Here is a 63881-nt window from a genome sequence, read left to right as displayed (position 1 = left end):
AATCAGTTTACAGATGCAAATTAACTTTCTGTGTGCACTTAGAACCTATTTCTAACATCAAATTCATGCTTACAACTTCAAAACTACCATTTCATCATAAAACCCAAAATCCCCAATTTTTACCAAAACCTGTTAAACTCAAAATCAGACTTTAAATTCTACACCATTGAAGTAAACCCCACCCTTACCTTAATTCAGAATGAAAATTGCACAGCAAAAAGGGTTCCTCTGGTTCTTCTCTCTTGCCCCTGGTTTTCTCTTGTTTTCTCCCAAAACTGCTTCTACGTAAAAACTAATTCCAACTTCTCTGTATTAACCTCCCACCAAAATGTAACTCCCTTTAATTATACTTAACTCCCCATAACTTCTAATAATTACTATTATTTCCCAAACTCCAAAATAATCATTATTTCACACTTAATCTAATTATTATATAATAAACCATATATTAAAATAATGCATCACATAGAACATCCAAAAATCACATATATATAAATACATGCATATACTCCACATAAATCACTGTTATACCCTGTTTTTGGACCTAAAAATACTGGGCCCAATTTCATTTCAAACTTTGTCAAATGTCAAATTTCAACTGCACAGTTCAATTTGTCTCTGCTACGCAGTGTTTTCAATCACATTTTTACCTATGTTTTTCTTGCATAAAACCTTTCAAAATGTCTTTACTTGTCTTGTAAGTCATTCAAAAGTGTCTCTGAATCATTACATTGCTTTTTCTACAGTTTATTTCAAAATTTGCAAAAAGTCGTACAGAAGGGTATTTTGGTCGTTTCCTGCAGTGGGACCCATTTTCATCCTTGTGACTGTCTCTGAGTCTTTTCAAATTCATTTTTAACATTTCATCAGTAAACCTTGCTAATTTCATTTCAAACTTGCGTCTGAGTCAGTGTCAAGTCTGTTTGAGTCAGTTTAGGTCGTTTTTAGCCCTAAGGGCATTTTGGTCATTTCACATAAAATTTTGGCATGGGGAGGTTACTTTGAAGTACCTCATTTAAGCCATTGGTTCATTTTAGTCCGTTTTGTCAGTTTTATTTTTTGTTTCACTTTACGTTTGGTCAAATTTTGTTTTTTATTCAAATTTTATTTTTTGCATTTTGGTCCCTCAATTGAGGTCCCAAAATTGCACTTTTGTCCAAATTTCTTTTTTTATTTCATTTCAAGTTTCTTAATTTTGCAGTTTAGTCCTTAAGTTCTTATTTTTGCAGAAAAGTCCAAAGTTCATTTTTCAGGTCCAGGCCGTGCCATTTCCATACAAATCCAGGTGTCACATTTTTATTGGCTCAAGTGTACACATGTCAACTATATAAACAGTGAGTCAGAATCAGAAGCAATAACAACACGCCAACTCATAAACACATTTCCAATTTCTCTTTCTCAATTAGCTAGATCAAAACAGAAAGTCACAGAGAAATCACCAAGAACACGAAACCCTAACCGTTTTTTCAGAAATCAAATTCATCAGAATCAACAGTTTTTGGATCAATTCTCAGAGATTCTGTTGAATCTTCATCATCGAATTGACCATTCTCTGCAATTCCAAACGCGAGCTCGCATTGAAGCAAGCTCAAGCGTTGATCACAGAGCGTGAAAAGAAGAGGGAAAGAAGCAAAGTTCTAAACCGGCGAAGAAGATGAAGAAACGGAATCAGTGAGAAAAGGAGAATCACCGATTTATTTTCGGTCCAAGAGCAAGCAAAGGAATCAAAAACCAGCAAGAACATTCAAGTTTTCCCAAAGATTTCCTCCATTAAAGGTTTCAACCAAAACCTTAGGTAAAACTCAGAATCTTTTCTCAAAAGTAATATCACTGTTAAACCTGTAGAAAACAATCACGCGAGCAAAGCACATCAAAAAAAATTTCCAGAATTCAAAGAAAACCGTAACCGTAAACACGAAACCTAGATCCATAAGGATCTAAGTTTTGAAAGCAAGAACGAGTACTAGAAGCGTAATCAAACAACGAAACGATGTAGATCTTTAAACGATCTAAACATTTCTTTTCAAAAACCAAAAATCAGTTTCAAAACCGTACGGAACTTTTTAGATCTACAACGTTTCAAACCGTATTTGAAAAAACAGCTACTGGATTCGTGTTTAGGGTTAAAGGACGAATCAAATGAAGTAAGAATCTTTGAAATCTGGAAATTTAGGTCACCGGAAACTGCATGAACTCGCCGGAGAAGATGAAGTTTCCGGCGGACCTTCAAGGTCTCCGCCGTAGCTTCATCCTCGCCGGCGGCGAGGTTAGTGAGAGGTGAGAGAAGAGAGAAGAGTTAGAGAGAGAATGAGGGCAGCAAAATGAAGTAAACCGGAGCTCCTCCCTTTTTATAGCCAGTGAACCGGACCGGTCCAGAACCGGTCCAGTCCCTTTGTTCCTGGCCGTTTGATCTAGGGTTTCAGAACCCTGGATCAATCGTACGTCCCCTGTGCATCCGGACCTTTTGAGGATTGGGCTTTGGTCTGGGCTTAGTTTTTTTTACGTTTTTGTCTTTCCTGTGCTATTCACACCCCTATTTTTTGCTACCTGCACCTATGTCTTGATTAAAATTGTGATAAAATTCCTAGAAAAATTATCACATGTTTCTTGATATTTTCTTAGTGTTTTTATGACATTTTTGAACATTAAGGATCTATGAAATTTTTGTATAATTAATTCATAGCATTTTAATTCTCTTTGAATTATTTGTTATGGATTCTTCTTCACACATTTGTCCTTGATGTGAGAATATGTGATAAAAGCTACTTGATATGATAATATGAGAGATTTGTGCTTATAATTTCATGTTGATTTGCTGTTTTGATTTGGTTCATAAGTTCTTGATTTTATGAACAATATATGCATATTTTGAAAGATATGAAATGCCAAGTTTATTCTAGAAAATATGGCATGAAACCATGCTTGCATATTTCCAATAATTCCATGCTATAACTTGAGATAAAGAAAACTCTTTCAAAATTTGTTAGAGCATGAGAATTAGAGGCCAAGAATGCTTTAGGTTTCATACCTAAGTTTTTAGGGTTTAATGTCATTTTGTTAACTTTTTGTGCCATCTTGCATGCTTTTATTTCTTAGTACTTGTTATGTTTTTTTTTTTCTTTTCACTAACAAGTTTATTTCCATGTTTCATGCATCTCATTTAGTATTCCCTCTGCCTTCTTTAGCCTAGCATTTATTTTTGCAAGTTTTAATTCACTTAGAGATGTAATTTACCATTGGTTTGTAGCTTGGCAAAGAGGCCATAGAATGTATTTAGGAAATGTTGTAATATGGACTATGGACACTATGGCGCACCGACACGCACACACTCACCTTAGATGTATGTATAGGATTGTATGGTTAAATAAGCGTTTAGGTTTTAAACACTTAGAGAAAATCCATCCTTTTTTCAAAAAAAACAATTGAACTTCACTTCAAAAATTTTCATAATAAATATGAAGTCAACACTTCATTTTTTCCTTTCTTTTTTCTTAAGAAAAAATTCAATTCATCTTAATCATTTAGACTTTCTTTCTAATCACTAATCAAACCTCACTTTTTTGCTAAATCTAATGCTCATGAAGCCTCCCAATCTCCTTCTTCAAAACTTTTTTTTCAAAACTTAAAATCAAACAATTAAAACAAAAAACAAGTTTTTTTAGTAAGAACTACGAACGGTTTTGATCCCTTAAAAGGGTACGTAGGCAATGAGTCAAAACTCATCCAAGCCGAAATAAAATCAAAAGTCTTACAACTTCTCTCCCCCCATTCTTAACTAAATAAACCTCCCATCTTCAAAAGTAAGTAAAAATAAGCGTAGAAATAAACTTAGGAGAGCGGTTCTTATGGAATACCATAATCGCTCCGGGTGCCTAACACCTTCCCGTAGCGAAAACGACCCCCGAACTTAGAATCTAAGGGTTTTTCTCAATTTTGCCCTTCCCAAAAAAAAATAGAGAATATCAACGGTCAAAAGGTTCAAGTCCAGTTAATGGCTTGGCACCCAAAAACCATGATAACAGAAATGGCGACTTCACTGGGGACGTTTTTTAGCGGGTCACGCCTAGTTTTCCTTAGTTTATACTTACGCTTTGTTTTATTACTTGCATATGAATACTTGTTTATTTTCATTTGACATGTGGGGTGAGAATATCAAAAGTCCTATACCCGGGCTGAGTGAACTTATGTTTAGGTAGAGATATAATCGACAATTCGATCCGGGGGTTGCCTCGTGTATTGGATTATGCGATCAATCTCACATAGCTGAGGCATTTTGAAGGTGATATTGTCGGCGTGTGTTGTCATGCTTAGGCACTTCACTTTCAATTGTTCGACGAAGCTATGAACCGTAGTTACCAAACCCATCCTAGCCTTTTTAGGACGTAGTGCGGTGGCTAAATTGAGTGTTGTCTCAAACTTTAGTCGTCACGCGATACTACACTCAAACTAGACCTTCTCACAAATAATCATGGAACGGGTGTCGTCCTGTACTACCATGATATATGTGAGAGAGGTTGCAGTTTGGGAACTGTGTTAGAACCTTGGTTACTACTATCCAAAGCCTTAGTTCACCGGACGCCGTGTCCATCCGTGGCCCCGTTACCTTGAAACTCAATCCACTTTTAACAACACAATCATGCATACATGCATTCATGCATAAACATTTTTCATGCATTCATCGAAGGGTTTAAACAAATGAGAATTTTTTGTAAATAATCACAGGTATGAAGAAGACTAAGTGCTACAAGTTCAAGGAAGTGGATTTGGTTGGTTTGAGAGAGTTGGCACTCAAGGTCAAGAGTCAAACAGGGTTCCGACTCCGGTATGGGGGATTGCTTACTTTGCTCCGAACCGATGTGGACGAGAAGCTAGTGCACACTCTAGTGCAATTTTATGATCCGAGCTTCCGTTGCTTCACTTTCCCGGACTTCCAGTTGGTTCCTACTCTCGAGGCTTACTCCAATCTAGTGGGTCTGCCTATAGCCGAGAAGACACCTTTCACCGGTCCCGGGGCTTCTCTTACTCCTCTGGTTATTGCTAAGGATCTCTACCTCAAGACTTCCGACGTCTCCAACCATCTTATTACCAAGTCTCACATCCGGGGGTTCACTTCGAAGTATCTTCTTGATCAGGCTAATCTCGGTACTACTCGTCAGGATGCACTCGAGGCTATTCTTGCTTTGCTTATCTACGGGCTCATTCTCTTCCCGAACCTCGACAACTTCGTGGACATGAATGCTATCGAGATCTTTCATTCCAAGAACCCGGTTCCTACTTTACTAGCAGATACCTACCACGCCATTCATGACAGGACTCTCAAGGGCCGTGGGTATATTCTTTGCTGCACATCTCTTTTGTATAGGTGGTTTATTTCGCACCTTCCGAGTTCCTTCCATGACAACTCGGAGAACTGGTCCTACTCGCAGCGGATTATGGCCCTTACTCCTAATGAGGTCGTCTGGCTCACTCCGGCCGCTCAGGTGAAGGAAATCATTATGGGTTGTGGAGACTTTCTCAATGTACCTCTTCTTGGTACTCGTGGAGGAATCAACTACAATCCCGAGCTTGCTATGAGACAGTTTGGTTTTCCTATGAAGTCGAAGCCCATCAATCTTGCCACATCTCCAGAGTTCTTCTTCTACATGAATGCTCCCACCGGACAAAGGAAAGCTTTCGTGGATGCTTGGTCCAAGGTTCGAAGGAAGAGTGTGAAGCATCTAGGTGTGAGATCCGGTGTCGCTCATGAGGCCTATACCCAGTGGGTGATAGATCGAGCTGAGGAGATTGGTATGCCTTATCCAGCTATGAGATATGTGTCTTCATCCACTCCGTCTATGCCTTTACCTCTACTTCCCGCAACTCAGGATATGTATCAGGAGCATCTAGCTATGGAGAGTCGTGAGAAGCAAGTGTGGAAAGCTCGGTACAATCAAGCCGAGAATCTAATCATGACTTTGGATGGTAGAGATGAGCAGAAGACTCATGAGAATCTGATGTTGAAGAAAGAACTAGCTAAGGCCCGGAGGGAATTGGAAGAGAAAGACGAGCTGCTTATGAGGGATTCCAAGAGAGCTCGAGGACGACGAGATTTCTTTGACAGATACTGTGATTCAGATTCCGAGTCCGATGATCTTCCGACTACTTCCTATGCTTGAGAGCTTTATTTGTTTACCTTGTTGAAAATGTTGTGTAATTTTGATTATTTGCAAGATTTCTAATTTGTTTTAAAATCCTTCGATGAAAAAAATAAGTCTTTTGCATTCGCATTTGCATATCATGCATCATATGCATCATGCATTGGTCACAAAGGCTTCCAAGTGCTCACTATCTCCTGGTTCCTCTGCCGCAGTGTGAAAAGTGGCTCGTGCTCAGAGAGTTTACGAACCAGATAGAATTGATCGAACCAGAGAATACAGAAGAAAGAAAAGGGCTATGGAAGAAGAGAACGCTCAGCTTCGCACCGAGTTAGCCTCTCTAAAGGAGGAATTGGCTAAAGCTAATGATGTCATGACTGCTCTACTAGCTGCTCAAGAGCAATCAGCTACAGCTATCCCTACAACCACAGCTGCACCAGTAACTACAAGTGTGCTCCCTACCACTTCTGCAGACAATCGCTTTACTATGCCAGTGGGGTTTCCGTATGGGCTTCCACCGTTCTTCACTCCCGTTGCTACAGCAAGCACCTCGGGCACTGCTAACAATGTTCTGGTCCCTGCAACAAATGCCGCCTCCACCATTGCTACTTTGCCACAAACAACAGCAGCTGTCACTGAGCCTCTGGTACACACTCTGCCTCAAGGTATTAACATCCACACACAGCACAGGAGCATCCCCGTAACCAAGACTATGGAAGAGATGATGGAGGAACTTGCTAAAGAACTCCGTCACGAGATTCAGGCCAATCGAGGGAATGCAGACTCTGTCAAAACTCAAGACCTTTGCTTAGTGTCAAAAGTGGATGTTCCTAAAAAGTTCAAGATTCCGGACTTCGACCGGTATAACGGGCTGACTTGTCCTCAAAATCACATCATCAAATACGTCCGGAAGATGGGCAATTACAAAGACAATGATTCCCTTATGATCCACTGTTTTCAGGATAGTCTGATGGAGGATGCCGCAGAGTGGTATACTAGTTTGAGTAAGAATGACATCCATACCTTTGATGAGTTAGCCACCGCTTTCAAGAGCCATTATGGGTTTAACACTCGACTGAGGCCAAATAGGGAGTTTCTCAGGTCCCTATCTCAGAAGAAGGAGGAAAGTTTCCGTGAATATGCGCAAAGGTGGAGAGGGGCAGCTGCCCGTATCACTCCTGCTTTAGATGAGGAAGAAATGACCCAGACATTCTTAAAGACCTTGAAGAAGGATTATGTTGAGAGGATGATCATCGCTGCCCCGAACAACTTTTCGGAGATGGTCACTATGGGAACCCGTCTTGAGGAAGCCGTCAGGGATGGAATCATTGTGTTTGAGAAAGCTGAATCTTCTACGAGCGCATCGAAGAGGTATGGTAATGGACACCACAAGAAGAAAGAAACGGAAGTGGGGATGGTGTCAGCGGGAGCCGGTCAATCCATGGCTACCGTCGCTCCTATCAATGCAGCTCAAATGCCTCCGTCATACCCATATATGCCGTATTCTCAGCATCCGTTCTTCCCACCGTTTTATCATCAGTACCCTTTGCCGCCGGGCCAGCCTCAAGTGCCCGTCAATGCAATTGCCCAACAGATGAAACAACAGATGCCGGTTCAACAACAACAACAAAATCAGCAAGCTAGGCCTACTTTCCCTCCGATACCGATGTTATATGCTGAGTTGCTTCCAACTTTACTCCAGAGAGGGCATTGTACAACTAGACAGGGCAAGCCACCACCTGATCCGTTGCCTCCAAGGTTCAGGTCTGATCTCAAATGTGATTTTCATCAAGGTGCCTTAGGTCATGACGTCGAGGGGTGTTATGCTTTGAAGTATATCGTGAAGAAGCTCATCGATCAAGGGAAGCTGACTTTTGAGAATAATGTTCCACATGTCCTCGACAATCCGCTACCAAATCATGCCGCTGTGAATATGATCGAAGTGTGTGAGGAAGCTCCTAGACTTGATGTCCGCAACGTCGCAACTCCTCTGGTGCCTCTGCACATCAAGCTGTGCAAAGCTTCCCTGTTCAGCCATGAGCATGCCAAGTGTCTAGGATGCCTCCGTGATCCTTTGGGTTGCCATGCTGTTCGAGACGACATCCAAAGCTTGATGGATGATAATCTTCTGACTGTCAGTGATGTTTGCGTGGTCGTGCCAGTTTTTCACGATCCGCCTGTCAAGAGTGTACCTTTGAAGAAGAATGCTGAGCCTTTGGTGATAAGGTTGCCAGGACCAATTCCTTATGTTTCGGACAAGGCAGTGCCATATAAGTACAATGCTACTATGATAGAAAATGGAGTAGAGGTGCCTCTAGCCTCCTTTGCCACAGTAAGCAATATTGCCGAAGGGACTTCTGCAGCACTAAGAAGCGGGAAGGTCCGTCCGACGTTATTTCAGAAGAAAGTAGCTACACCGACCATTCCGCCAGTTGAAGAAGCAACTCCAACCGTTGTTTCACCCATTGCTACAGATATGAACCAGTCAGGCAAATCTATAGAGGATTCAAATTTAGATGAGATTCTGAGGATAATAAAGAGGAGCGACTACAAGATCGTTGATCAGTTGCTGCAGACTCCTTCGAAGATATCTGTCTTGTCATTACTCTTGAGCTCTGAGGCTCACAGGAATACCTTGTTGAAAGTGCTGGAGCAGGCATATGTTGACCACGAAGTTACGGTAGATCGGTTTGGTGGCATAGTGGGAAATATTACTGCTTGTAACAACCTCTGGTTCAGTGAAGAAGAGTTGCCGGAAGCGGGAAAGAGTCACAATCTGGCTTTGCACATCTCGGTAAATTGTAAATCAGACATGATATCAAATGTGTTGGTGGATACCGGTTCCTCCCTCAATGTAATGCCCAAGACAACTCTAGATCAGTTGAGCTACCGTGGGACCCCGTTGAGGAGAAGTACTTTCTTGGTCAAAGCTTTTGATGGATCTCGAAAGAATGTGCTGGGAGAGATAGACTTGCCGATAACCATTGGCCCTGAGAATTTCTTGGTTACTTTCCAAGTGATGGACATTAATGCATCCTACAGTTGCCTGCTGGGAAGACTGTGGATACACGATGCAGGTGCGGTTACTTCCACCTTACATCAGAAGTTGAAATTTGTGAAGAATGGAAAACTCGTTACAATCCATGGTGAAGAAGCATACTTAGTCAGCCAATTGTCTTCTTTTTCTTGTATTGAAGCAGGGTCTGCTGAAGGAACTGCTTTCCAAGGTTTGACCATTGAAGGTGCAGAGTCTAAGGAAGCTGGGGCTGCTATGGCTTCATTGAAGGATGCTCAGAGAGCCATTCAAGAAGGTCAGACTGCCGGCTGGGGCAAGGTGATACAGCTCTGTGAGAACAAGCGTAAAGAAGGTCTCGGGTTCTCCCCGTCATCAAGAGTTTCCTCGGGAGTCTTCCACAGTGCTGGGTTTGTTAATGCTATCTCTGAAGAAGCCACTGGATCTGGTCTCAGGCCTGTATTTGTTACGCCAGGAGGCATTGCGAGAGATTGGGATGCCATTGACATTCCTTCAATCATGCATGTTTCTGAGTAATGTGTCTTGTTGCTTTAATGCTTTGTTTTCAAAAATAACAATCCTCTCGCTCTGCCCAAAGCGAGAGTGATATTTTCTGTAAGGGCATGTTTGTTTCGGCATTGCCGTTGATTAATAAAATTTTGTCGTTTCTTCCACGACTATTTTTTTTTTTTTTTTTTTTTTTTTTTTTTTTAAGTGCTTTTTCCCTTGGAAACAATGGTAATGCCAGAAAAAACCAAAATGTCTGTATTTTCTTATTAATTTCAAAAATCTGCATGAAAAAAAAAAAAACTCTTTCTAAAAATCATCCAATCATTATATGCAGGTTGAACCATAATAAACCCGTTGAACACAGTAATCCTGCGGTTCCTCCGAATTTTGAATTCCCTGTGTATGAAGCCGAAGATGAGGAAGGTGATGATATACCATATGAGATTACTCGGTTACTTGAGCAAGAAAAGAAAGCCATTCAGCCTCACCAGGAAGAGATTGAGCTTATCAACATAGGTACCGAGGAAAACAAGCAAGAAATCAAGATTGGTGCTACTCTAGAGGAAGGGGTTAAACAGAAGGTCATCCAGCTCCTCCGGGAATATCCGGATATTTTTGCATGGTCGTATGAAGATATGCCAGGTCTAGACCCTATGATTGTGGAGCATCGGATCCCTACCAAGCCTGAATGTCCTCCCGTCAGGCAGAAATTGAGAAGGACTCATCCTGACATGGCCCTCAAGATTAAGAGCGAGGTTCAAAAGCAGATTGATGCGGGTTTCCTCATGACAGTTGAGTACCCTGAATGGGTTGCCAATATTGTACCTGTGCCAAAGAAGGATGGTAAAGTCCGGATGTGTGTTGACTTCAGAGACCTGAACAAGGCCAGTCCAAAAGACAACTTTCCATTACCTCATATTGATGTGCTTGTTGATAACACTGCTCAATCTAAGGTGTTCTCCTTCATGGACGGTTTTTCCGGTTATAATCAAATCAAAATGTCTCCCGAAGATAGAGAAAAGACATCTTTTATCACTCCATGGGGTACCTTCTGCTACAAAGTGATGCCGTTCGGCCTAATCAATGCTGGTGCTACCTACCAAAGGGGAATGACCACTCTGTTTCATGACATGATTCACAAAGAAGTCGAGGTATATGTGGATGACATGATTGTGAAGTCAGCAGATGAGGAGCAGCATGTTGAATATTTAACAAAGATGTTTGAAAGGTTGAGAAAATACAAGCTGCGATTGAATCCCAACAAATGTACATTCGGCGTCAGATCCGGCAAGTTATTAGGCTTCGTTGTCAGCCAAAAGGGCATTGAAGTCGATCCTGATAAAGTCCGGGCCATCCGAGAAATGCCAGCTCCACAGACAGAGAAGCAAGTCAGAGGTTTCTTGGGACGTTTGAATTACATCTCCCGATTCATATCTCATATGACTGCAACCTGCGGGCCGATCTTCAAGCTACTTAGAAAGAACCAGCCTGTTGTATGGAATGATGAATGCCAAGAAGCTTTTGATAGCATCAAGAATTACCTGCTGGAACCACCTATCCTTGTCCCTCCCGTGGAAGGAAGGCCTTTGATTATGTATTTGGCAGTATTTGATGAATCCATGGGATGTGTACTTGGTCAACAAGATGAAACCGGAAAGAAAGAGCATGCTATCTACTATCTAAGCAAGAAGTTCACCGATTGTGAAACTCGGTATACAATGCTTGAGAAGACTTGTTGTGCTCTAGCTTGGGCTGCTAAACGCCTGCGCCATTATTTGGTGAATCATACAACTTGGTTGATATCCAGAATGGATCCGATAAAGTATATCTTTGAGAAAGCGGCCGTTACTGGGAAGATCGCACGCTGGCAGATGCTTTTGTCTGAATATGATATTGTGTTCAAAACTCAAAAGGCAATCAAAGGCAGCATTCTTGCCGATCACCTTGCTTATCAACCTCTTGATGATTACCAACCAATTGAATTTGATTTCCATGATGAAGAGATCATGTATTTGAAATCCAAAGACTGCGACGAACCGTTGATTAATGAAGGTCCAGATCCCAATAGCAAGTGGGGTTTAGTCTTTGATGGTGCTGTCAATGCTTATGGCAAAGGAATTGGGGCAGTCATTGTATCCCCGCAGGGGCATCACATCCCTTTTACCGCCAGAATTCTGTTCGAATGTACAAACAACATGGCTGAGTATGAAGCATGTATCTTTGGGATCGAGGAAGCAATTGACATGAGAATCAAACACCTCGACATCTATGGAGATTCTGCGCTCGTCATCAATCAGATAAAGGGTGAATGGGAGACCCACCATGCTAAGTTGATTCCTTATCGTGATTATGCGAGACGTCTTCTGACATATTTTACAAAGGTTGAGCTGCATCATATTCCTCGTGATGAGAACCAAATGGCTGATGCTCTTGCTACTCTATCCTCCATGTTTCGAGTAAACCATTGGAATGATGTGCCAATAATTAAAGTGCAACGCCTTGAAAGACCTTCGCATGTGTTTGCTATTGGGGATGTGATCGATCAGGCTGGTGAAAATGTGGTTGACTATAGACCTTGGTATTATGACATCAAGCAGTTCTTGCTGAGCCGTGAGTATCCGCCGGGTGCTTCCAAACAAGATAAGAAGACCCTGAGAAGATTGGCCGGTAGATTCCTGTTAGATGGAGATATTCTGTACAAGAGGAACTATGACATGGTATTGTTAAGGTGTGTTGATGAACATGAAGCAGAGCAGTTAATGCATGATGTACATGACGGTACCTTCGGGACCCATGCTACAGGGCATACTATGTCAAGAAAGTTGCTACGGGCAGGTTATTACTGGATGGCTATGGAGCATGATTGCTACCAGTACGCCAGAAAATGCCACAAGTGTCAAATCTATGCTGATAAGATTCATGTGCCTCCGCACGCTCTCAATGTTATGTCATCTCCATGGCCGTTCTCAATGTGGGGCATCGACATGATTGGAAGAATTGAACCGAAGGCTTCAAATGGTCATCGTTTCATCTTAGTGGCAATTGACTACTTTACCAAATGGGTTGAAGCAGCATCTTATACCAATGTGACCAAGCAAGTGGTAGCTAAGTTCATCAAGAACAACATCATCTGTCGATATGGTGTTCCCAGCAAGATCATTACTGACAATGGTACTAACCTGAACAACAATGTGGTGCAAGCTCTTTGTGAAGAATTCAAAATTGAGCATCATAACTCTTCTCCTTATAGACCTCAGATGAATGGTGCAGTTGAGGCCGCCAACAAGAATATCAAGAGAATTGTCCAAAAGATGGTGACCACTTACAAGGACTGGCATGAGATGTTACCCTATGCTCTGCATGGCTACCGTACTACCGTGCGCAGTTCAACCGGGGCAACCCCTTTCTCTCTTGTATATGGTATGGAAGCAGTTCTTCCTTTGGAAGTGGAGATCCCGTCTCTCCGTGTGATCATGGAAGCAAAGTTATCGGAGGCTGAATGGTGCCAAAGCCGGTATGATCAGTTGAATTTGATTGAAGAAAAACGCATGGATGCCATGGCTCGTGGACAGTCATATCAAGCAAGAATGAAGACTGCTTTTGACAAGAAAGTCCATCCTCGAGAATTCAAGGTAGGGGAACTTGTATTGAAGAGGAGGATAAGCCAGCAACCCGACCCAAGGGGCAAGTGGACGCCTAACTATGAAGGTCCTTATGTTGTCAAGAAGGCCTTCTCCGGTGGTGCTTTAATCCTTACACACATGGATGGTATAGAACTTCCAAATCCAGTGAATGCCGATATAGTCAAGAAATACTTTGCCTAGAAATATGAAAAGAACAGCGTGGTAGGTCGAAAACCCGAAAGGGCGGCCTAGGCAAAAATGCGCTTCCCGGTGGATCGAAAACCCGAAAGGGCGGTCCAGGCAAAAATAAGGGACAAAAAAAAAACAAATATGAAAAGCTCGCTGAGATTGTACACAACTCAGGCAAGAATGAGCGTCTCGATGAGCCGAAAACCCGGAAGGGCGGTTCATGCAAAAATGAGATTGAAACAAAAGGCAAGTGACTATATCTGGCCAACCACCGTCCCCCTTGGGGCATCTGCAGCTGTTAATGACCATCTTCATCTGAAGCTTCCGCATTTGTGAAATCAAAGTTTTTGGGAAATGTAATGATTACTGTGTTCAATGTACCACCAACCAATAAAATTACCATTTTCCAAGCTTTGTGAATCCGTGGAGTCACGCCTTCGGCTGACCACCACTCTTATACATCAATTTGAGCCTTTGCTTTTGTTTGAAAATTCTATTCTGTTCTTCTACTTTCAAAGCTATATACAAAACATTTTCTTTCTATTTTGATAATGACAATGCTTGAAACAAACATTTTGAAAATTGAAAACCTTTTGTCTATTTTGAAAAGCAAACCTGAGCAACAGGGTACCTTCAAATGAAACATGCATGAGCGAGAGTATGTTGATGTCTATTTCAATATATGTTACAAGCAGGTTCTCCTCCAGGATAGTCTGTGGTCAATGGCAAGAATGAAAAAACAGAATGAAAATGCATGAAAATAAATGAGCTCGCTAAGTTGAAAACCCGAAAGGGCGGCTTAGGCAAAAATGAGCACCCCGCTGGATTGAAAACCCGAAAGGGCAGTTCAGGCAAAAATGGGGCATTAAAAAGAATTTATTTCCCCGGTGGATCGAAAACCCGAAAGGGCGATCCAGGCAAAAATGGGATGCAAAAATGAATGAATGAAATTGAGAATATAACATGCAAAAAGCATTGACCACAGATGCAATGTCTACAACATACCCAGCACTGACATGCCCAGCACAACGGCGTTTTCCCCAGTGGAGCCTCTCAAGATTCTATCTCCAGCAAGTTGCATATCTACCTGCCCTCAGCTATGGTTCCGACACGTCTCCCAACGACGTCATCTCCAAAGAGGATTTCCAAGAATGTGTAATATAGCACGAGCCACTACGTGCCCAATACTCTGATGTCTTGTCTTCCCCGTGAAGTCGTGCCTACAAAATGCCAACAGTCATGCATTACAAGCATTCATACATGCATAATCATGCATATTACGTACCCATGCATTTAATAAAATTGTTATATCATCCATGCATATTGCATTTCCAATGTCAATATCAGTCTCAATTCAAAACTCATGACAGGTCCTTTGTCAAAACCTTGTGAGCCAATAATATCGGTCAATTTCTACCTTTCAATTCAAATCGACGTCAAGTCAATCTCAATCTATATTTTGTCAACAAACCAATCCCCTGTGAATATGTTTCTGTTCGGTCAAGTGGCTAGTTCAAGTCCAAGAACAGCTTGTACCTACCAATTTGCTTATGTTATCGGTCAAGTGCCCAGCTCAATCCAAGAGCAGCTTGTACCCGCCTATCTGTCTCTGTTCGCTCAAGTGGCTAGCTCGATCCAAGAGCAGCTTGCGCCTGTCTATTTTGTATTTGTCTCCGGTGGAGTAACCAGTTCGCATCCAAGAATAAGCTCGCACCCGTCTATTTGCCTTGCTTTCAGTCGAGTAACCAGTTCGAATCCATAAGAACAACTCGTACTTGTCAATTTCCCCAGTCGGGTCACCAGTTCGAATCCATAAGAACAACTCGCACTCTCCAATATCCCCAAGTGAGTTACTAGTTCGAATCCATAAGAACAACTCATGTTTGTCCAGTAACCTCTATCCCCTGTGAAGTGACCAGTTCGAATCCATAAGAACAACTCGCAGTTGTCTGTTTGTTTCATCCCCGGTCAAGTGGCTAGTTCGAATCCAAGAACAGCTTGTACCTGTCCAACTTGTTTCTAGTTTCCCGTTACTCTGCTATTCACTATCTTTGTCAATGTCTACCAATCCCGCAATGGATACGACATATTTTGTTAATTCCAATCCCCATGAGGTCTTGCATTCATAATCCAAATGATGCATGGCATGCATATTATTTGAAAATGGGTAGGCGTATTTTTACGTCCAAATACAGTGCAAATGCTAATATTTAAGTATCTTCGTCCTGTCAAGCCAAAGACTCCGTCTCTTGACTCTCCATACAAAGAAACTTAAATAGGGGCAGCTGTTATACCCTGTTTTTGGACCTAAAAATACTGGGCCCAATTTCATTTCAAACTTTGTCAAATGTCAAATTTCAACTGCACAGTTCAATTTGTCTCTGCTACGCAGTGTTTTCAATCACATTTTTACCTATGTTTTTCTTGCATAAAACCTTTCAAAATGTCTTTACTTGTCTTGTAAGTCATTCAAAAGTGTCTCTGAATCATTACATTGCTTTTTCTACAGTTTATTTCAAAATTTGCAAAAAGTCGTACAGAAGGGTATTTTGGTCGTTTCCTGCAGTGGGACCCATTTTCATCCTTGTGACTGTCTCTGAGTCTTTTCAAATTCATTTTTAACATTTCATCAGTAAACCTTGCTAATTTCATTTCAAACTTGCGTCTGAGTCAGTGTCAAGTCTGTTTGAGTCAGTTTAGGTCGTTTTTAGCCCTAAGGGCATTTTGGTCATTTCACATAAAATTTTGGCATGGGGAGGTTACTTTGAAGTACCTCATTTAAGCCATTGGTTCATTTTAGTCCGTTTTGTCAGTTTTATTTTTTGTTTCACTTTACGTTTGGTCAAATTTTGTTTTTTATTCAAATTTTATTTTTTGCATTTTGGTCCCTCAATTGAGGTCCCAAAATTGCACTTTTGTCCAAATTTCTTTTTTTATTTCATTTCAAGTTTCTTAATTTTGCAGTTTAGTCCTCAAGTTCTTATTTTTGCAGAAAAGTCCAAAGTTCATTTTTCAGGTCCAGGCCGTGCCATTTCCATACAAATCCAGGTGTCACATTTTTATTGGCTCAAGTGTACACATGTCAACTATATAAACAGTGAGTCAGAATCAGAAGCAATAACAACACGCCAACTCATAAACACATTTCCAATTTCTCTTTCTCAATTAGCTAGATCAAAACAGAAAGTCACAGAGAAATCACCAAGAACACGAAACCCTAACCGTTTTTTCAGAAATCAAATTCATCAGAATCAACAGTTTTTGGATCAATTCTCAGAGATTCTGTTGAATCTTCATCATCGAATTGACCATTCTCTGCAATTCCAAACGCGAGCTCGCATTGAAGCAAGCTCAAGCGTTGATCACAGAGCGTGAAAAGAAGAGGGAAAGAAGCAAAGTTCTAAACCGGCGAAGAAGATGAAGAAACGGAATCAGTGAGAAAAGGAGAATCACCGATTTATTTTCGGTCCAAGAGCAAGCAAAGGAATCAAAAACCAGCAAGAACATTCAAGTTTTCCCAAAGATTTCCTCCATTAAAGGTTTCAACCAAAACCTTAGGTAAAACTCAGAATCTTTTCTCAAAAGTAATATCACTGTTAAACCTGTAGAAAACAATCACGCGAGCAAAGCACATCAAAAAAAATTTCCAGAATTCAAAGAAAACCGTAACCGTAAACACGAAACCTAGATCCATAAGGATCTAAGTTTTGAAAGCAAGAACGAGTACTAGAAGCGTAATCAAACAACGAAACGATGTAGATCTTTAAACGATCTAAACATTTCTTTTCAAAAACCAAAAATCAGTTTCAAAACCGTACGGAACTTTTTAGATCTACAACGTTTCAAACCGTATTTGAAAAAACAGCTACTGGATTCGTGTTTAGGGTTAAAGGACGAATCAAATGAAGTAAGAATCTTTGAAATCTGGAAATTTAGGTCACCGGAAACTGCATGAACTCGCCGGAGAAGATGAAGTTTCCGGCGGACCTTCAAGGTCTCCGCCGTAGCTTCATCCTCGCCGGCGACGAGGTTAGTGAGAGGTGAGAGAAGAGAGAAGAGTTAGAGAGAGAATGAGGGCAGCAAAATGAAGTAAACCGGAGCTCCTCCCTTTTTATAGCCAGTGAACCGGACCGGTCCAGAACCGGTCCAGTCCCTTTGTTCCTGGCCGTTTGATCTAGGGTTTCAGAACCCTGGATCAATCGTACGTCCCCTGTGCATCCGGACCTTTTGAGGATTGGGCTTTGGTCTGGGCTTAGTTTTTTTTACGTTTTTGTCTTTCCTGTGCTATTCACACCCCTATTTTTTGCTACCTGCACCTATGTCTTGATTAAAATTGTGATAAAATTCCTAGAAAAATTATCACATGTTTCTTGATATTTTCTTAGTGTTTTTATGACATTTTTGAACATTAAGGATCTATGAAATTTTTGTATAATTAATTCATAGCATTTTAATTCTCTTTGAATTATTTGTTATGGATTCTTCTTCACACATTTGTCCTTGATGTGAGAATATGTGATAAAAGCTACTTGATATGATAATATGAGAGATTTGTGCTTATAATTTCATGTTGATTTGCTGTTTTGATTTGGTTCATAAGTTCTTGATTTTATGAACAATATATGCATATTTTGAAAGATATGAAATGCCAAGTTTATTCTAGAAAATATGGCATGAAACCATGCTTGCATATTTCCAATAATTCCATGCTATAACTTGAGATAAAGAAAACTCTTTCAAAATTTGTTAGAGCATGAGAATTAGAGGCCAAGAATGCTTTAGGTTTCATACCTAAGTTTTTAGGGTTTAATGTCATTTTGTTAACTTTTTGTGCCATCTTGCATGCTTTTATTTCTTAGTACTTGTTATGTTTTTTTTTTTTCTTTTCACTAACAAGTTTATTTCCATGTTTCATGCATCTCATTTAGTATTCCCTCTGCCTTCTTTAGCCTAGCATTTATTTTTGCAAGTTTTAATTCACTTAGAGATGTAATTTACCATTGGTTTGTAGCTTGGCAAAGAGGCCATAGAATGTATTTAGGAAATGTTGTAATATGGACTATGGACACTATGGCGCACCGACACGCACACACTCACCTTAGATGTATGTATAGGATTGTATGGTTAAATAAGCGTTTAGGTTTTAAACACTTAGAGAAAATCCATCCTTTTTTCAAAAAAAACAATTGAACTTCACTTCAAAAATTTTCATAATAAATATGAAGTCAACACTTCATTTTTTCCTTTCTTTTTTCTTAAGAAAAAATTCAATTCATCTTAATCATTTAGACTTTCTTTCTAATCACTAATCAAACCTCACTTTTTTGCTAAATCTAATGCTCATGAAGCCTCCCAATCTCCTTCTTCAAAACTTTTTTTTCAAAACTTAAAATCAAACAATTAAAACAAAAAACAAGTTTTTTTAGTAAGAACTACGAACGGTTTTGATCCCTTAAAAGGGTACGTAGGCAATGAGTCAAAACTCATCCAAGCCGAAATAAAATCAAAAGTCTTACAACTTCTCTCCCCCCATTCTTAACTAAATAAACCTCCCATCTTCAAAAGTAAGTAAAAATAAGCGTAGAAATAAACTTAGGAGAGCGGTTCTTATGGAATACCATAATCGCTCCGGGTGCCTAACACCTTCCCGTAGCGAAAACGACCCCCGAACTTAGAATCTAAGGGTTTTTCTCAATTTTGCCCTTCCCAAAAAAAAATAGAGAATATCAACGGTCAAAAGGTTCAAGTCCAGTTAATGGCTTGGCACCCAAAAACCATGATAACAATCACCAACATCATATATAATAATATATATATATACTCCACACAATAAAATAATTAAATAAATAACTAGGGCGTTACAACTCTCCCCAAATTACAGAATTTCGTCCTCGAAATCTTACCTCAAGCAAACAACTCCGGATACGACTCCCGCATCTTACTCTCCAGCTCCCAAGTCAAACTTTCACCAGTCGCTCCACCCCAAACGACTCTCACAAGAGGTATCTCTTTACCTCTCAAGGACTTCACCTTTCTGTCATCAATCCTCAATGGCATAGTCTCAACTGTCAGGTTGTCCCTAACCTGCACATTATCATCCCTCGGAATCACATGAGAAGGATCCGCAACATACTTCCGAAGCTGAGAAACATGAAACACATCGTGCAAGTTCGAAAGATGTGGTGGCAAACCAACTCTATATGCCACTGTACCAACTCTCTCTGAAATCTGATACGGACCAATGAACTTAGGAGTCAACTTTCTCGACTTCAAAGCCCGACCAACACCCGTCAAAGGAGTGACCCTCAGAAAAACATGATCACCCTCCTGAAACTCAAGATCCTTCCTTCGCTTGTCATGGTAACTCTTCTGTCGACTCTGCGAAGCTTTCATCTTTTCTCTTATCAACCTGACTTTCTCAGTAGTCTCATGTACCAAATCCGGTCCCAACACAACACTCTCACCCGACTCAAACCAGCATAAAGGAGTCCTACACCTCCGACCATACAAGGCTTCGAACGGTGCCATACCAATACTCGAGTGATAGCTGTTGTTATAAGTAAACTCAATCAAAGGCAAGTGACTGTCCCAAGCTCCACCTTGCTCAAGCACACACACTCTCAACAAATCTTCCAATGATTGAATTGTCCTCTCCGACTGACCATCTGTTTGAGGATGATAAGTCGAACTCAACTTCAATTTCGAACCCAAGGCGTCCTGTAAACTTTTCCAGAACCTAGAAGTAAACCTCGGATCTCTATCTGACACAATGCTAGACGGAACACCATGAAGCTTCACCACACTGTGAATATAAATCTCTGCTAACTGCGCTACCGGATAACTGATATTAATAGGAATGAAATGTGCCGACTTCGTCAACCGGTCGACAACAACCCAAATAGCGTCATGCCCTCTCGGAGTGTTCGGTAAACTCGTTACAAAATCCATAGAGATACTGTCCCACTTCCACTCTGGTACATCTAACGGTGTCAACAACCCTGCAGGCTTCTGATGCTCAACCTTAGACTTCTGACAAATCAAACAGGCATAAACAAACTGAGCAACATCCCTTTTCAAACCGGACCACCAAAACAGCTTCTTCAAATCATGGTACATTTTTGTAGCCCCTGGGTGAATACTCAACCTACTCTTGTGACTCTCCTCAAGAATCAACTTCTTCAACTCCTCATTGTCAGGAATACAAACTCTACCTCTGAACCTCAACACACCCTGATCATCAACTTTGAAATCACTATCCTCAGTGTCATTACCAGAAGTCATCAAATCAACAAACTTCAAATCTTCTTTCTGAGCTTCTCGGATACTGTTCAAGAAATCACTATCAATTTTCAACATTCCCAACTGTATACTCTGGGGTGACAATTCACAGACAAGACTCATATCTCTGAACTGTTCTAACAACTCAAACTCTTTCACCATCAAAGCAGACATGTGCAACGTTTTCCTACTCAAAGCATCAGCAACCACATTGGCCTTACCAGGATGGTAATTCAAGCCAAAATCAAAATCCTTCAGTAACTCTAACCACCTCCTCTGCCTCATGTTCAGTTCCTTCTGGTCAAATAAATACTTCAAACTTTTATGATCACTGAACACCTCAAATCTGGAACCGTACAAATAATGCCTCCAAATTTTCAAAACAAAAACCACCGCAGCTAACTCCAGGTCATGTGTAGGATAATTCTTCTCATGAATACGTAACTGCCTAGAAGCATACGCTACCACCTTACCATCTTGCATCAAAACACCACCTAAGCCCAGCTTAGACGCATCACAGTACACAACAAACGGTTCTTCTGGTTTAGGCAAAATCAAAACAGGAGCAGTTGTCAATCTTCGCTTCAATTCATTGAAACTACTCTCACACTGAGCATCCCACACAAAAGACTTACCCTTACAGGTCAACTGTGTCAACGGAAGAGCCAACTTCGAAAACCCTTCTATGAACCTGCGGTAATAACCAGCCAAACCCAGAAAACTTCTGATCTCAGTTACTGACTTCGGAGTCTCCCATTGTGATACCGCATCAACCTTTGAAGGATCCACTGCAATACCACTACCAGAAATAATGTGACCCAGAAAACTTACTTCATTTAACCAGAACTCACATTTTGATAACTTAGCATACAACCTCTTTTCCTTCAACACTTGCAATACAATTCTCAGATGCTCTGCATGCTCCTCCTCATTCTTGGAATAGATTAAAATATCATCAATAAACACCACAACAAACTTATCCAGAAAAGCATGGAAAATTCGGTTCATGTACTCCATAAAAACACCAGGCGCATTAGTAACACCGAAAGGCATCACTTTGTACTCGTAATGACCATAACGTGTCCTAAAGGCCGTCTTCTGCATATCCTCATCCTTCACTTTTATCTGATGATAACCAGACCTCAAATCAATCTTACTAAAAATCTTGGCACCAACCAACTGATCCATCAAGCCGTCAATTCTAGGAAGCGGATATCTGTTCTTGATCGTAACTTTGTTCAACTGACGGTAATCTATACACAATCTCATACTACCATCCTTCTTCTTTACCAACAACACCGGTGCTCCCCAAGGCGAAACACTGGGTCTTACAAACTTCTTATCTAACAGGTCCTCCAACTGTTTCTTCAACTCAGCCAACTCAGAAGCTGACATACGGTACGGTGCCATCGACACCGGCTTAGTTCCTGGAACAAGATCAATTGAAAATTCAACCTCCCTTTCTGGTGGCACATCAGGAATCTCTTCAGGAAACACTTCCGGAAATTCATTCACTACGGGTAACCCATCAATCACAGCTTGATTTTCCACCGACAAAGACGCCGTCAAAGCAACCACTGAAGTACCTTCATTCAACAACTCCTACAACTGCTTTGTAGTCACAAACTCAGCTTTACTCTCTTCTCCGGCAGAAGGAAAGTACACCGTCTTACTAAAGCAATTGATATGAACATGGTTATTCTCCAACAAGTTCATACCAAGACACAACAAACAACCAACAGGACAACAACAAAAAGCAACATAAAGTTGACACTCTATCCTAGGTGGCTCAACAAGACTCTACTACTTGGCCGGACGGACCAACCTGCTCTGATACCAAATTGTAACACCCCGTTACCCAAAAGTAAATAAATAACAATAATCATCAGAGTATTTCACCAAACGGGTATGCTACATTGCAATTTCAAAATTCTTAAATAGAAAATAAAACTATTTAATCAAACCACCTGATAAAATATTAAAACATAGCAGCGGAATAGTTTTCAATCCAACAACATCCTACGGCATTAAAGGCCTTAGCATAATTCATCAACAATGTTCAAAAGATAATAAAAGGCTCCACACCATAAGTTCCAAAATTTGATACATGGAAAGGAAAAGCAACAATAACAAAAATGATAATTCCCATCCCACGTATCAGAGCCCTAGACACGACTTTGAGCCACCACCTACTACTCAGGATCACCTGCAAGTTACCCATAGGAAGGGCAACATTTTCAAGCAGAAGGGGTGAGATTCACAACAATAAATATAGATATTAAAATCAACCATTGAATCTAACACCCTAATCAACAACACATTATCTTGTAAACATATGAAGGTATAAGTCACAAGCATCAACAACATCAACAACACACCATAATCATCCTGAATATCATATATATGTATATATCACCTATTCAACACCAAATTCACCTTATCAGATAACAACTGAATAACCACTAAGACTCATGCAAATGACATGACCACTGCTAAGACACCATCTTAGACTGCTTAAATGAAATGCAATAATGCATGTGGTACCAATCAGGACCGAGGCCCTCACCGCTTTTGAATGGTTAAAGCATTCATCAGGACCGAAGCCCTCACCGCTGTTGAGCAACTAGTACTCCAGGACCGAAGCCCTCCCCGCTGTTTTATGCATATGCAATGGACCTACTTGTGTATATCTACATACAACTGACCATGCAATGCAACTCCATGTGACTCAACTTAAACAACATGTATGATTCATTACTTTGCATACATTTCATTCATCATCAGCAATCATCAATCCAGAAATCAAAACAACCACAATAATGCATAATTACATGAAACTATGCTCAATACAACAACATTAAGGTACTACCAATCAAGCACGAAATTCAACATACAGGAACTGAGTAGCTCGCCTCGCGAGCACATCTGCTCGCCATGGCGAGTTCACAAAAACACTAGCTCGCCATGGCGAGTTCAAGGCGAACTCGAGGCGAGTGAAAATTAGGTGCTCTCGGGAAAAATGCTATTTTCTCACTCAAACTCCAATTCTAAGCTCCCTATTCATCTTTCTAACCTAAAACTTCCACCATTCATCATTAAAATCATCTAGGTACCTTAAACCATCCCCAAAACATCTTATAACAACTTTTCAAAAATTAAGTTTTAATCTGGGCTACTCGCCATGGCGAGTTGGATTGCTCGCGAGGCGAGCGATGAAGTTGCTCACTCGCCATGGCGAGCACAGTTGCTCGCGAGGCGAGCGATGAACTTCTGTACGGGCAGAAAACTGGTTTTACCCAAAAATCCCATTTTTCTTCCAATCACTCCCCAAATCAGTTTACAGATGCAAATTAACTTTCTGTGTGCACTTAGAACCTATTTCTAACATCAAATTCATGCTTACAACTTCAAAACTACCATTTCATCATAAAACCCAAAATCCCCAATTTTTACCAAAACCTGTTAAACTCAAAATCAGACTTTAAATTCTACACCATTGAAGTAAACCCCACCCTTACCTTAATTCAGAATGAAAATTGCACAGCAAAAAGGGTTCCTCTGGTTCTTCTCTCTTGCCCCTGGTTTTCTCTTGTTTTCTCCCAAAACTGCTTCTACGTAAAAACTAATTCCAACTTCTCTGTATTAACCTCCCACCAAAATGTAACTCCCTTTAATTATACTTAACTCCCCATAACTTCTAATAATTACTATTATTTCCCAAACTCCAAAATAATCATTATTTCACACTTAATCTAATTATTATATAATAAACCATATATTAAAATAATGCATCACATAGAACATCCAAAAATCACATATATATAAATACATGCATATACTCCACATAAATCACCAACATCATATATAATAATATATATATATACTCCACACAATAAAATAATTAAATAAATAACTAGGGCGTTACAACTCTCCCCAAATTACAGAATTTCGTCCTCGAAATCTTACCTCAAGCAAACAACTCCGGATACGACTCCCGCATCTTACTCTCCAGCTCCCAAGTCAAACTTTCACCAGTCGCTCCACCCCAAACGACTCTCACAAGAGGTATCTCTTTACCTCTCAAGGACTTCACCTTTCTGTCATCAATCCTCAATGGCATAGTCTCAACTGTCAGGTTGTCCCTAACCTGCACATTATCATCCCTCGGAATCACATGAGAAGGATCCGCAACATACTTCCGAAGTTGAGAAACATGAAACACATCGTGCAAGTTCGAAAGATGTGGTGGCAAACCAACTCTATATGCCACTGTACCAACTCTCTCTGAAATCTGATACGGACCAATGAACTTAGGAGTCAACTTTCTCGACTTCAAAGCCCGACCAACACCCGTCAAAGGAGTGACCCTCAGAAAAACATGATCACCCTCCTGAAACTCAAGATCCTTCCTTCGCTTGTCATGGTAACTCTTCTGTCGACTCTGCGAAGCTTTCATCTTTTCTCTTATCAACCTGACTTTCTCAGTAGTCTCATGTACCAAATCCGGTCCCAACACAACACTCTCACCCGACTCAAACCAGCATAAAGGAGTCCTACACCTCCGACCATACAAGGCTTCGAACGGTGCCATACCAATACTCGAGTGATAGCTGTTGTTATAAGTAAACTCAATCAAAGGCAAGTGACTGTCCCAAGCTCCACCTTGCTCAAGCACACACACTCTCAACAAATCTTCCAATGATTGAATTGTCCTCTCCGACTGACCATCTGTTTGAGGATGATAAGCCGAACTCAACTTCAATTTCGAACCCAAGGCGTCCTGTAAACTTTTCCAGAACCTAGAAGTAAACCTCGGATCTCTATCTGACACAATGCTAGACGGAACACCATGAAGCTTCACCACACTGTGAATATAAATCTCTGCTAACTGCGCTACCGGATAACTGATATTAATAGGAATGAAATGTGCCGACTTCGTCAACCGGTCGACAACAACCCAAATAGCGTCATGCCCTCTCGGAGTGTTCGGTAAACTCGTTACAAAATCCATAGAGATACTGTCCCACTTCCACTCTGGTACATCTAACGGTGTCAACAACCCTGCAGGCTTCTGATGCTCAACCTTAGACTTCTGACAAATCAAACAGGCATAAACAAACTGAGCAACATCCCTTTTCAAACCGGACCACCAAAACAGCTTCTTCAAATCATGGTACATTTTTGTAGCCCCTGGGTGAATACTCAACCTACTCTTGTGACTCTCCTCAAGAATCAACTTCTTCAACTCCTCATTGTCAGGAATACAAACTCTACCTCTGAACCTCAACACACCCTGATCATCAACTTTGAAATCACTATCCTCAGTGTCATTACCAGAAGTCATCAAATCAACAAACTTCAAATCTTCTTTCTGAGCTTCTCGGATACTGTTCAAGAAATCACTATCAATTTTCAACATTCCCAACTGTATACTCTGGGGTGACAATTCACAGACAAGACTCATATCTCTGAACTGTTCTAACAACTCAAACTCTTTCACCATCAAAGCAGACATGTGCAACGTTTTCCTACTCAAAGCATCAGCAACCACATTGGCCTTACCAGGATGGTAATTCAAGCCAAAATCAAAATCCTTCAGTAACTCTAACCACCTCCTCTGCCTCATGTTCAGTTCCTTCTGGTCAAATAAATACTTCAAACTTTTATGATCACTGAACACCTCAAATCTGGAACCGTACAAATAATGCCTCCAAATTTTCAAAACAAAAACCACCGCAGCTAACTCCAGGTCATGTGTAGGATAATTCTTCTCATGAATACGTAACTGCCTAGAAGCATACGCTACCACCTTACCATCTTGCATCAAAACACCACCTAAGCCCAGCTTAGACGCATCACAGTACACAACAAACGGTTCTTCTGGTTTAGGCAAAATCAAAACAGGAGCAGTTGTCAATCTTCGCTTCAATTCATTGAAACTACTCTCACACTGAGCATCCCACACAAAAGACTTACCCTTACAGGTCAACTGTGTCAACGGAAGAGCCAACTTCGAAAACCCTTCTATGAACCTGCGGTAATAACCAGCCAAACCCAGAAAACTTCTGATCTCAGTTACTGACTTCGGAGTCTCCCATTGTGATACCGCATCAACCTTTGAAGGATCCACTGCAATACCACTACCAGAAATAATGTGACCCAGAAAACTTACTTCATTTAACCAGAACTCACATTTTGATAACTTAGCATACAACCTCTTTTCCTTCAACACTTGCAATACAATTCTCAGATGCTCTGCATGCTCCTCCTCATTCTTGGAATAGATTAAAATATCATCAATAAACACCACAACAAACTTATCCAGAAAAGCATGGAAAATTCGGTTCATGTACTCCATAAAAACACCAGGCGCATTAGTAACACCGAAAGGCATCACTTTGTACTCGTAATGACCATAACGTGTCCTAAAGGCCGTCTTCTGCATATCCTCATCCTTCACTTTTATCTGATGATAACCAGACCTCAAATCAATCTTACTAAAAATCTTGGCACCAACCAACTGATCCATCAAGTCGTCAATTCTAGGAAGCGGATATCTGTTCTTGATCGTAACTTTGTTCAACTGACGGTAATCTATACACAATCTCATACTACCATCCTTCTTCTTTACCAACAACACCGGTGCTCCCCAAGGCGAAACACTGGGTCTTACAAACTTCTTATCTAACAGGTCCTCCAACTGTTTCTTCAACTCAGCCAACTCAGAAGCTGACATACGGTACGGTGCCATCGACACCGGCTTAGTTCCTGGAACAAGATCAATTGAAAATTCAACCTCCCTTTCTGGTGGCACATCAGGAATCTCTTCAGGAAACACTTCCGAAAATTCATTCACTACGGGTAACCCATCAATCACAGCTTGATTTTCCACCGACAAAGACGCCGTCAAAGCAACCACTGAAGTACCTTCATTCAACAACTCCTACAACTGCTTTGTAGTCACAAACTCAGCTTTACTCTCTTCTCCGGCAGAAGGAAAGTACACCGTCTTACTAAAGCAATTGATATGAACATGGTTATTCTCCAACAAGTTCATACCAAGACACAACAAACAACCAACAGGACAACAACAAAAAGCAACATAAAGTTGACACTCTATCCTAGGTGGCTCAACAAGACTCTACTACTTGGCCGGACGGACCAACCTGCTCTGATACCAAATTGTAACACCCCGTTACCCAAAAGTAAATAAATAACAATAATCATCAGAGTATTTCACCAAACGGGTATGCTACATTGCAATTTCAAAATTCTTAAATAGAAAATAAAACTATTTAATCAAACCACCTGATAAAATATTAAAACATAGCAGCGGAATAGTTTTCAATCCAACAACATCCTACGGCATTAAAGGCCTTAGCATAATTCATCAACAATGTTCAAAAGATAATAAAAGGCTCCACACCATAAGTTCCAAAATTTGATACATGGAAAGGAAAAGCAACAATAACAAAAATGATAATTCCCATCCCACGTATCAAAGCCCTAGACACGACTTTGAGCCACCACCTACTACTCAGGATCACCTGCAAGTTACCCATAGGAAGGGCAACATTTTCAAGCAGAAGGGGTGAGATTCACAACAATAAATATAGATATTAAAATCAACCATTGAATCTAACACCCTAATCAACAACACATTATCTTGTAAACATATGAAGGTATAAGTCACAAGCATCAACAACATCAACAACACACCATAATCATCCTGAATATCATATATATGTATATATCACCTATTCAACACCAAATTCACCTTATCAGATAACAACTGAATAACCACTAAGACTCATGCAAATGACATGACCACTGCTAAGACACCATCTTAGACTTCTTAAATGAAATGCAATAATGCATGTGGTACCAATCAGGACCGAGGCCCTCACCGCTTTTGAATGGTTAAAGCATTCATCAGGACCGAAGCCCTCACCGCTGTTGAGCAACTAGTACTCCAGGACCGAAGCCCTCACCGCTGTTTTATGCATATGCAATGGACCTACTTGTGTATATCTACATACAACTGACCATGCAATGCAACTCCATGTGACTCAACTTAAACAACATGTATGATTCATTACTTTGCATACATTTCATTCATCATCAGCAATCATCAATCCAGAAATCAAAACAACCACAATAATGCATAATTACATGAAACTATGCTCAATACAACAACATTAAGGTACTACCAATCAAGCACGAAATTCAACATACAGGAACTGAGTAGCTCGCCTCGCGAGCACATCTGCTCGCCATGGCGAGTTCACAAAAACACTAGCTCGCCATGGCGAGTTCAAGGCGAACTCGAGGCGAGTGAAAATTAGGTGCTCTCGGGAAAAATGCTATTTTCTCACTCAAACTCCAATTCTAAGCTCCCTATTCATCTTTCTAACCTAAAACTTCCACCATTCATCATTAAAATCATCTAGGTACCTTAAACCATCCCCAAAACATCTTATAACAACTTTTCAAAAATTAAGTTTTAATCTGGGCTACTCGCCATGGCGAGTTGGATTGCTCGCGAGGCGAGCGATGAAGTTGCTCACTCGCCATGGCGAGCACAGTTGCTCGCGAGGCGAGCGATGAACTTCTGTACGGGCAGAAAACTGGTTTTACCCAAAAATCCCATTTTTCTTCCAATCACTCCCCAAATCAGTTTACAGATGCAAATTAACTTTCTGTGTGCACTTAGAACCTATTTCTAACATCAAATTCATGCTTACAACTTCAAAACTACCATTTCATCATAAAACCCAAAATCCCCAATTTTTACCAAAACCTGTTAAACTCAAAATCAGACTTTAAATTCTACACCATTGAAGTAAACCCCACCCTTACCTTAATTCAGAATGAAAATTGCACAGCAAAAAGGGTTCCTCTGGTTCTTCTCTCTTGCCCCTGGTTTTCTCTTGTTTTCTCCCAAAACTGCTTCTACGTAAAAACTAATTCCAACTTCTCTGTATTAACCTCCCACCAAAATGTAACTCCCTTTAATTATACTTAACTCCCCATAACTTCTAATAATTACTATTATTTCCCAAACTCCAAAATAATCATTATTTCACACTTAATCTAATTATTATATAATAAACCATATATTAAAATAATGCATCACATAGAACATCCAAAAATCACATATATATAAATACATGCATATACTCCACATAAATCACCAACATCATATATAATAATATATATATATACTCCACACAATAAAATAATTAAATAAATAACTAGGGCGTTACACTTAAACTTCTAAATTTTTAAAAGATTTTTTACATACATGTTCATAACATCGTAAGACACTCTTTTATAAAAAAATGTAGTTTTTTAACATGTAATGAATTAAATATGAATTTTTCTAAAAGCCAAAATTTCAAGATTATATTAATGAAAATTTGGACCTAATAATAAAATTTTAAGTTATTTTTTTGCGGAGGAACTTTGTATAATATTCTAAGTAAGTATGTGAAAAATATGTTACAAATTTAAACGTTTAAGCACAATTAAGCAAATTTTAATTTTACAAGGACTAAAAGTATGTGTTGGTCTCTATTAAATTGAAATTTGTTTAATTATACTTAACCTTTTATATTTTTAAATGATTTTTAACAGACATGTTAAAAATATTATAATAATCTCTTTTATAAAAAATTAGAATTTTTTAACATGTAATGAATTAAATATAATTTTTTTAAAACGCCAAAAATTCAAGATAAATCTAACGAAAATTTGGACTTAAGAATAAAATTTTGAGCTAATTTATTGTGGCGGAATCTTTTATAATGTTTTAAACAAGTATGTAAAAAATTTAAAATTTTAAGTATAATTAAAAAAAATTTAATTTAAGAGGGACTAAAAACACTAACGAAAAAATTTGTAGGGACTAAAAAGTGTGATTTATTTTTATAAGGATCAAAAACTACGTATATTTATAAGGACCAAAAACTTAATTAACCCTTAATTAATTCAATGCGCAAATTTAAGAAATAATTTATACTTTTGGGTTGTTTAACATATGTCCTAAAGACAGGAGGTAACATGATTTTTTTTTTATCTTCCTAAAAAAAACTTTTTATCTATCCCCTTAAAAATAATATTTTTTTTATCCAATCTAAGAGAAGTCCTATTCGGGCTGGTTTATCTTGGGTTGGGTAACTTTTTTGTTGGTTATTACTAGTGTTGTTTTTGTTAGGGCTTAAGAAGTGGGAAACTTGGAGAAGTAGTGTTAGGGTTAATCACGCAGCCAACCGGGTCGAATATCTCCGGAACATTCCGATCCATCGGTGTTGAGTTGTGCACTTCTCTTCTAACTCTATATTTCACCATCTCTGCAACACAACACAACCCTTATTATATACTTTAGAAAATTTCGATAGGTAGTTAGAATCATATATAAACACACAAACATTAATCATCAATTTTTCATTATTATTAATCAATTAATTAATCACACGGTTGCCGGATAAATCAATCATCTCTGCATCGCCGCCGTAACTGATTTTCGATGGATAATCAACCGAATCAAAATCAAGCTCAACCACCACGTGACGAAGAAGAAGACGAAGATTCATCGAGGATGGAAGATGAAGAGTTAATTTCAAAGGTTAACAAACTCATGGATAAAATCACTTCCTCTCCCGATAACCCTAAACCTAATGTTCTTCACGCTCTTGCCACCATTCTTGAAACTCAAGAGTCCAAGTACGTTCCAACCATTCTTTTCTAATTTTTTAATTAATTCATTTCTTAGACATTCATGTACTGCATTCACCAATTCTCAGCTTACACTATGAATATTGTATTTCATTTTTTGCTAATAATTTAATTTAATTTTTGAAATGTAGCTACATGGATGAGAATGCTCATTCATCTTCAACCAATGCTCGTGCTGCCCATAACATTGGACGCCTTGGGAGTATAATTCGGGTATTATTATTTGATCTTTTTTGGTGTAGTTTTTTTTTTTTTTTTTTTAAGATTATTAAATTACTGAGGTAGTAATTTGGCTTTTGTTACATTTTTTGACACAGGAAAACGATGATTTCTTTGAGTTAATATCTTTGAAGTTTCTCTCCGAAAATGGATACTCCACCGCAGTTCGAGCTGCTTCTGTCAGACTACTCTTGTGCTGTTCTCTAACTTGGATTGTAAGATTATTTTTTCCACTTGTTTTGATTGGCTTTTGTGATTTTTTTTTTATCGTGTTTTCGTCATTCTGCGGGTATTGGTATCTCATGAATTTGATGAATTTTTAATTGGACAGTATCCCCATGTTTTTGAAGAACCGGTCCTTGAGAACTTAAACAATTGGGCGACGGAGGATAGTAGTAGGTCGGCGGCGGAGGAGCAAAACCTGAAGCGTGATCCGGTGGGAAAAGATGCCTCGGATTCAGAAATGTTGAAAGCATATTCTACTGGACTCCTTGCCGTGTGTTTGGTTGGGTATGCTATGTTGCTCCATTGATAAAATGTTTTAGCTATCGGGGGCAGAAGTTTTTGCTTCACTTTGTGTCTTTATTTTCGCTTCTTGACGACGTTGGTGGTTTGCTTATTATCCCTATTTTTTACTCATATTTTTCTTGTTGAATTTGAAATGATTTCAGTGGAGGTCAAATAGTGGAAGATGTATTGACATCTGGCTTGTCAGCTAAGCTCATGCGATATCTTCGTTTGTGCGTGCTGGGTGAGACTAGTGGCAGCCAGAAAGATAGTAGTCATTTATCGGAGAACAAACATTCATCTGGGAATACTTCAGTGAGAGGTAGAGATGATAGTCGTGGAAGGTTTCGCCAGCTCCTGGAATCAAGTCATGTAGATGATACAAGGATGATTGAAGAGGGATCTTTTGATGACCAAGCTCCTGAACGGGGTCAGGATAGCGGACAAGCTTGCCAAGAAGATCCTTGGATAGATGGTGAACCACCTGATGGACTCAGCGAGGGTGCTGATGTCTGCGAGGCTGATTCCGAGGGGGAAGAGAGATGGCGCTGTAAAGATATTCGTGATGGAAGGATAAAATATGGTGACCATGAAGACAATGCTAGAGACGAATCTTCTAGGCGGCGTACTAACCGTGGATGGGGAAGATCTAGGGGGAAAGGAAGGGTCAATGAAGGGCCAGTAGACAGTGAACCTGTTCTGTCATCTGCTGGTTCCGCCAGTCGCCTAGGACAGGGGCGGAGTGTTAGAGATAGGAGCTCGTTGAGGAATGGTGACGTTAAGCGGGTGCCTGATTCTAAGAAGACTCTTACGAGTTCTATTTCCGAGGCTTTGATTTCTGAAAGAGAGGATAATGATGATTGTTTCCAAGAGTGTCGTATTGGAAGTAAAGATATCTCCGATCTTGTTCGGAAAGCAGTCCAAGCTGCTGAAGCTGAAGCCAGGTCAGCCAATGCACCTGAAGAAGCCGTCAAAGCAGCTGGTGATGCTGCTGCTGACCTTGTTAAAACTGCAGCTTCAGAGGTATGCTGATGCTCGATCACCTTTTTCAAATACAAAAAATTATACCTTGTTAATATATTGTGGGTGTGACTGTACTTCATAACTTATAATCAAAACTTAAATGATAAAATATCTTATTTTAATATATTGTGGGTGTGACTGTACTTCATAACTTATAATCAAAACTTAAATGATAAAATATCTTATTTATGTATATATTCAGGAATATAAATCCACCAATGATGAAGAAGCATCTGTTTTGGCTGCTTCGAGAGCTGCATCAACTGTTATTGATGCTGCATCTGCTGTTGAAGTTTCAAGGTACTTAAGAATATAATTACGAACAATTTGAGTGCCGAGAGCCTGAGACAAATAACTGCCAGACAGGTTCTCTTAGCCGTTTTGACAATGTTATTATTGGATTGGTTGCAGGAGATCTGTCTGCATCAATACCGAGACAGAGAATGTTACTAGCAGAGAAACAGAATCCATTGAGGATGTTGAAGATTATTTCCTCCCAGACACTCGAACACTTACACAATTGAGGGAAAAATATTGCATTCAGTGTCTTGCATTACTTGGAGAATACGTTGAAGTTCTTGGACCTGTATTGCACGAGAAGGGTGTTGATGTTTGTCTTGGACTTCTGCAGCAAAATTCTAAACATCACGAGCCGTCCAAGGTTGCTTTCGTGTTGCCCGATGTCATGAAGCTGATATGCGCTTTGGCTGCCCATAGGAAATTTGCTGCACTATTTGTGGACCGTGGGGGAATGCAAAAGCTTCTTGCTGTCCCTAGAACGGCCCAAACATTCTTTGGCCTTTCTTCGTGTTTATTTACCATCGGTTCCCTTCAGGTATTCAATATTTTAAATTGTAATAATCGTGATGTGAGATGTGTAATAGCGATTATACTCCAAACCTTTGTGTACATCTTCCTTGTTATTGATCTTCCTACAATGCTATTACATTATTTTGACTCTAGATTCTTATTTCAGGGGATAATGGAACGGGTTTGTGCTCTTCCATCTGATGTGATTTATCATGTGGTTGAGTTGGCTCTCCAACTCATCGAGTGCAATCAAGACCTAGCCCGGAAGAATGCAGCATTGTTTTTTGCTGCCGCATTTGTCTTTAGAGCAGTTCTCGATGCTTTTGACTCTCAGGATGGTTTACAGAAATTACTGGGCCTTCTCAATGATGCTGCTTCCATAAGATCAGGAGTAACTTCTGGAGCCTTGGGCTCGTCTAACTCAGGATCACTTCGAAATGATAGAACATCATCTGCTGAAGTGCTGACCTCATCTGAGAAGCAGGTAGCCTATCACACTTGTGTTGCTCTGCGGCAATATTTCAGAGCACACCTCCTAGTATTAATAGATTCTATCCGTCCAAACAAAAGCAATCGTAGTTCTGCTAGAAATATTCCAAGCACAAGGGCTGCTTACAAGCCACTAGATATTAGTAACGAGGCAATGGATGCAGTATTCTTACAATTACAAAAAGATCGGAAGCTAGGTCCGGCATTTGTCAGAACAGGTTGGCGAGAAGTGGAGAAATTCTTGGCATCTAATGGGCATATTACTATGCTGGAATTATGTCAGGTATGTCATATTTATTATATGGGTCATGTTAACTTGTGCCCTTAGGGCACAAGTTAAGAAACTAAAAATGGAATTAAAAAATAACTTTTGTTATTGAAAAGATAAAATTTCAAACTTTTAATATATTGAATGCACAATTTTCAAAAAAAGGTTTCTATGTTTAGTTTCTAAACTTATGCCCCAAGGGCACAAGTTAACATCACCTTATTATATAGTTTGTGATCCCTTTGTCTTGCAATATATTTATTTACCTAGTTCTTGTTGTTTTATAGGCCCCACCCGTGGAGCGATATCTACATGATTTGCTTCAGTATGCATTAGGGGTTTTGCAAATTGTTACATTGGTACCTAGCAGTCGTAAAATGATTGTAAATGCAACATTAAGCACCAATCGTGCTGGTATATCTGTAATTTTGGATGCAGCAAATATTGCCAGTAGTCACGTTGACCCCGAGGTAAGTGTCTTGTGGTAGCGATTGTAGTGTTTGCTTCCCTAACATCTGTTGTTGTTAAAGGGAGGTGCTTTAAATTTTTGACATGCTAATAATGCTGATAAATGATATTCTGTATTTCAGATAATTCAACCAGCATTAAATGTTTTAGTCAACCTTGTTTGCCCTCCTCCTTCAATCAGCAATAAACCACCTGCAGTGTCACAAGGCCAGCAGTTCCCGTCTTCACAAGCCTCTAATGGTGCTCTAGAGACTAGAGACAGAAATGCCGAACGTAATATCACAGATCCTAGGGAGAGGAATGGAGAGTCCAGTGCTGTAGATCGAGGAACTGCTGCAGCACTGACTACACAATCTGTGAATACTACTCCTCAAACTCCCGTTCCCTCTGCAAGTTCAGGCTTGGTTGGTGACCGAAGAATATCTTTGGGTGCAGGAGCACGCTGTGCCGGCCTTGCTACACAGTTGGAACAAGGATATCATCAGGCAAGAGAGGCTGTCCGTAATAATAATGGTATAAAGGTTCTTCTGCATCTCCTCCAACCGCGTATATATTCACCTCCAGCTGCCCTGGACTGTCTCCGTGCTCTAGCTTGTCGGGTACTGCTTGGATTAGCCAGAGATGATACTATTGCACATATATTGACAAAACTTCAGGTGAACAACATTAACTTTCTTTGATATGAACCTTGTATCTTCTTCCAAGATGCAGGGGTAAATTCTCTAGTTATAGAAATGTTGCAAAAATTTGAGGGTCTGCACCTCCCTAGTCAAAGGCCCAATTTCTCTCATAAGAAAACTATCCCTCTCACGCACTTCAATTTGTATGCAATGTGCTTTATTTCTCTAGCTAATCCCAGCCTTCAACTAACTCCTCTTCTAGCAGTAATTTAGTACCAATAGACATGTGACACCTAACAATTATTTCAACTTACTAAGGGATCTACCTAACAACTATTTAGTCGCATTTAAGTCTGAAAACTATTAGTATTTTTTATGATGGTTTTTGAAACACAACATTTTCTGTTGTCATTGGGAAGTAATTTCCTGATATTGTTTGTGTTCTAGGTTGGGAAAAGACTGTCAGAACTAATCCGGGATTCAGGCAGCACAACACTTGGAACAGAACAGGGTAGGTGGCAAGCTGAACTATCCCAGGCTGCAATTGAGCTAATTGGGGTAAGCATCTCGGCTTTTTGGTGTTGCTGAACTGTGTTTCAGAGTATCATGTTGGGTTGAGTGAACTTGTTATGGACTCATGCTGTGTGCTTTACTGTTTTTTGTTTGTCTGAGTTTCACTACCCATGTTAAAAAAAAATATCATACAATTGAGGCTTAAGTTTATTCACTAGATATTTTACCATATTAACCCAGGATTGAATTGAATGGTATTGATACATTTTGTTGCCATGGCACATATTATTCTATTCAATTATATTCCAGCTAGAAGAATATCTGTAATGAGTTTTTTTTTTTTTTTTTTTTTTGTATTTTCTTTTTCCTCGTCAATTTTGTTTTTGTTATGATTTGGAAGTTTAGTCGATGTACATTCTCAATATGTATTGCATTCTATGTTAGTTCATTTGTAAACTATTTATTTGAGCTTTTTAAAAAAGGTTAAGCTTTGCTTAGAAATTAACTATTTTTAATTTTCAAGAAAAACAAACTTTTTAGGATTAAATTGTTTAAACGGTTTCCAAAATAAATCTTTGAAAAAGAAGACAAGTAAAACCAGTGATCTTACTTAAACTTAACATAATTTACTGATCTTAATTAAAGTAAACATAATTTACATGTGCTCTATGAAGTTTACTATTGATGCTTAAATTGTCTGCTACTGATACTTATGTTGCAATTACATATGTAGATTGTCGCTAATTTAGGGCGTGCAAGTACATTAGTTGCTAGTGATGCAGCTACTCCTGCATTAAGGCGCATTGAAAGGGCTGCCATAGCTGCTGCCACTCCTATTACTTACCCTTCAAGGTTTCCAGTCATTTTTACATTACAAAAATTCACCATTCAGGATTTTTGTATACATTTACAGTTCTTCTGCCAACCTTTATTGCAGTATCCCTTCTGATGGCTGTTTATTTGTTGGTTGTCTTATGCAGGGAACTCTTGCTCTTAATTCATGAACACTTGCAGGCATCTGGATTGGGACAAACTGCTTCTTTATTGCTTAAAGAGGCTCAGTTAACTTCTTTGCCGTCATTACTTGCTCCATCTTCCCTTGCACAACAACCCACAACACAGGAAGTTTCTTCAACACAAATTCAGTGGCCTTCGGGTCGTACTCCTAGTGGATTTCTCACCAGTAAACTGAAGTATAATTCAAAGAATGAGGATGCTTGCTTGAAAAGTGATGCTGGCTCTGCAAGGAAAAAGTCGCTAACTTTCTCGTCGTCTTTTGGTTCTCATACAAGACACCAAGTTATCGACTCTCGGCATTCATCAACCAGAAAATGGTTACGTGCTGGGAAAGAGTCTTCAGAAACTAGTACAGTAGAGAATCCATCTGAATCTTCAGTAAAACATAACACTGAAACTGGATCTCAGTTCAAGACTCCAATCACCTTGCCGACCAAACGAAAGTTATCGGATCTAAAGGACATACCAATGTTTTCATCATCTGCAAAGCGACTAAATGTCGGGGATCAGGGACTTCGTTCTCCTATTTGCTCGAGTTCAGTTCGTAAAAGCAGCCTGCATACTGATGCTGTTGGGCTTTTCACACCAACTGGTAATCTGAGGAGTCAGCAAGGCCGTTGTACAGCTGACTATGTGGATGACAATCAGTACTGCATCTCAAATCTAGGTCAGATGACACCATCCTCCCAAGTAGTGAATGACCTTCAGCTGAACAACCCTGAGCGTGTGACACTGGATTCTCTAGTGGTTCAGTATCTGAAACATCAGCATCGCCAATGCCCAGCCCCCATTACCACCCTTCCTCCAATATCTCTTCTGCACCCACATGTTTGTCCGGAACCTAAGCGAAGCCTCGATGCCCCCTCTAATGTGACTGCTCGGCTTGGTACCCGTGAATTTAAGTTTATGTATGGTGGAGTACATGGTAATCGCAAGGATCGTCAATTTGTTTTTAGCCGGTTTAGGCCATGGCGCACTTATCGGGACGATGCGGGTGCATTATTAACATGCATTACTTTTGTTGGAGACTCCTCGCATATTGCTGTTGGTAGCCATACTGGAGAACTCAAATTTTTTGATTCAAACAACAATAATGTGGTAGAGAGCTTCACTGGCCACGATGCTCCCTTGACCCTTGTTCAATCTTTTGTTTCTGGTGAGACCCAATTGTTGCTTTCTTCGTCCTCTAAAGATGTTAAGATGTGGGATGCAACATCAATATTAGCTGGTCCCACCCGATCATTTGAAGGGTGCAAGGCTGCCAGGTTTAGTAATTCCGGGAAAACATTTGCTGCCTTGTCTTCAGAATCTACTGCACGGGAAATCCTTTTATATGATATCCAGGAAGGCAAGTTAGAAGCAACCTTGTCAGATACATTCACTACTTCTACAGGGCGGGGTCATGCTTATTCTTCAATCCACTTTAGCCCTGCCGATTCAATGCTGCTTTGGAATGGTGTCTTATGGGACCCGCGAGTGTCTACGCCTGTTCATCGCTTTGATCAGTTCACTGATTATGGAGGTGGAGGCTTTCATCCTGCTGGAAATGAGGTATTTGAAATCCTGCATGTCTGAACATTATACTTATTTTATAGATTGATTTTACATTGAATCGACTTCCAGTGTAGACTTATAGATATAATGTTCTTTACTTAGCAAGTCTATAGAGGTGAGATGATGTTCGGAGGTTCAAATATCAACCTCATTATTAAGAGTATTTCTTATGCACCCATAAAATAATTAACTTGGAGATTGTGGAAGAAGGGTTATCGTTTATGGCCAAAATTCCAGGATTGTTGAGCGACTCCAAGACATAAGTATAGTTTTCATATATTTTTTAGCAATGTGATAAGTATACATCAATTGTGTTAATAGGTTTTACATAAGCATCTAAATATATTTCGTCATCATATAACAATTTATGAATATTTTAAGCAATATTTTGATGTATTAAATGGTGAAATATGGATGAATATTTGTAGATGTTGTTTGCAATTTCAATTTGTAGCTATTCAGCATTTTTTTTTTTAAATTATAAAATTTGAATATATACTTTCTGTATACAAAGTCGTATTTCTGACCTTTGTTTCTGTTTTCCCAGGTTATTATAAACTCCGAAGTCTGGGATCTGCGCAAGTTCAGACTTCTACGTAGTGTAGCATCATTAGATCAGACGGCAATAACATTCAATGCTCGTGGAGATGTTATGTATGCAATCTTAAGGAGAAATCTTGAGGATGTAATGTCAGCAATGCATGCACGCCGTGTTAAGCATCCGCTTTTTTCAGCGTTTCGCACAGTGGATGCAATAAATTATTCTGACATTGCTACCATCCCTGTGGATCGCTGTGTTCTTGATTTTGCAACCGAACCAACAGATTCATTTGTTGGGTTGATTACCATGGATGATCAAGGTGATATGTATTCGTCAGCCAGATCATATGAAATTGGTCGTCGGAGGCCAACTGATGATGATTCTGATCCTGATGATGCTGAAAGCGAGGAAGAAGATGAAGATGACGACGATGACAATGAAGATCCTCTTTTAGGCCCTGGTTTTGGTGTGGGAAGCGACAGTGATGCTGAAGACATGAGCAGCAATGAAGATGATGATGATAGTGTAAGTGATCCTGATGATGATGACGACGATGGAGGTTACATGATGGACGATATAGACTTTGATGGACACGACATGTTGGATATTGTGACGGATGGGGATGAGGACGACGATGATGATAGTCAAGGACTTGAATCCGAGAGTAGTGATGACGATTATGACTTTGGTGGTTATTAGTTGTTAATCTGAGATGCTGTAATTATAATCTCTTCATTGTATTCATTTTTGGGCGAAAGGTCGCTTTGTTTTCTCAAAATTTTGCTGTAGTCTTTCACATTTAACTCTTCCTACTTATCAGTGGTATAAAGTCGAGTAACATAATTGTATATATTTTTAGGAAACTGCATTTTTACTGGGCTGCGAATGCGATATGGGGATGCAACTGTTTTGTTTTTGTTTACAGCTTTTTTAGAGAATTTTTTTTAAAAAAAAAAGCTTCAAAATCAGAAATCGGTCTGAATAGTTTCTTGGAATAAGTCATTCTGTTACGGACTCTTTTTCAATGACAATTTTTAAAAAATGTTTGAAATAAAAATCTAATTTGGACTCTTTTTCAATGACAATTTTTTAAAAATGTTTGAAATAAAAATCTAATTTGAGTGCAATTTCTGATGTGCACAAGTCACTCAAGTGGTGCATGGTGCAAGATAAATTTCTTAATGATTATCGATACACTTGGAGGTTATAGATTTTCACCATAGGAATCAAGACCATGTTGTTTCGATGTTCCTTATACAGCAGCAGCTATTTGAAGTCGGATCTTAAACTGATAAAAATCGTCTAACATCATCAAATTAAAACAAAAAATACAATAGCATACTGATGGATAAAAGATTTGGGGTTTAAAGAAAGTTTTGAAACCCAAGTTGAATCAATTGAAGATTGCAACAGTAACAAGTGCTGCTGGGTATGTTAACATGATGAAAATTGCTGTATACACATTTTATACCGAAATTAAGAACCGGCTGTAGTTAACTACAGAAGTTCCTTCGGCAGTTAACTGCTGAGGAGCTCAAAAATGCCAAATTATTTCCCCCTACTTGTTGAGCTAGCGTATATATGTGTGGTTTGTTTGTCGTGGAATCGAAACTTAAGTGCCTAAAGGTCACAACACTATTATAACTTAACTACCAAATTCCATTTGTTTCCGTTTGTTTTTTTTTCCCTCTTTTGCCTCTCAAGGTCACAAAAAACGGCTAAAAGTAAGAAAAATTATCTTTCTTTGGTGCCACTCTTTTGAGGCATGGTTCACAATCCTTACCTACCCTTGTAAACAAATATTTCAAATTCAAACCCTTTGAATTTAAAGCTAGCTTACCTATAAATTGAGGATAATCAATTATTATATCCTACATCCTCAACTAAAAAAACAATATCTAGAGGACAGGTTTAAGTTTCTAAAGCTAGACACACATTTTCTATATATCTTCTACTATTTTAATTTCTAAATGAGGCACTTAAGTTTCAGTTAAAACGCATACGCTAACTCAACAAGTAGGGAAAAAAATTGGCAGTTTTGAGCTCCTCGGCACTTAAGTGTCAATGGTTTTTTTTTCTTCATCGGCAGTTAACTCCCGAAGTTTCCTTCGGCAGTTAACTGCAGCCGGTTCTTAATTTCGGTAGTTAACTGTCACGGTGGCATTTTCGTCTTTTACTTGTGTTTTTCAGCCTTATAACATGTGTATACAGCAATTTTCTAACATGATTGGGTTTGAATGGTAAAATCAAAACTAGTGGAAGTTTCTAGAAGGGGAAAGGGATAAATGAATATTCATGTTTTGTTGTGTTGTGTTCTTCGAGCCAGTGAGAGTGGGGAAGTCGATTTGGTGTTTAGAGTGTACCATCGCATTTTGATAATGATTAGACTCGCAACCTTGAACCTCTCTGAGGTTGAGTTTGCAAATTGAGAAATGATTGTGATAATTTTTGTGACGACTTTCTCTCTCATATTCAGGCTGTGTTTTTATTTTCTCCCTGTATTACTTTGGTTTTTGTATCAATTCTCATTTTTAATTGTCTGACAAAAATGATTGTTCAAATAACACTCCTCGAGCAAATTGTATGAATTTGATCCTTAAATTGTCATGCTCTCATCAATTTCGTTTTTAAACTATACTATAAAAAGTACATCATTTACGTCGCTGTATGATCATAAAAAACAAAACACAATTTTTTAATTAAGAGAGTAAATAATTGGATGAAAGGATAGTTTAAAATTTGTTTAGTTGATTTTGATAGTTTATGGACCATCTCTATAAAAAAAAAAAATTATGGATCAAATTGTCGAGAGACTTAAAATTTAAGGACTAAATTATCTGTTTAAACCAAATTTTATTGTGTGGAGGTCTACTGACTATATAATTAAACTCACTAATGATTAGTCTCACTCAACCTTGATGACATTTTTTTTTAAGGAACTCAACCTTGATAAGATATACAGTGTTTAAGCTACATGACATGATTATTAAAACTTTATAGTTAACTCCAAAAGTTTGGTTTAGAGTAGTTTGTTATAGTTTTTTCTTAAATAAATTTGTATAATTTAGCATCTTTTTGCTATAAATTTTTAACAAATAATTTTTGAAGGAAAACATCAAATGAAAAATTCGTTTGAATATTTTATCTTGGAATGTTATTATAAATAATATTTCATCATTTTGTTTTAACTTTTTTTGGATAATAACATTTTAAAAATGTCTAAAATAAAAGGCTATTTAAAATAACTTTTCATAAAAATTATTTTTCGAATGATGTTTTTTGATCAAGAATAATATGTGATTTCCAAAAAATTTCTACTATTTTTAAATGAGAAATGTTAACCAATGCCCCCGGGGCACTAGTTAAGGAAGCAAAAGAAGAAATTGTAAATCAAAAGAGACATTTTTTAAGCTTGTAATTCATTAATTACACAACTTTTAATGCAAATATTACTACTATATTTGCTTCATTAATCCGTGCCCCGGGGATACCGATTCCGGTTAACATGACCCTTTTTTAAATAAATTTTCAATTCATTTTTAAAAAAAACAAAGGAAAATTTATGTTTTTTAAATCTAAAACAAATGAGTCATAAGTCCTAAAAACAATATCGATTTTTTACTAAGGGGACTTAAGTCGTAAAAACAAATTAGATTTTTTGATTCTTACTACAATAATATATGTAAGGTCGGAGGTTCGAACTCCATCACCACAAAAAAAAAAAAAACGATAAATAATTTAGTGTTGTGTACTAAAATTTCTAGTCACACTCTTAGAATTCCTGACTACACCCCAAAATTATGATATATATAATGTAGTACTTTTCACGAAAATAAATAAAAATAATAAATCAATTTTTTTTTAACAAAATAAAGAGAATCAATTTAATTTTATTTTTGAGGGAGAGAATCAATTTTTTTTGTTAATCAAGATTTGAGTTTCTTAATAAAATAAAACTGCAGAATGGCACGTGGAAAATTAATTATATCCCCGTAAACCCTAGTTGTATTTGATTTTCAAGTCATTCAGTTCAACTTGGGCTGGCAGTGCAAGCGTGCGTGTAAGTGTAACGCAATGTTGGGAGGAGCTGCAAAAACCTTCACAAACTTCTTGGGAGCTCCATTCCCATTCATCTCATCAACCAAAATCGATATCAAAATCAAACGCACACAAACCAACCTCTCTTTTCCATCCAATGGCTGTCGTTGTATCTCCGCTTCAGCCGCGTCACCCGAGCCAGCATCTCCGGGTCAATTCCGAGTCGACATCCTCTCTGAATCGCTTCCTTTCATACAAAAATTCAGAGGCAAAACTATCGTCGTCAAATACGGCGGCGCCGCCATGAAGTCACCGGAGCTTCAAGCCTCAGTCATTAACGATCTCGTTCTCCTCTGGTGCGTCGGTCTCCGTCCTGTCATGGTTCACGGCGGCGGTCCTGAAATCAACCACTGGCTCGGCCGTCTCAACATTCAGCCCGTTTTCCGTGACGGCCTCCGTGTCACTGACGCTGAAACGATGGAGATCGTTTCCATGGTTCTCGTCGGAAAAGTTAACAAAATTCTCGTTTCTTTAATCAACAAAGCCGACGCCACCGCCGTCGGTCTCTCCGGTGTGGACGGAAAACTCCTCACCGCACGTCCTAGTCCTAATTCCTCAAACCTTGGGTTCGTTGGCGAGGTTGCAAGAGTAGATCCTGCTGTTCTCCGGTCTCTAGTCGACAGCGGACAAATTCCAGTGGTTGCATCCGTTGCGGCTGATGAATCCGGACAACTGTACAACATCAATGCCGATACGGTTGCCGGAGAATTAGCGGCGGCATTAGGAGCGGAGAAATTGATACTGTTGACGGATGTGGCGGGGATATTGGAAGATCGGAATGATCCAGAGAGTTTGGTGAAGAAGATTGATATAAAAGGAGTGACAAAGATGATTGAAGATGGAATTATTGGTGGTGGAATGATTCCTAAGGTGAATTGTTGCATTCGATCGCTAGCACAAGGGGTTAAAACTGCAAGTATTATTGATGGTAGGGTTCCACACTCTTTGTTACTTGAGATTTTAACTGATGAAGGTGCTGGTACCATGATTACTGGCTAATTTACTTGCGAAATCATGTTTTTTAGTTTTAAATTCAAGCTCTGTGTTTTCTTCACAATGTTGATTGCACCTTCAATTTGTAAGACTCGGAAATTAGGTGGTAGAACTGGAAAGCCAATGTAAGTTATGTTGTTAGATAATAATAATTGCCCTGCAATGTTAGGGGAAGCTGTTGTTTACGACCGTCTAATGATGTGGAGGCGTAAACAAACACTGATTAAATCAAACATTTCGGACTCTATAATTTTTAAAACTGTGGTGTTTAATGTTTCATTTTTTAAGTAAGAAATTGATTCACCTTACTATTTCAATGATTAAAAAAATGTTATTTACCCGTTATCAAACACTGCTATAAAAAGGTGCTAACACTTCTCAAGCCTTTAGCCTGCTGCAAACTCCACAGCTGTTTATCTGATTCAGAACTTTCCCGCAGTTAACAACATTCAAAAACAAAAACAAGTAAATAAAGACATTAGAGGGAGAAATTTCGTTCTTCACATCTACTTTTAAAAATTCTTGAACATTGGAGGGAGAAATAAGACTTGGTTGTTCATTCCATTCGTCACATCTTTAACTTCATATACCGTTATCATGAAAGAGAGGGGGAAAAATGAATCTCCATTGCACATTGTCAGTTGTCACGACTTTGGTATGTAGTTTTCTTAGTATGTTGTAGATTGGTTGTTATGGATTTTTCAGTTTTTAGTATGTAGATTGGTCGTTATAGATTCTTCATAAATCAGTATAGTTTTATTCCAATTTTTAATCCCTAAAGTTATAGAATCTGACAATTTTTTTGATAAAATAACATTACAATACTCAGGGATTATATTAATTGCATAAAAAAATTGAGCAAAAGTATTTTTATGTGAACTTTTATTTATAATTTTGCCAAGTATGAAATTTGTAATTGTAATTATTGCTCAAGTAAAAAGTTTAACTGACGTCCCCCCATCAATCAAGATTCTTTAATCACAACAACTTCATATGTTCATTGGCTCTGGGGCACCAAGAATGTTAAGCAACGAGTTACGAGCCTCCAGTTCATCGTGCCTGGGTAGAAATTCTTGGTCACTCCCTCCTCTACAAGATTCAGAATAAGGGAATCAATCAATTTATTGTACATACTTAACAATATAAACCTTGTATTTAGAAATTGAACATGACTAACTATGATTGCTCGGACACCTCCACCACTATCACCATCACGAGCAATGGCAAGTAAAACTGCCTTTTTGACCAGATCCTCCCGTACTGTACAGCATCAAATACAATGTCAGCACTAAGGATTGAGATGGAAATTCCCCCTCCCCCCAAAAAAAACCTCAGAATTTCTAATATTTGAACCATAGAAGAGTTATAACTAATCCAAAGCCATTGTTGTATTGCTGCGGCTACAACCAATCCACCATATTCTTCCATACTTTCTACCATATTCAATCAAAATCAGGCGGTTTAAATTTTACATCAGATTTTAAATTTTCTACCATAGATAAATCGAAAAAGTTCACTTTTCATGCAAACCTTTAGTTATAGGGAAACCATTTGTATCCTTCACACTGTACTTTCACGCTACTGGCTAGTCATGATCCCCTTGTATTGTACTATCTTATTCAACTGGTTAGATATAACATATAAGCAATTCAAAGTTCTGATCTCCTTTCTACTTCTAGGCTTTTTTCACTAAAATCTTAAAGAAAACCTCTATATGAACCAATCATATGCCTCTTCCATATCAATATAACTACGTGGAAACATTTTTTACTATCCAGTAACTCTGACATTAAATAGATGCATGCTGATGTTGGAAAATAACTTGTGACAATTATCCCCTTTACTTTGCTTCTTTTCATTCACATTAGACAGAAAGAGAGAGTAGTCTTTCAGCAATTGGATTTTATTTAATCATCCATCTTTTGTTTCTATAAGTTTCTGAAATCTATATATGATCTAGATCAACTTTAGCAAAAGGTTTTCCCAGCACGACTGATTCTTAAGGAAAATATCAAGGCATAACCTTAGCAAGTCAAACAAGCAATTTATACATGTATACAGGAATAGGATACGCATCTGTAGCTGAACATGAATACAGAAACCGTAATGCAGATTGTATTCATAAACATGTTTTTAACAGTCAAATACCTCCAATAGCAAAAGGTTGTTGTACAATTGTTCCACCTAGAGGAACTCCATAAATATGACCGCCTTTGTACTTGTCCCAATCCCAACTTTTACCCAGTTTGTAAGTTATTCTACCAATTTGTTTTCGCGCACTCATTTTGCTGCAACAACTTTTACCCATTAATCTCTTTTTTCTTTAAAAAAAAAAAATCAATATTTTGACCCTAGAAACTACGGTTACAAAAATCTTAAAATTGAAAATCCCCTTTTCACCCTTGCAAATTACCAAAAATTTCAATTTTACCCCTTTTATTATTTAATATTTTATGCATTTATTTTTTTTCCACCCTCATTTTTAACATGGCTTAATTACACTTTTGATCCTCGTGTTTTGACTTACTCACGAAATTGGTCATGCCCTTTTGAAAGAGAACAAAACGGTCATTCAGTTATCATTTTTGTTGCAATTTTCGTCCTACCCCCCATTTTTTCCTCCAAAAACGCACAAATGGCAGATTTTTAACTGATGTGGCAAATGAAGGCATATGTGGCACTGCATATGTGGATAATGTAATTTATAAAATTGAAGAAATTAATAATATTATTATGGAAAAACATTTTATCATTTTCATAAATAAAAAGAAATAAAAAATCAAAGATATATAAGGGAAAATTGAATTGAAACCCTAGTTCCTTGTTTATCCCAAATCGATTCCTATTCTCCTTGCCTTGCCTCCCAGAAACGAAAAAAAAAAACCATCTTCTTCTTCCTTGCAAGCTCGATTCGACCATGGGAGATAAGGGTAAAGCTAAAGTTGGAGATGGACCATCATGGTGGGACCCAGAAATCGACCCAAAGTATTGTTTCAGGTATGAAAGGAATCTCAGAAATTAGGGTTTTTTTGGGTTGTTGTGCTCATTAAAGAATATTCCTTGTACATACATGCTTTAGCCATTGTTTATTTCTTGTTTGAGCATATTAATGATGTACCCACATACTTTAATGTTTGTTTGTGTCATGGTTGAGAATATTTATGAGGTTCTTTATGAGATTCCTTGACTCACTTGCACCATGTGTGAATGTTGTGTTGTGTTGTGCTGTGCTGTGGTGTGTAGTGTAGTGTTGTGTTGTGTTGTGTTGCTATTTTTAGAGTTGTTTATTCAAAGTGGTCCACATGTGCTAGATGTTATTTAATTGCTGACTATATGTGGTTGTTGCTGTTTGCACATGCCAATTGAGGACCAAGTCTTGAAGTTACGGTTTAACCATAGGGGTAGATTTGTAACTTTCCCTGTGAGGCTTTATGTGGATGGCTATGTAGATGAGGTGGAAGACACTTTTGATACTGATAAGTTGTACTATGAAGACATTAAAAAGCTGGTCCTCAGTTTTGGATATTTGAAGTTCAAGTCTTTGTGGTACCAACATCCAAAATTCTCATTTCAGCGTGGACTTAAGCCTTTAAACAATGATGCTGACTTGTTGGAGCTTGTTACTGATGCTATAGGGTGTAATGTGTTTGAAGTATTTGTTGAACATGAAGTGGATATTCCTGAAGTTGTGGATTTTTGTGATAAAGGCCCTTTGGTTGAAGAGCTTAGGGATGAAGATGATGGTAGTGATGTTGAAGAAGCTGTTATGGAGGAGGTTAGAAATGCAGGGACTACTGAGGTCAGAGATGAAAGTGTTGGGAAAGGAGGAGGTATTGGTGAAGGTGCTGATGATAGTGTGAACAATGAAGGTGAGAACTATGAAGGTGTGAACAATGAAGGTGAGAACTATGAAGGTGAGATCAATGATGAAGTTATGGATGAACCTGATGTCAGAAATGATGTGAATGAAGATGATGAAGAAGATGGTTATGTTAGTGAAGAAGATGAAGACTATGTTGGAAGTGGGGGTGAAAGTGAATTTGACCCTGACTTTGACATTGTTGATGATGGAGAAGAACAATGGGATTGGACACATGAGTTACCTGAGGATACATTTGCTGCATGTAATCAAGGAGGTGTGAACAATGAAGGGAATGAGACACAAGTTGTGGATGAAGGTTCTTCCCAAGATGAGAGTGATTTACACGCTCCAATTGAAAGTGATGATGAACTGCTTCACAAAAGAAAATTCCCTACATTCAAGCATATAGGGCAAAGAGGAGAGCACTGGAGTTGCTTGATGGTGCTGGAAGTGAACAATATGCACATTTAAGGAATTAAGCTGAAGAGATTAGAAGGTCAAATCCTAATAGTACAGTGATAATCAAATGTGATGAATCAGATGGAGGACCTGTCTTTGAGAGAATTTATATTTGCTTGGAAGCTTGTAAGGCTGCATTTGCTACCACATGTAGACCATTAATTGATTTGGATGCATGTTTCTTGAAAGGTGAGCATGGTGGTCAGCTAATGGCAGCTGTAGGCAAGGATGGAAACAACCAGATGATGCCTATTGCATATGTTGTGGTTGAATCTGAAACAAGAGATTCTTGGAAGTGGTTTTTTGAATTATTGTTGGAGGACCTAAATCAAATACTACCTAACCAATATGCTTTTATTTCTGACCAGCAAAAGGTATCTTACTATTACTATTGTTTACTGCATATGCTATAATCATAACTAAATATACTAATAACTGCCTATATTTAAATGCTTGTATGTATGTGATAATACAGGGACTTGTGGAGGTGATTAAGGGACTAGGTGAGACTGTGGAACACATGTTTTGTGTTAAGCATCTTTATGGGAATTGGAAGAAGAGATTCCCAGGAGCACATATGAAAGAGTTATTGTGGAAAGCTGCTAGAGCTACAACTATTCCAGATTTTAACCATGCAATGCAGAAGATTAAGGATATAAATCCAGAGGCTTGCAATGAGATGGCTAAAATTCTGTAACACTCATATTTCTATTAAAGCAATTAAACATGCGAATAATACATTTATTCAAGAAATAGAGGCTACGCCATCATTCAAAATTCAAAACCCAAGATTCAGTCACGCATGCATATATAATCTCAACAGTCACAGCGGAATATAAAACAGAGTAATCCAAATATATACGGCATGAATCAATAATTACATCAACATAGATGCATCTCAAAATCCCAACATACGGATAATCTCCAAACATAACAAAAGTCCAAAATAAAAGGTAATCTAGACCGACACAACGAAGCCTAGATCAGAGCCGACTAAACTCTAAACACCGATATCGGAGAAAGCTCCCGATATCCACCAAGCACAAAAGACTCACCAAGCAACTATCCCTGCACAACGTCTACCCATCCATACAGACAGGTAGACAGTCAAAACCACTGGGGGTAAGTATTACATCATCATAATCCAAATAATAGTTAACATGAATAATTCAATATAAACATCATGTACTTGATCAATAATAATATTCACATTCAATACTTACATTAGAACCCCAATATCTCACATCAATTAATCATCAATCACATATATCATGAATAATCATCAATCCACAGTTATTCATACACAATCACCAATCACATATATCAAATAAGACTCATGTCATTATATGCACTTATTGACACATAAATGCATGTGGTACCGGATCACCTCAAGGTCGTCACCTTCGATGCAATAAAAACATCGTATGTAAGATTTCACACCCGTCTTGCATAATCTCCGAAGTAAAAGAGTTCAACCCTTTTACAACTACAATCTCAACACGACTATGATGCATGGGCATGTACAAGGACTCGATAATGCAACAACAATCCACAATTTCACCTCAATATATAGGACAACAATTATATTGATTACCTCCACAACATTTGCATTATCAAGAAAACATGTCCATACACAATCAATTCATAGTATTCATCATCACTCATCAACATGATTATCAATAATCAACAATGTCATTCAACATCAACTATCACATATAGTTTCACCATTCAAGCATTCTTTATATTCTAAGTAAGATAGCATACACATCTCATGATAAACATCATATCCAATATAATCATTCATTCATACAACTTCACTTAGTTATATAAACATGGTCACCACAATTCTTAAGACAATTGGTTCAAGAAACATTTCCGACCAAAACGTGTCAAGTGGCAAACGGCCAACTTTGACAATCCCAAGACAAAACGTCATAGACAAGTTGAAAGTTCTCAAACAACCTTAATCAATCATGTATTCATGAAGTTAAGTCGCTTCAGGATCATTAGACATTAACCCAAGAACAACTTAAGTTCGTATGAAAAACCCCTGTTTTACAACCTTTCACATTCCCACCCGAAATATCACTTTTTACATGATTAAGATGGTTGACACTCTTATAAGTTTTACCTAAGTCTATATGAACTGTAGGTTCAACTTATAAGTTCCAATGTTTACAAAAGTTTGTTTTCGACAAAAGTCTAAAGTTCCAAAACTTCCCAAGTTAAGACTCAATTGAAGAATTTCAAGTTCATGCAAGCTAATCATGTTCCAGTGAGTTTAGAGGCTTTAACAGTAGTTAAACATGTTTAAAGAATCATTTTACAAAGCTCGGATTGGCCCCCAAAGACCCAGAACAAAGATCAAAGTGGCTGAAAACTGGACCTGTTCGCTTAAGCGAACGAGTTACAGTGGCAAACCACATTGCACGCTTTCTGGTCGCTCACCAGTTTGCTTGAGCGACCACATGTTCGCTTAAGCGAACGAGTTCCAGTAGCAACCAGAAAACTTCGTTTACCAGCACGCTAACTGGTCGCTTAAGTGACCTACCCAGAAAAATCAGTATGACTGTTCGCTTACAGGTCGCTTAAGCGAACCTCTAAGCGAACGTTCATAGTTTTGCAGAAAATGTTACGGGTTTGGACCCCTTTTTACCTAAAACCCCCCAATTTTGATCCTTCATTGCCCAATTGTGTTTCCAGAACATGTTTATAGGTTAATATGACTAAAAAGACTCACAAAGACTCAATCAAACTTGAAAACACTTGACAATTGGACCAATTCACAAATTTCACCAAAACACCAATAGCATCTCATTTCTCAAAAACAAACCATGAATCATGCAAACTCAAGCCATGAATTATCATCAACAACATGACTAAACAACAACAACATCAATTGATCATGAAACTTATCACAATTCATCAACAACAATGCATAATTCACCAATTGAGCATATTTTCAACACATACCCATTTTTCATACTTTGAACATGTAATTCAACCAACAACAATTCAATTATTCATAACTTCATACATCTAAACATGGCATCATAATTAGAGCATGAATTTCATCATTTATGAACAATTAATCAATTCATCCAATTAAGCACTTTTCATACAAATAATTGAAAATTACAATAAGTGATTATGATGAATTCTAACCCCCTTACCTTAGTTAGGTTAATCTCTCTAGCTTAGGCTTCAATTTTGCTCCTAGCTCTCTTCACACCTTGATTCTTCAAGTTCCTCTTCTCTCTAACCCTTTCTTCCTCTTGCTCCCACTTTCTCTCTCTAACTCTCTAAAAAATATCTTATGAAATGAAAGTGTGAGGAAATTTCTCATAAGACCAGGTTTTTATATCAAGTTCCCTTAATGGGCCTAACTCTCTACTTAATGGACTTAACCCAATTCTATTCAAATCAAAAATGTTTCTACACACACAACGGTAATTCACTAATAACGGTAAAATATCACCAACGGTAAAACCTTAATTATTTACCCTAGTAACATAGTAAAACAACGGTTCTCACTAATCACTAAAAGTAATTCTCACCAAAACTTATAATTTACCCGTTCTCACCAAATGATCAAAATACCCCCTAAATCCAAAATGACTAAAATACCATTCTAACTCGTAAACCCATGAAAATGCACCCAATGATGAATAATCACACACAAGCACATATAAACACATAATAAAACAATTAAAATAAATCTCGCTAAAAATCGGGTTGTTACAGATTCCACCTGCGCAATGGTCAAGATCTGCATTTAGCACAAGAACTCAGAGTGATTTGCAGGTAAACAACATGTGTGAAGCTTTTAATAGAGCTATTCTTGGTCTAAGGGAGAAACCAGTAATCACCTTACTTGAGGGTATCAAGCATTATATAACTGTGAGGATTGTCAAGCAAAGGCAGATGCTTGAAAGGTGCAATGGTGAGATATGTCCAAAGATTCAAGTTTTGATTGAGAAAAACAAAAGAGCTGCAGGGGGTGGAAGGCAACTTGGCATGGTGATATGGAAATGAATAATTTTAATGTATCAAATGAGACTAATAAATATATTGTGAATCTGGCTCAAAGGACTTGTGCTTGTCGTAAGTGGAACCTAACTGGTATACCATGTGCACATGTTATTCCCTGCATTTGGCATAATGGTTTGGCTGATGAAAATTTTGTGTCATCTTACTATAGGTAGTGTTCTGTCTCTACTATATTTATATTATCAAAAATGTATTTCTATGCTTACATGCTAATATGGTATCAATATCTTGTTGCAGGAAATCACAATGTTTAGCCACTTACTCTCACATTGTGCTACCTTCAAGTGGACCTAAACTTTGGCCAGTCACAAATACTGAACACATCAATCCACTAGCCAAGAGAAGGTCAGCAGGAAGGCCCAAAAAGCTAAGGAAGAAGGCCAATGATGAAACTGTACGCAGTGGAGATGCTACAGGCAATGGTGGTGTGCTCCCAAGACAGCTTAAAACAGTGAAATGCATGAAATGCAACAAGTATGGTCACAACAGTAGGACATGTAAAGGTTGCTGACAGGCAACTTCCAAAAGGTGCAAGCAAGAAGAAAAAGACAAAAGGGAAGGCAGGCCCTAGTGGGGGTACTTCATGTGGACCAACTGTGCAAGCTGTGGGCCCAAGTGGACCATATGTGCATCATGCAGGCCCAACTGGACCACAAGTGAATGATGCAGGCTCATCTGTGAAGGTTGCTGGTGTTAGGCAGAAAAGGAAGAAACAGAGGACAAAGGCTAAGGATGTTGAGGTTGTTGTGTCTCTGGGATCACAAGCTCCATAGACACAACCATCTCAAGATTAGATTAAGCTTATGTTAGTTTACTTGGTTAAGGTGCATGTAATTTTTTGGCTTATTGTGTTGTCATGTCAATGTATGCTCCACAAACAGATGGTTTTTTTTTGCTAGCAGTATGGTACTATTTCATGATGTAATGACAATTATGGTTTGATATATATCTAATTTCTAATTATTGCAGAATTATCTACTTATTTGCATGATGCAATTCAAGATCAAATTTCTCTTAATTGTGTATGATGATATTCCATTTCTGTATGCAAATACTGACAAGTTGTTGGATAAAAATAAGAGGACCATTTTTGCATCATCTGTAAAATGTAAGGACTAAAGGTGCAAACACAACCTACTATGTCCTCTGTTATGCTTTTTGTGTCATAGCAGACTTATGTCATGCCTTATTAGAGCTATGTTATGTTATTTCTCAGTGAATCATAATGTTTTCTCTTGTGTGTATTTTTTCCAAGAAAACTCTTAAAAATGTTTTCTTTATCAAACCAAAAACTATTAAAAATGTTTATGGTGTTTGTAATTTTACGGAAAACTCATAATGTATATTCCGAAACTTCAAATTAGAAAACAAGTCTTAAAAATGAGCCTACAACAGACGACAAGTCAGACACAAACCTATAATTTTTAATGTAGATCAAGATTAGGCCTTACAAAGTTCAATCCGACCAAACTTATTTTCACCTCTATGCATTAGAGTAGCAAAAGATTTCATCTTGTCACGGAAAACTCAAATTGTATATTTCGAAACTTCAAACCAGAAAACTATTAAACTTATTCTTGTGCTAGTTTTTCTTTTTCTTTCAAAAAACTGCAATTACACGTTTATGAAATTGACACGAAAGTCAACCAACACTTTTTTTTTTTTTTTCTATTTTTTCTTTTGATAAGTTTGTAGACTCCACTCAAGGAGAAACTCATCCAACAATTCTTCCTCTCATGAAAGCGAGACAATCAGTTGTCGTTCTAACAACTATATTGCAAATTTCAACATTCTTGTCATTTGGATCTTCAATGAATACAGGTGTTCCAACGTCACCTGGATGGTTTTTATAGTGCAACATGTTCAACAACTAACTGCATCTCTCCATCGTGACATTTTTCACGGTCTTCATCATGAGTTGGATCATCATCACTAATTCTATCAATGTCTGTCAACTACTTGTCTTCTATGAAATCAACATCACAACATCTGATAAGTTTCTTCATAACAACATAATAAAACTTGTAACGAGCTCCATCTAGGTAGTAGCCACTAAACACACAATTTTGACTCTTTACAGGATGCTTTACATCCAAAAACATGTAAGGGATCATAAGAAACTTTCTTATATAACCAAATCATCGTTGGCAGTAGCGAAATTAGCCAAAGTTTTGTGAGGAACTAAATATATAGATAAAATAAAATATTTTTACGAATATTATCTTGAAATTTTTGTTGTTGATAAAGTAGAGACTGAAATTTTTGGGATAGCTAATTATATATATTATGAGAGTGGCTAAACACAATAATACACTAACTTATCAAAAAAAACTAAATAAATTAAGATAAAATAGAATCGCCAAGGCCACCCTAAGTTAACATTACCCTCCACCCCTGATCTCATGTACTTCATATTGCAAGGACTGATATGGTGAAAGACTTTGGGACTTGTGCAATTGTGTTAAATGATTCACCCCCAAACAATTTTGGAAGCTCTTTCTTTGATAATAAACATTTAACTCTTTTCAACCAATGTTCTATTCATCCTCTCGGTAACACCACTCAAACATAGAGACGTATAATGTCTAATCTAATTCTCTCTACAATAAGCTTTGGCCAACACACTTTCATGGGCCAACTTCACGTCATCAAATTCATCTGAAATATATAAGCAGAAATTATTTCTCGTGAAAGAGGCATGTATAGAATGAGTCCGTCTTTGCTCCATTTGGGTTTGCTCCATTTACCCAATTTACCATGGATGTGTGACATGTGGCAAATTAGAAAACCAAGGGCTGGATTAAAAGGGTTGGAAAATGCATTTGTTTTATAAAAAACAAGGGTACGCGCTTTTGTTCCAACTCCACTCACGACCCTTCTTCTTCCTCTCCCCACATCACTTTCGTGCTTCTCTCTCCCACTCGCCGTCGCCGGCGCCGTCGCAGCCCTTTCCGTTCATACAGAAGTGGTGCCACCCCTTTCCTTTTCTTTTTCCGATACATACAACATGGATTATGGATTGAAATCGATTCTGTAGGATTTTATTTAGGGCTGTTTCTCCCTTTTTAGTACTTTTCTCTCTTCAGGACCAACATATTTTTCTGTTAAATAAGGATTGCCGTGAAAGAGTCTGTTGCAGTTGCCAAGTATCATCATTCTATCGAAAGGAAACCTAGAACAAGGCCCGGTTATAGTGCACAACCCACCAAGAAGAAGAAACCCATTACAGAAAGAGATTATGATACTAGCATCGTTATTAAAAGTGCCTCGAAAATTGTTAAGCCGATCCAGGTGAGAAAGAAAATCCTTTGCCTATAAGGATCCCTTGGTGAATTCCAAGCTTGAGATGATAAAGAAGAGCGTGCACCAGCAGACAACAAACGCGCGTGTGCTTTTTCCAACCTTTTTAATCTCAGCCCTTGGTTTTCTATTTTGCCACATGTCACACATCCATGATGATAAATGGGGTAAATTGAGCAAACCTAAATGTAGTAAAGATGAACTCTGAATAGATACACTATCAACAATATTAACAAAACCATTTGAACTCTTAACACAAAACCTTCTATAAGTAGAAAGTTTACGCATGAAGAAAGCCAAAACAAAAATCACATATTCTTCCCCATTTGGAGCTCTCACCCGCAGCCACCACCGTAAACCTCTATCTCACTCATATCTCCGTCGATTGCTCAAATTTGGTACCGAATCAAAGCCCTCAACAAATTCTAGTCACCCACACACGATCCATCGGCGTTGGAGGTATTTTCTCCATATTTCTCCTCTCTTCTTTTCGGTTTTGAACTCTGATTGAAGAGGGTTCGTGTTTTCTTACTTATTTGCTAATGTTCCTTTGTTAAAGTAATGTGGTGATCATCTTTGTGGGCATGATTATACATAATCATTTTTTTTAAATGTGATTTTAGAATGTTTAAAATGTTATTTTTATTTTATATATTAGGCAGTTAAGGTTAAGTTGTTAATTCAACCAACTAATTTTTAAAAAAAGAGTGATGCTACATAGCACAACTCCCTTCACACACAACATGCACGACAACAAATAACACACCATTTGCTTTGATAAGCATCATTTAAAGTCAAAATGCCAAAAAGAAGTATGGTGAATACAACGCATAATATTTAACAACAACGACCTAAATATTTGTATTTTTCCTAATACAAATGCCAAAGCACTATAGTGAATTACTACTAAGAAGATAAGGGTTATGTTAACCGGTGTCTCTGAAGTACTGGTTAAGGAAATCAAAAAAAGAAAGTTTTAAATTAAAAGAGATATTTTTTATACTTTTAATGAGTTGACTGCACAAGTTCCAATGTGATATTTCTATATTTACTTATTTAACCGACCGGTTAACATTACCCATAAGATAAATACAATCATGCAAGACAAAATACACACTCATACTTCCTTTGGAGATGCACCACACAAGATATAGTAAGCCGTAATTTATAATTCCCTCTAGAAAAAATGCATCATTAGTTTTTTTTGACACAGAATGCATCATTAGTTAAATGGTCATTTTGGTAAAAAAGTTAACTAAGAAAGAACAATCAAATGGCATTACCAAGCTATTCGTGCAAATATGACGACAAAGATATCATGCATTTAAATATTTCCCTTCAAAAAATATCCATTTTAGTATTGTCCGAGAATAAAAGAGCAAGATGATACCAACCTATAATAATCTAACCTTTTGTTCATCTGACATTTTTTATAATATATTCCCTCCGTCCCAAATTGTATGTCGTTTTAAAAAAAAAATTGTCCTAAATTATACGTCACTTTACAATATCAATGAAACATTAATGTTATTTTTTCTATTTTATCCTTAACTATTTATCACTCTCTTCTTTCAATTCTTTAATTTATCTTTCCCATACCATTTATTAAGGATAATTTTGTAAAACAATTCATAATATCTATTTCCCACACAAAATTAATTATATTTGTAAAACAACTCATAATATCTCTTTTCCACACAATATTAATTGCATTTCTTAATAAGTGTAAAATGTCTAAAACGTCATACAATTTGGGACTCAGGAGTATAAACCATCATTTTTTTGTAGGAAAAAACAATGTAACATTTATTTATTATTTAGCAACAACGTATAATTACTTACCGATATGTTAATTGCATATCCTTCAAAAAAAGAAAATGTTAAATGCATAAAAAGTCGCTGAGCAAGTTCATTTTTTCTGTGGCCTGATTTATAAATTTGTCAAGCATCTCACATAGTCACATGCTGACATGCACCATGAGAGATGTTTGAACGGTGTTGAATTGATACATCAAGCAAACGACTTATATTCATTAGCCATATATGTACTCAGAATTTTTAAATTTCTCGGATCATAGTACCCGAGAAGTATACGTTCATGGATTCCGAGACAACTTAGATCAAACCAAAAAATATGTAGAAGCTTAAGAAGAGGGATGTTTTCAAAATAACCCCAAATTTTGCTGACTACATTCTACACTGCTAGATACTTCCCCAAAATGTAAGTTAAATACTGGGCCTAGGTAGACTAAGAAAGATCTGTCTTCCCTTCATCCGATTCATCCTCTGAATCAGGAACAACAGTAGATTCTATGGCAGTATTTCGGGTAGGTCTCTGTCTCACTCTTTGCTTTGCAGTCAAACCCATGCTTTCTGGAACAGTATGGCCAGGGACTCCAGCTATCCGCTTACTAGAGCGAACCCCTTTTGGATAAGAAACTGCATGGCTAGAGTGTTCTTCGGAATTATCCGCCTGACCCACATGTTCATCATTCTCCTCACTACTGCTGTGATTCTCAATTTCATAACCAGCATCATCACTCTCGGATATAGGTTGCGTATCCCTTTTAGAATCATCACTGTCTGCAGAAACATCTATGTCGAAGTCATCTTCCGATCCTCTGTTTCTATCTTGGTCAGCAGCAGGGGACTTTTTCCTTTTGCTAAGCATCAGTTCAAAAGAGTGGAGATTATAAAAGTAGAGTCAGATACAGAATCCAAAACACATCAGAGAATGGAAATTATAAATGTTGGCATGTTATACTTAAGCAGCAAATATATTGTTAGGGTAACCATTGCTAAAAGTATCTAGCAATGGTTACATTAATAACGTTGATAACTTTTATCTCAGGAACATACATACACTTTCATCTCAGATTGTGTGTTTCAGTGGGTGTATCTCAGCAATGGTGAAAAGAAGCAAAGTATTAAAGGCTTAAAAATTTTGATTGCTCCTTCTCTTTGAGAGGATTAAACTAATCCATTTGATTATAACAAAAAACTATCAACATTCTACAAGGATGATGCAATGTAGCAAGGCAGATAGAACATGAACCAATGGGATATAATATCAGATAAAACATACTTTGTCAACTGTATAGCCTCCTTAATTGTTCGATCATAAGCTTCTGCAATATTTCCCAAAAAGAACTTGATCAATGTCAAAATCCAACTGATGTCATAAAGAGACAGAAGAAAGAAATTGAAACAGTTAATATTCAAATGAGTGATTAGTTGTGAGAAGCATCAAACAAAATGTGGTTACTTACACCCGACCTGTCAAGTCAGTTTTAACTAACTCAATTTTATCTGCACACGTGTGATATGATGACTAATGGAACAATAGGAGTAGAAACTAGAAATGCAATTCTTAACATTGAAATGGCATTAATTAGAAAATATTTCAAAACAATTGAACATTCTGAGCTGAAATAACCACTTAGTACTTAGAAAATTAATGTAAACACCACACATTATTCTCTAAGACTAAAAAAAAAAAACAAGAAATCAGTGAAAGTGAGGTTGAATTTATTTTATCAGATATTATATGCAAAGTAATACTGAGAAATTCAAAAGAGAGGAATATCTATTCACAATTCAATCCCTCTACCTATGCATCATAATGCCAAACAAAGGGCACCTCACACATACACAGACATCCTCATCTGCTCAATTGGTATGACCAACCCCCTTTAATAGTGCAAGTAATACACAAAGGACAAAGAACAGTAAATCCAACTCCATAAATATGCAAGCATGGAGATCTTACCAAAACTGTAATTAATAGGCCTTCGAGTGCGACAAGAGCGTGTATTTCCAGAAGAAAAAGAGTTCTGAAAATCTTTTAAGAGCTTATCCTGTCTCTCTTTTTGTTTCATTGCTCTTTCTTTTTTCTGTATAATTTGAAAGTAATATTACACTATTTAATATTAAAAACAAATAAAGGGTGTTCCCTAATATTTACTACTATTGAACACAAAACAAAAGGATGCATGTACCTTTTGAAGTTTCTCAAGAACAGGAATAGCATCACTTTGAAGCCTGTCGCCCATATAAATCTCAACACGAGACTTGCTAGATGATAATTTTTCCTGCAAATAGCATTCAAAGACAGTTAATTAAGGTTTCAAATATGGGTAAATGATGGAAGAGAAAGGACAGTTAGCGTGTTCTTACAGCTACTTCAGAAAATTCGTCAAGATTGGTGGCGAGTGTTTCCCATTGAAAGTTGGGAAGTGATAAACAACCTTTGCCCTTACGGTTTGGAGTGGAGACTGATGTGATTGTTTCCCTGTACAATCTGTGACTCTGCGCTTTAGTGTTTGCATCGTACCTACGATAGACAAAGTAAGACAGATTAATAATTTTTAGGGTTATGACAAAATCATGAAGAGATTGGAACATATTGAAATAATTACCAATAGGACGTGCGAGTTCCATCTATTCCAAAGGCCTCTTTGCGAAAAGAAGAAATCTGGGTTCCTTCTTTTAAAGCATCATTAATATATGATACCACATCATGTTGCTGAACATAAACAAACAAAGCATCAAAATAATCCGGTACCATTCAAAATTGAAACATCAAAATTTGAAAGGAATTAGATAAAAAAAGGGAAGGAACGCCAATAATGCTCAGAGATAATTCTATAGTCAGGAGAATAAAGAGCAGAACTATTATTGCCTGTATTAAAGAAACAAAAATTTGAACAAACTAAACAGGAGGCCATATTACATCAGCTCTAACTTCACAGAGGGCTTTTAGCAGTAGTAAACGATCCAATGGATCAAGCTCCTTGTACTTTGATATCTCCTCTCTGCATAAGCAATAATGCTATCAGTTCATTAAATGCCATAACAATTGATATTGGTGGTAGAACATGATCAGTTCAACTCGGTACCCTTTAGATGGTACAAGTGGATTCTTCCCCTCAGCAACCTAAAGCAAATAGCCAGCCAACAAAACAAAGCAATAAATGGTATCAGCAACGGGAAGAAAAAATATAAAAACAAACTTAAGCAATCTATTGATGACTCACCCATGGCCACCAAGTAGTCAGTTTCTTAGAGAGAGCGGTCACCCATTTATCAGAATCGTGCAGTGCTTTACCAACAGGTGGTATTCCCTGGTAGGAGTAAAAATTAAACTTAAATCTACAAAGAAACTAAGGATGGACCGGTATCTAATAATGGATAGGAAGCCATCAACAGAAAAATAGAAAGTATATGAACGAGAATGAAGTTTGACAAAGTTATCCAATTTAAATAATTAATATATATTCAATCTCCAAGCTAAATTGCATTTTCCTTGCATGTTTTGGGCTTTCTTAATAATTTTACATACAAATGACAACAAGCCTTCCACGATAATGAGATAATATGCACTATGGGGAATTCAGTGTTAAGAATCAAATAATGCAGTTCATGACAAATTTTACTTATAACAAACCAACTGATCTGTGTTTCTTCCAAATAAGACGAGAAAACAAAGTCATTAGAACAGTGTTACAAGCAGTTCTAAATTGTCTATAAAAAAAAATATATATATACTGAAATGAAAAACATAACCCAAGAAACAATTAGATCAACATAGTAATGGTTACCCTCCAGTGCTTTTTCCCAGGCCATTTACTACAGACAGAGCAATCATAAAACATATATTTTTGATGGTCTTTAATCATATCAAGCTCATCTAAATCTGAATCGACAATGTATTTAATTGTTACAACAACAACAGCAACCAAGTCTAATCCCACTGGTGGGTTTAGCTACATGAATCAAACGACTTTGTAATGATCTATGAGATATCATATCTCTATCCAACTCATTACTCTCCATATCTTTCTTAATGGTTTCAGTTATAGTTTTTCAAGTCTTTCTTTGCTTTTGGTTGATTTTTCTACCCTCCATCCAACCCACTCTCCTTACTATAGAATCTGCAAGCCTAGTTTCCAGCATCTTTTCTAATTGTTAAAGTAACTAAAAACACATAAAAATATTTCATTTTAGGAACATACACATTGCATTTAAAACGCAATCCACAAAAGGCAAGCATTTGAATTTCAATGAAAACAATCAATAGCTTAAACGAAACAAAACACAAGTATTGAAAACAAGAGCGAAAAAGATACCTTCAAAAGTTGAATGTGAAGGTTAGTAAGAAAAGCATTAGGTTTAACAAGTCCGATCTCAATTTCTTCGGCTGTAACCTTCAGATCATTACCAAGTAATGGACTAAACACCTGAATCACACGAACCACAAAAAATGTTACTAAGATGATTACGAATCGTAACCTAATAGGAACATTCGAACCAGACGATGAATAACGCGAATATCTTACGTCAAGGAAATGGAGAACGGAAGCGAGTTCCCAACGTTGACGTAGCTTCAAAATCTCGAAATGTGAAGGAGAATCCTGAACATCGCTTCCAACAGCTTCTTCTTCTTCAATGGTTTGCATTGTTATCGTTCCTCTTTCGCAACCGTAACTGAATAGTTTCACGGTGAACGAAGGAACGAACGAGTGAGAGAGAGAGAGAGATTGATAAGAAGCGCTTTCCCGCGCAACAAGTGATTATTATTACTTTGAAAAAGTTGTTGAGAGAAAAAGAGAGAGTTTTGAGAATTGTTTTGCACTGATATGTTGTTGTGTTCTGTTCTGTTCTTAATTTTATTTTAGAGTTTTTAGGGTTAATACTTTCTTTCGGGATCGCGCCTTTTCCACTTCTATTTCCCCCCTCTCTCTCTCCTTGCAAAAAAACGCACCGTTTTGTCACCCTTTCTTACTGCTTGGATCATGTGTCTTTTTTTAACTGGTGGCTTTTATGGATCCTTACTAGTAAAAAGATAAAAAAATAATAATTAAAAAGATAGTAATAATGTATTGATATTGAATGAATTTAGGGTGACATAGGAAGGGAAGGATGGAGAGTTTTTCATCATAAGAAAGTTATTCTTAACCGCTGGATTAAGAGACTGTTTGGTAAGACACATATAGGCTCTGATAGTAAGAAAAGAAAGAATGTGATGAAGAACTGAGTATGGGAGATCGTTTATTATGTCGTCTTCTTCTTCATCTGGAATTGAAAGCCCTAACTGCAATGACATTTTGGGGCGGTGGAGAAGAAAAGGATCAAAACAACAATTGTAATTGGATCTCTTCTTATTTGTGTGTGTGTTTATACTCACACATTCAAATCGAGTTGTTACCTTTTAATTTGTAACAACAATGACGAAAAATCTTATATATATTTTGAGTTTTTTTTTCTTTGAGAAAATTACAAGTTGACTCTTGACCGAAAATAATTTTGCAAGTGGACTTTTGAATTTTTTACTATATTTGAGTTTTTTTTTCTTTAAAAAAATTACAAGTTCACTCTTGACCCAAAAAAAATTGCAAGTGGACTTTGATTTTATTTTTTTTCCATTAATACTCCCTCCGGTCCTTATTATAAAAAAATAATTAACTTGTTTGATTCATAGAAAAATTAACGTATCTTATTATAAATATAGACTAGATACATCACTTATACAATGAACTAAAAAAGTCAATTGTTTCTTATAATAAGGGTCGAATGATAGTAATTTTGATGAACGAATGTGTAACCA

At 37.9% G+C, this 63881-nt stretch overlaps 4 protein-coding genes across 4 annotated transcripts; 2 read left to right on the top strand and 2 right to left on the bottom strand.

Moving 5' to 3' along the window:
* The first annotated feature begins 30976 nt into the window (after positions 1-30976).
* LOC11427341 (DDB1- and CUL4-associated factor homolog 1) lies at positions 30977-40429 on the top strand. The gene is made up of 14 exons (XM_003603464.4): positions 30977-31472; positions 31616-31697; positions 31802-31918; positions 32035-32213; positions 32375-33233; positions 33436-33533; positions 33645-34068; positions 34210-34815; positions 35088-35270; positions 35391-35924; positions 36336-36446; positions 37135-37253; positions 37382-38969; positions 39520-40429. The coding sequence occupies exons 1-14, from the start codon at positions 31276-31278 to the stop codon at positions 40210-40212; spliced, it is 5790 nt and encodes a 1929-aa protein (XP_003603512.2). The 5' UTR covers positions 30977-31275; the 3' UTR covers positions 40213-40429.
* A 3086-nt stretch (positions 40430-43515) lies between these two features.
* On the top strand, positions 43516-44883 carry LOC11429980 (acetylglutamate kinase, chloroplastic). The gene has a single exon (XM_003603463.4). It carries the CDS (start codon positions 43588-43590, stop codon positions 44608-44610), a length of 1023 nt encoding a protein of 340 aa, XP_003603511.1. The 5' UTR covers positions 43516-43587; the 3' UTR covers positions 44611-44883.
* Positions 44884-45593: 710 nt separating this feature from the next.
* On the bottom strand, positions 45594-46888 carry LOC11436076 (proteasome subunit beta type-6). Its single transcript, XM_003603462.1, has 3 exons — positions 46753-46888; positions 45753-45864; positions 45594-45693 (listed from the first exon to the last, which is right to left on the bottom strand). Exons 1-3 carry the CDS (start codon positions 46886-46888, stop codon positions 45594-45596), a joined length of 348 nt encoding a protein of 115 aa, XP_003603510.1.
* An 11287-nt stretch (positions 46889-58175) lies between these two features.
* LOC11429979 (DDT domain-containing protein DDR4) lies at positions 58176-62976 on the bottom strand. Its single transcript, XM_003603460.4, has 11 exons — positions 62614-62976; positions 62404-62514; positions 61312-61398; positions 61174-61211; positions 61008-61089; positions 60694-60800; positions 60452-60608; positions 60274-60366; positions 60045-60168; positions 59361-59403; positions 58176-58938 (listed from the first exon to the last, which is right to left on the bottom strand). The coding sequence occupies exons 1-11, from the start codon at positions 62731-62733 to the stop codon at positions 58524-58526; spliced, it is 1377 nt and encodes a 458-aa protein (XP_003603508.2). The 5' UTR covers positions 62734-62976; the 3' UTR covers positions 58176-58523.
* Between the last annotated feature and the right edge of the window lie 905 nt (positions 62977-63881).

Source organism: Medicago truncatula, chromosome 3, assembly GCF_003473485.1.
Source record: "Medicago truncatula cultivar Jemalong A17 chromosome 3, MtrunA17r5.0-ANR, whole genome shotgun sequence".
Lineage (NCBI taxonomy): Eukaryota > Viridiplantae > Streptophyta > Magnoliopsida > Fabales > Fabaceae > Medicago > Medicago truncatula.
Note: the sequence above shows the minus strand (reverse complement) of the source record. Positions and strands in the feature narration are given on the sequence as shown.

Excerpts from the sequence above, each read along its gene's own strand:
- LOC11427341 (XM_003603464.4), top strand. The coding sequence starts at position 31,276 with ATGGATAATCAACCGAATCAAAATCAAGCTCAACCACCACGTGACGAA. Across the intron at positions 33,234-33,435 it reads TTAAAACTGCAGCTTCAGAG|GAATATAAATCCACCAATGA; the intron begins GTATGCTGATGC and ends GTATATATTCAG. Across the intron at positions 33,534-33,644 it reads TCTGCTGTTGAAGTTTCAAG|GAGATCTGTCTGCATCAATA; the intron begins GTACTTAAGAAT and ends GATTGGTTGCAG.
- LOC11429980 (XM_003603463.4), top strand. The coding sequence starts at position 43,588 with ATGTTGGGAGGAGCTGCAAAAACCTTCACAAACTTCTTGGGAGCTCCA.
- LOC11436076 (XM_003603462.1), bottom strand. The coding sequence starts at position 46,888 with ATGAGTGCGCGAAAACAAATTGGTAGAATAACTTACAAACTGGGTAAA. Across the intron at positions 45,865-46,752 it reads ACAACCTTTTGCTATTGGAG|TACGGGAGGATCTGGTCAAA; the intron begins GTATTTGACTGT and ends GATGCTGTACAG. Across the intron at positions 45,694-45,752 it reads GTTCAATTTCTAAATACAAG|AGGAGGGAGTGACCAAGAAT; the intron begins GTTTATATTGTT and ends TGAATCTTGTAG.
- LOC11429979 (XM_003603460.4), bottom strand. The coding sequence starts at position 62,733 with ATGCAAACCATTGAAGAAGAAGAAGCTGTTGGAAGCGATGTTCAGGAT. Across the intron at positions 60,367-60,451 it reads ACGAATTTTCTGAAGTAGCT|GAAAAATTATCATCTAGCAA; the intron begins GTAAGAACACGC and ends TGCTATTTGCAG. Across the intron at positions 58,939-59,360 it reads GAGGCTATACAGTTGACAAA|CAAAAGGAAAAAGTCCCCTG; the intron begins GTATGTTTTATC and ends ACTGATGCTTAG.